At 31.6% G+C, this 51,990-nt stretch overlaps 1 protein-coding gene and 1 long non-coding RNA gene across 3 annotated transcripts; one reads left to right on the top strand and one right to left on the bottom strand.

Annotated features, from left to right (window-relative positions):
- Positions 1-277: 277 nt before the first annotated feature.
- Positions 278-50,098, top strand: LOC127707603 (uncharacterized). 2 transcript variants are annotated; one of them, XM_052212201.1, is made up of 10 exons: positions 278-356; positions 3,756-3,920; positions 5,094-5,203; positions 5,929-6,076; positions 7,890-8,024; positions 8,932-9,129; positions 13,218-13,319; positions 46,554-46,661; positions 47,766-47,873; positions 48,469-50,098. In XM_052212201.1, exons 1-10 carry the CDS (start codon positions 293-295, stop codon positions 48,864-48,866), a joined length of 1,536 nt encoding a protein of 511 aa, XP_052068161.1. In that variant the 5' UTR covers positions 278-292; the 3' UTR covers positions 48,867-50,098. The 2 variants fall into 2 exon arrangements, with proteins under 2 accessions (XP_052068161.1, XP_052068162.1); XM_052212202.1 differs by lacking the exon at positions 46,554-46,661.
- On the bottom strand, positions 16,565-20,809 carry LOC127707604 (uncharacterized). The gene is made up of 2 exons (XR_007984970.1): positions 20,591-20,809; positions 16,565-16,754 (listed from the first exon to the last, which is right to left on the bottom strand). It is a non-coding gene; the product is annotated as an uncharacterized LOC127707604 (long non-coding RNA).
- Positions 50,099-51,990: the final 1,892 nt, after the last annotated feature.

Here is a 51,990-nt window from a genome sequence, read left to right on the forward strand (position 1 = left end):
GCAATTTTTTTAAACTATAATTAAAAAAAACCTGATAAAGATTCATGGTTTGTTTTAAACTATATGCTCATATCTGAATGCGTCAGATATCTTTTTTTTAATGATAGTACTTGTTTTCTAATTACAACATTAATTACTTTCAATATAAACCACGGAAACTTCCTCTTGGCGATAAAAAATATATGCAACCAATGATAATTTTCAAACGTTTCCTTTTAACAATTTTTCCGTATAAATTCCATTATTGTCTACGATCCTTTTCAAAGCAAATTATGTTGTTAACAGGGTTAAAATGGCCACTGATATAGAATGGATGATAATATTTGATTTGTTGTTGATTAGCATTTTCGAAATAGGTATGTTAATTTATGCAACAGACAATTTCTTCCTCAGATGGAAATGATTTAAATCCAATTTGCATACATGTACGAAAAATAATGGTCGACAGATACAGCATAAGCTCTTATTATTTTTTTGTAGGAACTCATTTCACAATTTGATTAAAGCATCAACAGCTAAGCTTATTTTTCTGTACACCTGTCTTCCTGGTTTTGATTTTTTGCGCGTTTAATTCATTTACTATGATCATATTCTAAAATGTTTTGTGTGTCTACTGTCTTTAAATTTAGTAATGTACAATCTATCTTTAGACTAAGTATGCTTCATATCTCACTATACTTCTTTAAATTTCGTTCAAGAACATTTACGTTCATACTTGATAAACTAATCGCATTATTTGCAATTAACTAATACACATTGTTACATTTGTAGTTCGTTAATTTATTCCCAGTCTAAGTATGAGAGGATGTATAATTAGAGGTCGGTCAATTTAAAAAGTATCCACTCATATCAGTTACGTTGACGTTAACATATCTGGAGATATAACAACATAGCAACAAACACTATTTTATCCCGAGTTTAAGTCTATGTTGCGTATCAAAACTCTTTATCCTCTTTATTTCATGTAAAACTATAACTAAAACAATTATACAGCTTTACTAGATTGGTAATGGTGGTATTTTGAGAAAAAGGGGGAGAGGGGTTCTATCATTAGCTAACTTAGGCTTGTGAAAAAACGACAGATATGGGACAATTGCACAAAGACAGTAAAAAATACCAAATGAAACACAGAAAAAAGACATCCTATATATATACATGCCTGGCCATTGCGTTTCTATAGCAATGTTCTACAAATCGTTCTATTCTACTTTGTCACACTTTGTTTCATTAATTTGAAGTACTTTTTGTTATGACATATTGGACTTGATATTAGGGGCAAAATAAATCGCTTACCGTGCCTACCTTTGCGACGGCTTGTCACACTTGTCTCCCCCTTTTTGTTATGTCTGTTTTATGGTTTTTATCGTTTCCGGTAGGGAGCTAAATTAGCTTCATTTTTTAATCTTGCATTACCTTAGTCTTATATTTATAGACATACCATTTGGAAATTTTAATTTTAATGCCTTAGATTTCTTCTACAATATGTGTGGTTCAAAATAAGGTGCACTCGATTCGGTTATGTTCCAGACGAGAGATAGTTAAACTTAGACATGTATATTTGTTACACACTGTCATACATAGTGCCATGTACCTCGTAAGCGCAGCTCCTACACATATTCAACGATATTTTACTCAAGGATAGTACGACATATTATTTTAGTATGTTCCCAGATACGTATACGTCAACGCACCTGATACGATTGATACGTTTTAAATTGACCGACCTCTATTAGTACATTTCACCTACACTATATTACGTTTAACTTCAACGTATTCTAAATGTGTCGACTCAATGATTTGTTTTTTAAAACATGTCCAGGTTTAAATTGTTGTATGTGCCTCAATATTCATGTAGCCTTTTATAAAAGATGTTTTTCAAGTGCATTTTTAATAATCGAAACCCTTAATTGAACGCTATTGCAGTGTTTTCAGAATAAGTTGTAACATGAATGGTAATGTTTCCTTTGATCTTAAAGTGAGTTAACTTCGATTATTTTTAGAGGAGTGCGTTAACTGAATGATTTTTTAGTTATTGCACTCTCCAGTCCCGCCGTGTGTCGCTTGCCATAGGAAAAGCAAAGAATGGGAGGAGCTTAGACCAGTGTTCTAACTTCCATCTCAAAAGTTGTTATTTCACTGTCTAGCTCCGCCTTCTTGGCCTAGTAAACTATGAAATCAATGACCATAAAATGTCCTTATAAATGTAAACAAAATGCATACACAAAAATATATCAAAAACATATCGAGAAAAGGGGGGGGGGGGGGGGGGGGGGGGGGGGGGGGTGCTTACCCTAACACTAGCCAAACTTGTCAACCTAACCCTAATTTAAAAATGGTTCCCTATACATTGTACTTGAAACAAATGAATGCTCGAGGAGAGCTACAAAAAGGAATAACGTGGTCTATAATCGAAGAGGCGATATTGATAAATTGGTGGATACTTGTTTTTATCGTGACAATATAAATATTCCAAAACAATTGTCACTGGAATTTTAGTCGGTTAATTTCCTCCACTTAATGAAAGAATAAAACAAAATGTAATAGAAATGACAATAAATTTTCCTACTGTTATTTTGGTTTGAATTCCTGTTTTTATCGTGTCGAAATTATTAATATTCTAAAAAAAATATGTCACTGAATGGTAAGTAATTTTCTTCATTCTATAAAGGCCTATCTCCGTGAATTGATCATGCTTCAGATATTTGTCCCTGGATTTTACACGCATTCAACATGCAACCATTGCAATCAATTTTTTTCCAGTTCTTGGAAATGGAAGAATAGTATTAATTACCTTCATAATTGGTATTAGAAAATGTTTCCTTCTTACCACAACGATAAAACTCCTTTGAAACTACATGCGATTTTCGAGTCGGGGGGAGGGGGGGGGGGGGCAGATAAATATCAAATAAAATTTTGCATCAACGCTTTTCGTGAATTAAATACGTTAATTCGTAAAAGGCGTGCGATATATACAACTTGATATAATTTCTTTGTATAGTTGGCTATTGGGCGTTTCTGGTGAAGGTAAATCCAGCAAAGCGCTTCCAGACTCGAAAACAGTCGGTAGGGGTCCTTTTATAATTTTGACATTAAGCAAAACAACATATAACAAAAAGATAAACACAAAGTACCGATCTACGATGCAATTACTGAAAGCTAGTCCAAAGCATCACTGAGACATTTTTTCGATATATTTGTATGCGCATTTGGTGCACCGTAAAATTGTATATTCTTATTGTTAGTATCAGATATATTCAGGCTATGGAACATATTTCAATTAGGGTTATTCCCACTTTACCACAACACAATCCCTACCAATAAATGATTAAAATGTAAATCGAAAAGATCTCTGAATAAACTGTGTACGTCCGAAGCGTTTTCATGGATTTATTTTCATCTGGAACGCTAAACAACTAATCATTGGAAAGCCAGAGATGTAAAATAACGTGGAAACGGTAGAAGCTATATGATCCAATGGGAATAGCCATAATCCTCTAAATTCAACTTTTATTTACCTGAAGGAGTTGGAACCTTAGTTTTTGAATAATTTCAAAATCCACCAACGGGAATTTCAAAGCAGTTGACATAAATCATGTCAATGCCGAAGCACTGACTACTGATCTGACGAAACCTCTATGAAACATTAAAAAATATATCATCTGTACATGTATATGAAAATATTTATGTAGATTTTCCGGAAGTCCTTACAATTTCTCGTCCTTTTTATCTGATGCATTGATCTAATTTTTTTATAGTTCCAGTAAGTTCGGCGTTATCACGGTCTGCAGGGAAACACAATTGGACTAATAGCTTCCAAAAATGTAATCTTGCTAAAGAAAATCAACTGGATGAAATAAATGTAAATGGTCGTGTATGGGTTGGTGGAGTCTTCAATACTACATTATGGATGACGCACAAAGGTTAATGTTTTAAGAAAATGCTTTATACTTTCTTATTTGTCACTTTGAGTTATATATTTTGTAAGCTAAAGAAAATATTTGGGCAATATTAATTAACGGGGAAAATAAACTTATTTTTAATTATTACAATATTATACAGGATTATTTCAATGAATCAAAAATACCAATTGGAATACAGCATTCAATATGAATGCCATGTATTGGATATAAAAAAAACATATAAAATATAAATAATACATAACAAATAACACAAATCAGAAGAGAGGTGAACGATTCTAAAGGGATATTTTAACTCAAAACAAACTAAAAATTCTATGACAATGAAAAACGACCAAACGAACAAACAATAATTAAACAAAACACGAGCAACAAAAAACCCACCAAAAACCGGGGGTGATCTGAGGTGCTCCGGAACAGTAGGCAGATCCTGCTTCCAATGTGATAGCTGTCATGTTGCTGATTAAGTATAACCCGGGAATAACTCCTTTTTTCCTCGATTGTGACCTACGATGGAGGAATAGAGTACAAGATTTTGGTTACCACAACTGGACCACCTAGGAAAAAAATAATCCAAAACGGCCATCCAACTGATAATGGCATCAGTAAAAAAAGATATTTAAAGGGAACAGACAACACTGTAAACGTAATCTAAACACTAAACGAAATGTCACTGTTCGTCGATTATTATATGGATTTAAACAGGATAACTTTGATCATTTGGTGTATTCCTTTTGAAATTATAAGCTCTTTAACGGTTTTGTTAGATTTTGGATTTTCAAATTTTGTGGCATCATTTTGTTGGAAACAAGACCACTAATTTAATTATAACATGTCAAGTGAGGATATTTTTGTATTTTTTGGTAATATTGCAATCAAAGCTAATCACGTGGGTGGCTTTATTTCCCTCGAGAAGTTAAAACTTTTATGCCAAAATCCTCAGTTGGCATACGCAGGTCACTTTCGCGGTCTTCAACAAAAGATTTCTTGACATTTATGGCATATTTATTCAGCGCTTTGTCCTAAATAGGAATTATGTATTTGAGTCTGAAATGTATTCAATTATTAATTGATGTATCATAATAAATCTCCCTTCACTTAAAAGTCTCTTTAGTTATTAGTCAATATTTATCCTTTATCACTTATTATATAATAATTATTTTTGGGTTAATCCAGGATGTTATAGAGCGTCAACACTCAACGAAGTAGATTGGACACACAGTGAAACCAATTCCCCTGCACAATGTTCTTTGAACTGTAGAAGGCGACAGTATTTTGCACTGAAGGTTAATACATGTATATATATTTAACCATATGTACAAATTTGACATTTGTTTAAATTGAACGTAATACCTCTCCGTAGCATTTTTAATGTTATTTGTTTGTAAAAGTATGAATTTTAGAATCATCCTTTCGGAGATGACATGCATATGGGTTCTTGTAGATTCAGAGAAAAACCTATTATTTAAAATCATTAATCATTAAAAGTATGGTTCATATACTATTCTAATACAAAAACCTCTACAATTAAAAAAAAAAAAAAAAAAAACAATCTAAAAGAATTTTTTTTTGTAAAAACAACAATACAAATATTATCAAATGTATAGCCATCACACAGGGTTATGCCGTTAAAAAAAATACTCTACCTACACTTGGTTAATATAACACTAAAATAGTACCCGTTTCGTGTATAAATGGAATATCTATTTGGATAAATGATGTAAAAAGAAAAATAACAAAAATACCAAACTTTAATGAAATTTCAAAATCAAAAGCTCAAAGACATAAAACGAATGGAAAACAACTCTCATATTCCTGACTTGGTACAGGTATTTCCTTAGGGAGAACATCGTGGATTAAACCTGGTTTTATAGCTAGTTTGCGTGGATGTAATGTAATTTTGTTTTATTTTGCATAAACATTTTCAGTTGTAAAAATATTTTGAAGAAAAAAAAAAATAATACTGTTAATTGTAAAATATTTTATAGACTAGAATATAATTTTTTTTCAGAACACTGTATGCCTATGTTTAAGTTATATTTCAACGATAAACAAATCAGAAGCATCTTATTGCAATAACAGCTGTCCCGATTTGACGATGAACATGACATGTGGAAACGTAGCTCATGGTTATCTTGACGTATATAAACACAATCTAGGTATCAATTATTATGTTAAAATCGCATTGATGTTACTGACTGATTGGATATAATATCTCTATATAAATTCCTAGCGTCCAAAGGGCTTTTCGTAATTTGACTCCATCAGGAATGCTAAAAAATATGTGTATCTGATATTGTTTCTAATTTGAAAATATTTTTTATCATTTCCACTGGTTATATCAGCTCTAGATCTGCAAATGTGATAAAACTAATATTTGACCTAGAACATTACTGAGACATAATTTGTTGATATATTTATATGCGCATTTGGTGCACTAAAATTGTAGCCGTTGAATTATATTATTTATCTTGCTAGTATCGCTTATACCATATATCGGATCTTTTTGCGTGTGTTTTATTTTTGCTTTTGCAGCTAAAAAACGCGAACCTTTAACCCGCTTAAATTTGTCTGCATATTCCACGATTTTTCACTATTGTATCGTTTTATATCATCCTGTGCACCTGATATTCCTCCGGTTTTAATCGAGGTTTGTGTTAGTCTTTATTTCTATGATGTGTTTTGTAAACTGTTGTTTGTTTTATGGTCCTTTTTCGTGTTTGGCATGTCATTTTTGGTTCGTTTTCGACTATGAGTTTTAAAGTCTTTCGTCTCTCTTTTACTATTAAATGTATCTTCTGTTTACCACAGTAAATTCATAACTTCTATATGATTAAAATGTAAATTGAAAATATCACTGTATAAATGAACCACTTGTATGGAGTACTCCCAAATAAATACCCTAAATCGACGTAAAAAGCGTAAATTAATTGTCACTTTTTTAAATGATTGTAGTAATTTTGATATGAATACATTGACTTTAACCCTCTATTAAGCAATTTAATTGCATGTGTCTTTCTCTTTTTCTTTCAAAACGGGTACGTTCGAACAGAGACATATATATATAAATATATATCTCTGGTTCGAACCTGAAGGGAGGAATACATTGTATGTAACAAATTACACATTTTATTGACACACTTTCTAAAAGCTAGACAAGGTTTTATTTCAATAAGATTTTTAATAACCATGGTGTCACAAATAAAGTACGTTAATAAAGCAAAAAGACTACAAAACAAGAGCAAACAAAAATAAATTACGACAATCAAAGAAACTGTCAATGCTCGACAGAAACATTGGATTGAACAACACCAACCCTTAAAAGTCCACCAAAATTGAAAACGGAAAGTCCCTTATTAAACATGTTAAATGGCAAAATGAAGAGCTCAAACATATCACAACAAAGGAAAACAACTGTCATATTCCTGACTTGGTACCGGTATTTCCTTATGTAGAAAATGGTAGAAGTGTAGGTGATTAATCGAATAACGTGGTGTCACAAGCTAGAAAGACAGGGAAAGATAGTTACGACCTTTTAAAGTGTATTAAATGTGCTACATAAATTGTCATACAGTTATGCAATGAAACAGATGTAGGAAAGTTTCAACTAGCTAGGAGCAAAACAACAACAACAAGACAAGAAAGGAAGAAATAACTGTAAAGTTGAAATGAGTTGCAGACTGGGATTACAATCAATAGTATTACAATGTAAATGACATGGTAAAGCGACACAGAATATATACCCCGAGCAAAAAAATCATAAGCCAACTATTGTACAAGAGATTAATCAATTAATGTACAGAACACTTGAGAACATTAGTTTAATAAAGCAGATAACTATTTTTTTTATAGATGATACAGATATATTTATTCTATTACATACACATCACGTGGGTGAAAGACATAAACATTGTCTGTTCAGTAAATTATCAATACTATTAATCATTGTAAGTTTATGAAATATTTAATTAGACTTAGAAGTGCTTGGCGAAGAAGACAGTCGAAAAGCCTGCACAATTCTAAAGAAAAATCCCGAAAACAGAGTATTTTTTCATGCAACCAGTTGTTCAGACAAGTACAGACTGTTCTGTCATTTACCAGGCACAGGTGAGAAGCATGATATGTAGTGTTTAATTGTCAGTTTAACATGGATAATGTACGATTTTTGACAAATTTCCTTTTCACCGATGCTTTTCAAACTGTCTGAATATCTATGCTCACAGTAAAACAGTTATAAACATAAAATACACTACTTTGAATCGGGTGACGATTGACTAGTTTGTGTTAAGAAATTAAAGTTTTCTTAAAACTAGTAGAATGTCGCCAATGATGTTAAATAAAATCTGTGTAACAAAGTCTCTAAAATGACGTGGCGGTCAAATTGTAAAAAACTAATTTTCTTTCTATATTTTTAAAGCCTTCTTATTGAATTATGGGTACATATGGTGATGGTGTTCTTTTTATTCTGTGAATTTGTGAACCTATAATAAGCTCCTGGTTTCACATTCTTCCAAATGTTTTTTTCATTCCACACTTTATTATCTTTGGTAAAGGGAGGAAACTCTTCATGGGGATAGACTGTGTTTTCTTTAAAGTAAATCTGATTGAATGTATAAAAAAGACAATGTGGTATGATTGCTAATGAGACAACTTTAAAAAGAGGCAAAACGACGTGGAAGTTAGCAACTATAGGTTTCCGTACGAACTCCAATTATGACATGGTAAATTAAGATTTAGATGTCATCACGAATTATCTTAATTTGGTTTACAAAGGAAGCATAAATGGTTTGAAGATGTGCGTTATGTTAATACTCATACTCTTAGAAGTGAAAAGCAAACACAACAAATAAAAAAGGCGCAATAGTGCTTTTAAAATATTGTTATTCCAAAGTGCAATTTTTTTAGTAAAATGTCAAGCTCATGATAAACAAATGACAAATTATAACGTTTACAACATCGACCGAAGTTTTTGCGTATACGTTGTTTACAATTCTGCAATACGTATATCTTTCAGACTACATAAACGACATTGCAATGACATATCAAGATGCAATAAAGATTGACAATGAATGCAAACTACTCAGAGACTGGGATAGGGAGTACTATGGTCTGGTACCATACGATCAATTCGTTTGGACGGCTGTTCATAGATATATTGTATTGATATGGCCCTTGCGAAATCACATGAACACAGATGAAATTGAAAAGGAAAGTAAGTCGTGTAATATTATTTCTTAAAAAAACAAAGAGTTTGCACAAGTGTTGAAGCAATATAATTATGTTTTCATTCTTCAAATATATCGAGTATTTGCCTAGAAAATATCTTCCGAAACGAAACTCTTTCATTTTTAGGTTGATTAATAACAATTTCTTTTGAAAATTAACAAATAAAGGCAATAGTAGTATACCGCTGTTCAATAGTCATAAATCGATATAACTGAAACAAATCCGGGTCACAAACCAAAACTGGGGGAAACACATCAACTATAAGAGGAAACAAAACGGAAAAACAGAAACACTGAACTGCTACAAAAACAAACGCCAACATCCATAGAAACGGACTATATGATAACAACTGCCATATTCCTGACTTGGTACAGGACATTTTAAGAAAAAAATGGTGGGTTGAACCTGGTTTTATGGCTAGCCAAACCTCCCGCTTATATGGCAATGTTAAAAAAATACCGCTAAAATGACAACATTACGTGACAGAAATACAGTACAATAAATGCAAGAACATTCAGGACAGAGAAATACATAAATAAATAATATAATAGTACATTTCAACATGTAAACCACAGAATAACAACGAACACCTAAAATTATTTTACGACAGAACACAAATACAGCACAATAGAATAATGAACTATGCGTCACAGGAATGTATCAACGCCACAAGTGACGTCACAGGTAAATTTCTAAAAATAGAATATAAAATTGGGGTTAAGTTTGTAATGGTGTTATTTGATGTATTTTCTAACCATTACAAGAATATTAATATAGAATTGTGTTAGTAATGGTGTAATTATTTGTATTTTATAACCATGTCGGTTTTTCTTCTAAATCAAACTGTGTAAAAACAAATAAATCCTGTGCATATAGTTGCTTTAAACTGAAAATCATATAAATGAACTAGGTGATTAATATCTTTACTTTTACATAAATAAAAATAGAATTAAAACCACAAAGATAAGACATAAAACAACATCCAACTAGAATTACAAATGAAACATCATAACAAAATACATGAATGTTGGATGTACAAATACCGAGACAAGTCTAATAGCAATGCAAACTTACACTCAGCATAACAGTCATATTCGGGAATAGGTCACGTTCGGTACTTAGAAGACCAGACGACGTAGATGGTAAACCACAATCTAAGACGTGGTAAAAATGTCGTTAGTTAGTTTAGCCACAGACACATCGTATAGATCAACCAATTCGTGATGGTGTCCATAAAATTTATGGAGTGTCATTTTTAATCTTTTTTCCTCATAACTCTGTTGGAGCAGTTTCTGCGTAAGGAGCACACTCCTGTATATGAAGTCCGTATAGTGTGAACATGCACGAGCATAACGTATCAACTGAGATATGTAAACACCATACGATGGGGCAGAGGGTATGTTACTGCTTAGAAATGAGAAATTGATAATTGGGAAGTTGAAATAGTCCCGTTTGTCATAGATTTTAGTGTGAAGTCGTCCATCTGTGTCAATTTTGAGGAAAAGATCAAGGCATGAAGCAGTCCTTCTAGTATCACTGGGATATATGAGATGTAAGTACTGGCTGAAATATGGGTTATTCAGTGATAGGACATCATCAATATACAATGTATATCTGAAAGTAAAATTAAAGAGTTTCGCAAGGTGCTTTTTCTTTTTGTCTTTTAGAAGGTTTTGAATGAATTCTGCTTCATACGAGTACAAAAAAAAAAAAAAAAAAAAAAAAAACACAATTAGTACCCATTGGAATACTGACCGTCTGTTGAAATATCAATCCTCCAAACAAATATATTGTCGAACAAAAAGTCCAGCATTTTGATAATATCATCTTCAGTATATTTTCTGGTAGAAGCAGTGTGGTTCTTCACAAAATAAGAATAATAACCAAAAACAAGAAATGTGTATCTACGATTCCCATTTTTATAGAAGAGGCTCTGTTTAATGAGATGGTGAAGTCGATCTTTTAATTGAGCATGGGGAAAAGTAGTGTAAAGCGTAGAAAAATCAAAAGTTTGAATGCTGCTGCAATAAAGTTTGTCATTCAACTAAAACATTACGTTCTATTTTACTTTTTCGACAGCTTGTCAAGTTTATAAATTATTTGTGGATCTTTTCTAACTGATAATTCTTGTTTTGTCAAGTTTCTCGCTATCTGTAATAGGTTTTAAGATGATAACTCAAAGCACAACAATAATTAGAATTGCTATTAAAGGGCAATGTATCTTATAAGAAGTCGTTCGACCAATGGACACTGATAGATCGTCAATCTGAAATTTTCTCCCCTTTCAAAATTGTTTGTTTTCTAAAACCGTGACGGTATTCACAATATAAGCGATTTCTGTCATTTTCCCGTAAGTTTTAATTTGTAATGATATCTGCCATGTTGGGAGATTGGTGATTAAACGGTCATAATGTTTAAACTAGATATCACACGGATAGGTGTGGCTAAGTTTGGTCGCGATTGACATATGTAGTAGTGTTAGATAAAAAAATTGTTGTAAAAGTCAACGAACGAAACCAGGTGATGACAATGGCTCTAGTCCTTTATTCAAGGTGAGCTAAAATGAACAAATATGTGAAATAACCATATTATATGTAAAAAAAAGTATAAGAAAAATACTTACCTCCAATGCAAATTCAAAAAGGGGAAATCCATAAAAACGGACAAAATCAAACTCTATCAATCAGCAGTACAAGTGAAACACAACGCCCATATTCCTGACTTGTTATAGGCATTGTCCGAAGAAAATGGTGGGGTAAACCTGGTTTATAGCTAGCTAAATCTGCCGCATATATGGCAGTTGTTTATAGTTCCGTTATATTGGCACAATTGAGTAAGCAACCCAAACAGACAAAAAAGGTAATGTGATAATAATTGGAATCCAGCAATCAAAACTGTATAAACATACTTCACAGACACAATTGTCTAAAAAATTGAAACACACATACAATTTGATCTCACAAAGATGCCAACAAAAAAGGTGTAGTAAAAATTTATTACTCATCATAGATGCCAAGACTAAAGTTGTGTATGCAAGACGCGCGTTTTGTCATAAAAAGAGTCATCAGTGACGTAAATTTGACAATAACGTCACAAAAAAAATCTGCGACAGCTGACATCAATAACGAAACATAGTAAACATAGAAACATAGAAAAGTTTTAAAAATTATATCAGGGAAAATTAAAGCAGCAGTTGTATTCAAAGCAGTAATATTAAGTTCATCACTTCTTTCACATAAAAAGCCAGTAAACGAGTGCAATATAAGCATAGTATTGGTCCTGAGCAGGAGAAATTTGAATAAAGACGCAACACTGGTACAAAGAATTGTTTAATTTTTCAATAGCGAAAGCAATCCAGAACATAAACCGCCACAAAATTTTCCATAGTTTCTGTTTAGTCCAAGTTGAGCCTTTTTAAAATCCGGTTAAGGATAAGCCGAAATCCAATTAGCAACACTGATTACGAAGAACTTAGATTAAAAAAAAAACCAAAATTCTTATCAAACAACAAACCGTGTGTCCACACTTCGCTTAGGAGATTCGACACCGACTTGTTTCAATATTTGATTTTAAAACTTTTTTGGATATTTATGTTTTGTCGTTAGATACACACCTCCTCAATTTCGATGTTTATTAATTAGTTGACGTTATAATTATCTTAAGAGGAAAAAGAACGAAGCGTTGTTCTGTGTTTTAACAACATGGTAAAACCTGCGACGAAACGACTTGAACATTTTCATGTTGTTCTATTCCGTAAAAAAATGCTAAGGTAAAGTATGATGACATTATGAACGACAGTATCAAGGTCTTGTCGTTTATGAGATGACGTCACAATATATAAGGTAACTGGACAACCATTCCATTGGCTTCAAAACCTTATTGTGAAACGATTACGTTTAGAAATAAAAAATCAGTTCAATTATCTTCTGCTGATAGGTAGTTTTTGTAATGACTTGATATGTGTGCGCTGTTACTTAAATTTCGAATGATTAATCCTTCATGAATTTAATCCTTCGATATCAATACAGAATGTACTTAATTAATAACCTATTTCAACCTTGTGAATATTTACAGATCCAAATGCTACTTGTCTTGCATATGAGAGAAAAACCAATAAAAGAATTCAACTACCGTGTAGAACACCTCTCCATTACATGTGCATCACAGAAACCACAGGTTAGTATAATACACTAATTTTAGGATTATATCCTATAATACAAAATAAGGCATGCTTGCTAATTATAATTTATAAGGTAAAATGAATTTACAGCTGAACATCGTAGAAGAATTTTCAGGGATTGTCCATGTTGTCATCACCAGTGTAAGACACCACGAGGTTGTGCAATGCAAAAATGTAACAAATGTGCACAATTTTAACACGAAACTAATAACAAAGAAAATTTTGTTTTAAACTGTAAATAAATTCATTGATATTAAATACAAAATACAAGACGCAATGCTTAAACCTTTTTTGACCAGTTTATTATGTAAAACAGAAAGAATATATGCTATATATTTCTTTTAATAGACCTGTACAGGTTAAAAGTACAGATAAACGTACAAATAAATTTACATACAACTGACTCTATTTTAAAAGAGTAAAATCCATTTTATTCCTTTTTATAATCTTTTTCAATGTTTACCATAAATTGAATGCAGATTTCATAAAGAAACACACATATTTTACAATATTCCATGTTTTTACTCTTATAATTGATAAAATTTCCATTTAATGTTTGGGAAATTTCCCAAAATATATGAAAGTTTTAAAATATTTGTGGTAAAGATGTTTGTGACAACTTTTAATTCAGGAAATATCCCAAAATCATTTTCAACATTATTATTTAAAACATATATGTTGGCAAAGAATGTTGACAAACAGATCTGAAACACATTTCGGGAAAAATCCCGACAAAAATAAACTAAGTGGAAAATGTATAACACAGATGTCTTCGAATATTTTGGGATTTATCCCGAAAACAGAACGTATTTGCTAGAACTCATGACTAATAATTTCTTTTCACATTTCGGGAAAAATCCCGAAAATATAAATCTATTATCAGACACACACTTGTTACATAGATTTTTTTTACCCATTTCGGGAAAAATCCCGAAATAAAATCTGCAAGCAAAATTTTAAAATTATGCTACAGATTTCTTAAACATATTGGGAAAAATCCCGAAAAAACAAAATCTATAAGATATTATAACACAGAATTTTGATACATTTAGAAAGTTTTTATGTAAATTTGTTTCCAACATTTGTTAAAATTTTGATTCATAACAAATATGTTTCTAACTGAAAAAAATATGTATTTTGTTTATAACCATACTTTTCATTACAGGTCCGAAAAAAGTATTTTCTAAGAAATATTAAGGTTGCTCTCTACTGCATCTCTTTTGTCATGCTTTAGTAATTCCCTAAATATAATATCAACCAAATTTGTCCCACAAAAAGGGGGGCCTAGGCCTCCTCTAAATCCTCCTCTTATAAGTGGTCGATTTTAAACTGGCCTAAGCATAAACTTTCCATATAAACTGCAAAAGATTCTAAGTTATAAAACCATGATTTAGGGTTCAGGATAAAAAAATCCCCAAGCACATGTATTGTCCAAAAGCTTATTCAACTGCATATAAAATATCCCTGACCTACTTTTAGTGGTTCTCCTTAAACTGAACTTATCACAAATCTTACAGTGTAAACTAAGGAAATTTTCAAAGTCAATATTCCATTACTGAGAGGCTGGTGAGGAGGGCGGTGCTCTATGGGATTGAGATGTGTGTCCATAACACATTATACCCTGCTTCCACAACCAGATTTCCATATTCAGTAACTTATTTGTAATTACTTAAAAAAATCAATGACTTCATAATGAACACTTGAAAGTACAAAGTTTCAAGTTTATTTGACCATAACATCATAGTAAACTATTGTACACAAAACCTTAACCTACTGTACTGTTTGTACATCTTGAAAACAAAATGATTGATAAAAACTAGTTTCAACTCATTTCTTCAAATGCCAATGAAATTTTAAAATAGGAATAAAATCAAAAAAATCAAACTCAAAAATATTCAATAATGTAGCCTCATTTCATTTTCCTAATTTGCACAATTTTGTTTTTGTCACAGAAAACATGGAAGAAACTTTATCTTTAATTATATTTTTCTAAATTTCTTTGATGTTCTCCACAACAAAATATAACAAGAGTGCACACGCTGAAATGTATCGCCTTCTTTACTAATCATTGATGTTATGTTGATAGTCCTAAATATAAAGCTTTACTACCACTATCACATAAACTTAACATGATCCAAGAAAATGAGGTCAAGGTCATATAAACCAAACAAGAAATACATGTACACCTTATAATTATTCAATACACTAAATATAGTTGACCTATTGCTTATAGTTTCTAAGAAATAGACTTAACCAAGAAAACTAAACATTGACCAATGAACCATGAAAATGAGGTCAAGATCAGATAAACCATGCCAGGCAGACATATACAGCTTACAATTCTTCCATACAACAACTATAGTTTACCTATTGCTTATAGTTTAAGAAAAACAGACCAAAACACAAAAACTTAACACTGAGCAATGGACTGTGAAAATGAGGTCAAGGTCAAATAAAACTTGCGAGACTGACATGTACATCATAAAATATTTCCATACACCAAATATAGTTGACCTTTATTGCATATAGTATTAGAAAAAAAGACCACAACTCAAAAACTTAACTTTGACCCCTGAACCATGAAAATGAAGTCAAGGTCAGATGACACCTGCCAGCTAGACATGTACACCTTACAATCATTCCATACACCAAATATAGTAGACTTATTGCAAACAGTATAAGAAAAACAGACCAAAACACAAAAACTTAACTAACCACTGAACCATGAAAATGAGGTCAAGGCCAGATGACACCTGCCAGTTGGACATGTACACCTTACATTCCTTCTGTACACCAAATATACAAGACCTATTGCTTATAGTATCTGTGATATGGACTTGACCACCAAACCTTAACCTTGTTCACTGATCCAAGAAATGAGGTCGAGGTCAAGTGAAAACTGTTTGACAGGCATGAGGACCTTGCAAGGTACGCACATACCAAATATAGTTAACCTATTACTCTTGATAAGAAAGAAATTAACATTACAAAAAATCTTAACTTTTTTTTAAGTAGTCACTGAACCATGAAAGTGAGATCAAGGTCAATGGAAATGTGACACGGAAACATCGTAACATGAGGCATCTATATACAAAGTATGAAGCATCCAGGTCTCCCACCTTCTAAAATATAAAGCTTTTAAGAAGTTAGCTCACGCCGGCACCGCCGCCGCCGGATCACTATCCCTATGTCGTGCTTTCTGCGACGAAAGTCGCAGGCTCAACGAAAAAGAAAAATACTGTTCTAAAATAAAATACATGTTCTATATAATATTACAAATACATACAATAAAATATTACAAATCATAGTAACATGTGAATAAATCTTCATAACATGTGCAATGCTTGTTATATTCAGATGGAATTATTACATGTTAATGTAAATTGATCTGTTTCTTTACTGATGACTTTTTCTCTTCCTTTCACTCCTGCCTATAAGAGAAAAGTAAAATAACATTTAGTAGATTAAAACAAAAACGCGCTATTCCGCTGAACATGCTAAATGTAAATATTAATGGTGAAATCAACAATTTTGATCATGTTGATAGGTTGAGACTATCACATTTGACATTTATAACAAAATTTCTTTTCCCCCTCTGACCATTTTGATTACCTTGTGTGACTTTTCACACAATCAACATGATCATAATGTACATAACTTTTCTGACATTTTTAATCAATAAAGATAGTATAGCCAATAATAGTTTTCAAAATTTTTAGTGTAGCGCTGAGTTCTTTTCCCTTTCTCCAATTGAATGTTCCTGGCAACCTACATTCTTTTATGTTACTTTTTTTCATTTAACAAATACTGATCAAGATTTAAAAGGGGAGCAATATTGAGTTTTCATGTGGCTTTCCAAAGTCAAGACTGTTCCTGTCACCTAAAGTTGTATCTTAAGGAGGCTTGAGGGTATACAAATTCAGCAAAAATTTAAACTTTTTTTTTTTCTTTACAAATTTTTATTTCTTACACTATTAGTTGTTACTTTATGAAATGGTACAAAAATCAACCAAAAAAATCATTTCATTTTGGCCCCAGATGACTTTTGAATAGTTTATATCATTTAAAAAGCTCCAAATTATCTCCCTTTGATGAAAAAATGCCATTTCTTTGCATTAAAATTGAATATCTTTTTTAACTCATCGGTGACCTATATTTTTATTATTTTTTTCAAATAAGCTGTACTCAAATAAGCTGTACTAAACTAAACTATTCTAAAATTTAAGCAATTTCTGTAATTTAGTTCTTTTTTTATTTCGTCATTCCCTTTTTTTCTCCTATTAGTTCAACAGAAAAAAAGTAACTTAACAAAAATGCATGCTTCTTTCGAAGGCAGATTGTGAGCTCAAATGAACGGTGACCCTATACTTTTATTTATTTTTCTATTAAGTATAGGATAAAGTTTATTTCTAGAAAAAAATAGTGAAATCCTATATTTAAAAAACAAATATTGAGATATACCCGCGAGCCCCCTTAAAGCTTTTGTTTCAGGGAATTTGGTGTTGACAGTAGATGTTTGTGTGTTTTTTGGTTATTCAATTGACAATTGAGATGTTTATTAAATTCTACAATCACTTGTTGATCATTTCAAGACAGTTGACCTATAAAAATATGATGAAACCTTTTCAACTGATTTTTATAGTTTGTTCTTATGTTGTGCTGTAACACCACTGTCCCAGGTTAGGGGAGGGTTGAGCAACCAAACACTTGTTTAACCTGCCACATTCTTTATGTGCCTGTCCCAAGTCAGGAGCCAGTATTTCCATGGAAGTTGTTGGTTTATGTATGTTATATATTTGATTTTCGCTACTTGTTTTGTTATACTGTAAATTCAGAAATTATTGCGAGGTTTTTATTAATGCGAATAATGCGACTGTGTGAGTATCGCAATAATAAGAACTCGCATTTTGATTTTTGATACATATATTTGTATGCAGATTTTCCTGAAATCGCAATAATTAATCTCGCATTTTTGTCCATTATCAAAAAATCGCAATATTTAATGCACGCAATAATTTCTGAATTTACAGTAATAAATTGTATAAATTAGGCCGTTAGTTTTCTCAAATGATTTTTTCATATTTTTTCTGATCAGGGCCTTTTATAGCGGACTATACAGTATGAGTTTTTCTCATTGTAGAAGGCTGTACAGTTACCTATAACTGCTTATATCCACTTTATTCAAACTTTGGTGGATAGTTGTCTCATTAGCAATCATGCACCTTCTCCTTATTTTTATATAAATATAGGTCAAAACTGCATAGATCTATGCTGTTTAGTTATTTTTTGTGTTGTTGAGTTGCGTTTCATCTGTAATAAAAAGGTAAAAATTCTTGAAACAATATGTTTTATCTATGTGAACATCATGGATTATTTATTCCTTTCAAAATTCTGTGAATAAATAAATGGGGAATGCGTCCATGAGACACAGATTATGCCCCCGCTTGCATATAACATTTTAAAGGGTCATAAATCAAGAATGGTAAAAGTGACACACAGTACCCAAATGAGTACTTGATCTGAGTTTTGTGGTTATAAGCATTGTGTATAAGTTTCAGAACATTTGGTTAAGCAAACTTAAGTTTATAGTGAACTAAAATGAATATAAACAGCTGCGCCATGAGCACATGATACCTCCGTCGCTTTTTCAAAGAATAAGGTCTTCAACACAGCGAGAAAATCACGCACTATAAGTGTTTCTTGTTTCTCTTTTTTTTACATAGATAATTAGACCGTTGGTTTTCCCGTTTGACAGCTGGTTTCACACTAATCATTTTTGGGGTCCTTAAATTAATAATAGCTTACTGTTCGGTGTGATCCAAGGCTCTGTGTTGAAGACCGTACTTTGACCTATAATGGTTTTTCTTTTACAAATTGTGACTTGGATGGAGAGTTGTCTCATTGGGACTCATACCACATCTTCTTATATCTATGTACAAACATACAAAGATAAAACTTAATGCCCTCCTCCGCTACGACGGGGCATAACAAAATGCATATGGCAGATTCCATATAAGAAATTGAAATGTCTGTCAAAATGAATAAATAAATAAAAATAATAATTACTGTTATTTTAAAGATAATCTGTGGATGTTTTGAGGTATAATGATGTTAGAAGAAATTATAAAAATAATTTTTGGATATGATTGTTTCTGTTTAAAGTAGAAATAATTAAAACAAGTTGAAAAAATGCAAAAATTTTGACAGAATTAACTCCCATTTTTTTACACAATGTTTATGTGTTGCAATGCTTTATGTTGACACTTGTATACTGGTATTTACTAGTGTAGTCTGGTTATTCAAACATCCCTGTTCCCAAATTTGTTACTTTTTTTAGTCAAAAACATCTGTGATATATATTTTTTTTCACTTTCAAATATCTTGCTTTATAGCTCAGTGTCTGTCAATAAATCTTATGTCAGGAACATCGATGTAAAAACTTTCAAAATCATTGTAGGTTCCAATATATGCCAGTTAAAACTGTAAGTCATGCTGTGCATAAGAAAAAACACGTGTTGATTTTTTCATTTAACTTTATTCAAGCAATAGTTTTAACTTATATGTTTCCTACATAAGATCTGTCAAACTTGTTTTCTTATGTCTGAAACATTTGAATGTGCTAACAGTTAAAGTTCTTTGACCTGTAGTGAAATCTTGTTAGATGTTAGGCTGCAGTATTTTCCAGGAGTTTTAAAAATGACTTTCAACTAGGATTTGATTTCCAATGTCAGTAAAAAAAAAACAAATATATATTGTCTGTCAAAATATCTTATGTATGAAAAATCTTATATCAGAATCAAGTCTGTCAAAATCTTATGTCAGAAACTCAATTTGTCTGTCAAATCTTATGTCAGAAATGATAAAGTCTGTCAAATCTTATGTCAGAAAAAATAAAGTCTGTCAAATCTTATGTCAGAAATAATAAAGTCTGTCAAATCTTATGTCAGAAAAAATAAAGTCTGTCAAATCTTATGTCAGAAACAATAAAGTCTGTCAAATCTTATGTCAGAAACAATAAAGTCTGTCAAATCATATGTCAGAAACATAATATTTAAGGCTTCGCTTATTTAAAAAGGATGATGCTCATAATTTTTTTTTGGTCAAATTGTCTTTATCTTTATTAGTAAAGCATGTATTCAAAAACAGAAGTTCATTGCTTATGATTTTTGCCTAACGTGCTTATGGGAGTTGTTTCACTTTCTTATATGGAATCTGTCATATACATATAAAGCAGCAGGACTCTAATTAAGACTGAATATGACAGTACCTTATTCTTTATTCTTTCATCTTATCCCCTGCGTGATTGCTGACATGAATTTTGGTTCTTTATTTCTTTTACGTCCAGGCAATTTTGATATGAAAGCACCATATTTCAAGCTAAGTGTACCCATGATTTGTCCTGGGTGTATTTTGATAAAAATGATAAATGTTGACTGCATCTTTTGGTGTCTCTCTTGTAAAACAATAATGCAAAGTCTATGTGTGTTGCTTAAAATTACAAATCATAGGAATTAACCAGTAACATATATTGTTTTATAATTTCACTTCTGAAACAATCCTGACCGGTGACTGTACAGTTTCAGCATCCTTTCCTTTGTTCTTAATTTTTCTGATATTTAGCTGAAAGCAGGATCAATATCTTCATGTGTGTGGCAAACAAGTACTAACGACCAGAGAACCTGAAAAAAAATTATCTGTTGAGTTCTCGACTAGTATCATTTATTTATCCATTAAAGAGATACGGCTTTGTTAGAATTTTGAAAGGTGGAAGCAGTATAATTACTTTAATGCACTAATGTAATAAATAAAACAAGAATGTGTCCATGGGACATGGATGTCCCTGCTTGTAAATATATCTCTAATTTATCCTTTTTTCTATTAATAAAGTAACATAATATGAGAATGATGAAAGTGACTTGATCAGTGTTTGGTGTTTATAAGCATTGCCTGTGTATAAGTTCCATAACACTTGATGGTTGAGGCAAAGAAAAGCTAAAGTGCAATTAGGGTTTTGAACTAGTTTTCAATTACTTCAAGTTCCCTGATATTGATTCATGTTTTTTTTTATTGCAGTACGTACAGTAATAATCTGATGGTTGAAGAGGGCACAATACCACGACAACAACATGTTTATCAAAATATCATTTTCATTTTGTTCTTTCTTAATATTCCAAAACCACAGAGGAGAAAAATAAATTTCCATATCTTGCCCTGTTAATGAGTCGTAATGAAAATTATTCATCAAATACACATTTTGGTTATGTTGACTTATTTGTAGATCTTACTTTGCTGAACATTATTGCTGTTTATTATATGTAACAGTTTATCTCTATCTATAATAATAATCAAGATAGTAACCAAAAACTGCAAAATTTCCTTAAAATTACCAATTCGGAGACAGCAACCCAACAACGGGTGGTCTGATTTGTCTCAAAATTTAAGGGCAGATAGATCTTTACCTGATAAACAATTTTACCCCAACGTCAGATTGCTCTAAATGCTTTGGTATTAGAGATATCAGCCAAAATCTACATTTTACCCATAGATTCTATTTTTAGCCATGGTGGCCATCTTGGTTGGTTTGCAGGGTCATCTTACACATTTTCTTAACTAGTTACCCCAATGATGATTGTGGCCAAGTTTGGTTAAATTTGGCCCAGTAGTTTCAGAGGAGAAGATTTTTGTAAAAGTTAATGGTCGACGACAGCCCTTTGGGCCAGGTGAGCTAAAAAAGATGTACAACAGGTGTTTAGAAATAAAGAAGATAATGCACTCCAAAGAAATTTTTTTATTTACATTAGAGCTGCCATGAGAAAAAACATATGATAGATTTAATAGCAATATGGGAATTAAAATATTAATGTACAATGTAATGTATGTGCCTGTTCCAAGTAAGGAGCCTGTAATTCAGTGGTTGTCGTTTGTTGATGTGTTACATAAATTTGTTTTTCGTTCATTTTTTGTACATGTACATAATTAGGCCGTTATTTTTCTTGTTTTCTTGTTTTATATTTGTCATTTAGGGGCTTTTTATAGCTATGTGGTATGGGCTTTGCTCATTGTTGAAGGCCGTACGGTGACCTATAGATGTTAATTTCTGTGTCATTTGGTCTCTTGTGGAGAGTTGTCTCATTGGAAATCATACCACATCATTTATAAGCATAAATCAAATAAAGTTAAGTACAACATTTAAAAGTGGTGATGTTAATAACATTTCTGATATATCCAATTTTCTTGAGGAGAATATCTAAAATATATGAATTTATGAGGGCTTGGAACCCCGCTAACATGTTTAACCCTGCCACATTCTGTGCCTGTCCCAAGTTAGGAACCTGGACAATCAGTGGTTGTCGTTTGTTGCTGTGTTACATATTTGTTTTTCGTTAATTTTTTTGTATTTTTATAAGGCCTTTAGTATTGAATTGTTTTACATTTGTAATTTTGGGGCCTTTTATATATGACTATGCAGTATGAGCTTTGCTCATGTTGAAGGCTGTACTGTGACCTATAGCTGACTGACAGACGGAGGGACAGGGGTAAAACAATATGCCCGCCAACTTTTAGTTGCGGGGACATACAGAGTTATACACTTTGTTTAAAATACTATTGAAAAATCATAATTTAAATTATTCATGTTTACAGAAGTCTTTTGTTATAATGTTTATATTTGTATTGTGTTGTGTTGTTTTATTTCTGTATCACATATAAGTCTAAAAGTTTCCCTCAAGGACCACCAGGAGAAAAAAGATTTCAAGAACTCTGTAATGGAGAGAAAGAATGGATAGGGTTTAAAGAATAGAGAATATTGGACAAACATGTGCAGAATAAAGAGGCAAACAAATAAAGAATAGAGAATATTGGACAAACATGTGCAGAATAAAGGGGCAAACAAATAAAGAATAGAGAAACAATTGCAAAAATAATACAGAATATTGAATAATAGGGCACAAAAATACAGTTAATAGACATGATAGAGATAATATAAATGGGCAAAATAAATAATGAATAGAGAGAAAAATTTGTGAGGGTTCCCGGAACCCAGTGTCTTGCCTACTTTTGCTGTTAATCGCAGGCTCAACAAAAATGAGGAAAAAAATTAATAAAAATATTCCTCTTTATACTATCTTTTGATTGTAAGTAGCTTCTGTCCAAGTTTGGTAAAAATCCAGGATAGTTTATGAATCTAATAAATGTTTTAAAAACTTAAACGTAATGTTAACTGGAAGAAAAACTAAGTCCATTTAAGGGTAAAATACGGAAAAAATGGAACAAAATTTTAACAAAATTTCCTTCTAGATACTAGCTTTTAGTCATAAAAAGCTTCTGTCCAAGTTTGGTACAAATCCAGGATAGTTTAAGAAAGTTATTAAAATTTGAAAAACTTTAACCACAGAGTGAACGTAATGTTAACTGGCAGAAAAACTAAGTCCATTTATAGGTAAAATACGGAAAAAATGGAATATTTTTTTTACAAAATTTACTTCTGGATACTATTTTATGATCATAAACAAGCTTCTTTCCAAGTTTGGTAGAAATCCAGGATAGTTTAAGAAAGTTATTAAAATTTCAAAAACTTTAACCACAGAGTGAATGTAATGTTTCCTGGCAGAAAAACTGAGTCCATTTAAAGGTATAATATGGAAAAAATGGAATTTTTTTTTTACAAAATTTACTTTTGAATATTATCTTATAATCATAAATAAGCTTCTGTCCAAGTCTGGTAGAAATCCAGGATAGTTTAAGAAAGTTATTAAAATTTCAAAAACTTTAACCACAGAGTGAATATTTATGGACGCCGCCGACCACGACAACAATGAGGACGATGATGACGACGCCGCCAATGGAATGTAGGATCGCTATGTCTCGCTTTTTCGACAAAAGTCAAAGGCTCGACAAAAAATGGTCTAATATTTAAAGAATAAAGACAATAAGGACCCCCTCATCCAAACCCTCATTTAGCAGAACAGTAAAAATGATAATTATCTACTTTCAAGGAGTGTTTAATATTTGGACATTTTCAAACAATTTCATACATTCCCATATCTTTAACTATTTGATCATTACTTACATCTGTCCATTATTATGCTGCCTTTTAGATCACATTGCATTTGAAGCTGATGTTCAATACTTGCACAGTTGTACACCTAGAAAAAAAATCTGCAAAAATAAGATAAAACAGTCTTGTGTAACTGTCATACTAGTTTAGATACAGAATTGTGTGACTTTCTAACAGAAAATTTACATCACATCAATGAGAAATTGCAAAAAGTAAATAAAATTATTCATTTGTCGCTTTCGTTGTTGAGGTTACATGTACATGAGTGCATTAGCTGCCTTATTTTTACATGTTCACAAATCAGTATCCGGGAGAGCAGTAAATATATAGAGGCTCTGCACCCTCCCCCTGAAATTTTGTGCTCTGAAGGGAACCAGGTGCTTTTTCTATGTAAGGAAAGAGTTTAAAAATTATCCATCATGTCCTCACATCTAATTATTAAAAGATGATTTTATTGATCATTGAAATGTGTATCAGAGTCAGAACTTCTCATTGTTCATTTTTTGGGGGACTATTTATTACCCTATAATTTAATGTTTTTATTGTCTTTAATTAAGTGACTGACACAGTACTGAGGATAACATTTTCATATCTCTTCCTTTATATCTACAAATTCTAATGATGTTTCACATCCTGGGGGATTAAAACCCATGAAATTGAAATTTTTCACACATAATTGACTAATAGTAGTAATTGGGAATGTAAACATGTAATAAATTTTTTCCCAGTAGGCAGTTTAACCAAACTTAAGATACAGACAAGACATAATAAATCTATTATACTATATACACAGCATGCACAGGACATGTGCTCCTATCATAATGATGAACTGAGTCTATACTGTCCCTTTAACAAATAATGCAAAGTTAAAAATTTTTGTTATTTAGATTCTGTGAATTTTTTTAATTTTAAACATTCTTAGTTTGTTTGAAATAGATATAAGTTGTATACTTAATCATCTGTAGAATTTTTTTATTAATGAAAAAAAAAGAATTAGCTTAACTGATTAATCTATAAAGATTATAGTCGATCCAGGTAATTTCGTACAGGCAGTTGGTCCGAGAACACAGTTATTTTGTAGTGCATTTCTTTTAGACAATAAGTGGAAATAAATAAATTTGGTGTATGTACTGCATGACTTCTGATTGGTTAAAAATGTAACCTTTATTTTCAATGTTGTCAATTTTTATGGCGACACGCCCACTCTGACGTTGTGTATTCATACGCCAACATGTGTGTACGTTGTAATTGTTAATATAAATAATATAAAAAGCTCTTTGAGCCTTATTTTTGATAGAAATTTATTCATAATGAATGACAATAATTTATTTTGAATTTATTGAACCATAAAATTAATTTTTGACTCTTCACATTTTACATAATTTGCTTCGCAGATTATTCAATGTGAAGAGTCAAAAATTAATTTTAAGGTTCAATAAATTCAAAATAAATAATAGTCATTCATTAAATAAAAAAAATCCAACCTGAGCTTTCTCAATAATATTTTTACAGTGTGTTGTACTACTTAACTTTTGGGACAAATTATATAAAAATTATAGAAAACTTCATCGGCTCTAACTCAAAATATGGACAATTTTATGTTAAGGGGGTCTTGAAATCTTGACAGCTTCCAAAATTAATGCCAATTTTTAACCTTTTTCAGCTGGAACAAATCACTATTTTACTCTAAAATTCATAATTCAAATTTTTTAACAGTGTAATTTTATCCCCCTACTTGCTATTTGAGACATAAAACATGAAGAAATATATTTGGAAGGGGGATAAAAAAAAATTGGCAAGTAACACCCTGTCCACACTAGTTAGGGACTTATTGGCATATTCGTGGACAATGAAAATCAAAGGACGATAACTGTGTTCCCAGACCAGGTAATTACTGTACATTTTGCTTGTTTATTAAACAGGGAACCAAATGACTTTCATTTAGGACCAAAAGTGTACGGAATTACCCTGACTGACTCTAATGTAAGATCAACCTCCTAGCTCCCCAAGGTAAGATATGTACATGCATTCATAAACTGGGGCTCCAGTAGGAGATACACCCTTATGTCACAAGGCTTTTACCCTAATGATCGAAGCGTGTCTAGAAATTGCTTCAGATTACTTTTAAGCAAATAGAACAGTTTTGAACATTTAAAAGATCCCAAGTACATGTAAATATTAATGACTCACATTTTAGATGACCAACAATGTATTAAGAAATTTTCAAAGAACATATATATATATATAGGATTTAATATTGTCTGCCATGAAATTAGGTCCACCAGACACTATTTCACAGTAAATTGTGTCCACGGACTTAATGTTATTATGAAATATTGTCCAAACAATGTTTGCCTATAGTATACAATTGTGTCCAGATGTGAAAAATTGTCCTTCAATGAAGGGACAATATTTCATATGAAAAAGTGTCCTTCATAGACAGGACAGTATGTCAAGAGAAAAAGTGCCCACTATCAATACCTACTATGTATACATAGCTTCAATTCTTTATCTAAATTAAAGTTTAATAAAATGCTCCGCTGGGCGCAGCTTGATACGACCGCAGAGGTCGAACCCTGAACAGTTGGGGCAAGTATGGACACAACATTCAAGCTTGATACAGCACTGAATTTGGATTGTGATTAAATATTTGACACAGCATAGGTTTCTGACACAGAATGAATGTGGTCTAAGAACTTAAAATTTTTTAATTTACCTATTCAAACCATATCATTATTATTTGCTTTTATATATAAATCAGAAATAACCAATTTAAAATGGAAAATTTTAAAGAAAAAAAAAGGAAAAAAAAAGGAAAAAAAAATCCCCCCCCCAAATTTTTTGAACCCCCTTATTATTCATCACCCCCAAACTCAATCCCAGCCTTCCCTTTGTGGTATGGTACCTTGCAGTACAATTTCAGAGAGATCCATACACTTGAACACAAGTTATTGTCTGGAAACTAGAAAAATGCTTGTTTTTAGGCCCCTTTTTGGCCCCTAATTCCTAAACGTTTAGGGCAATTACCCCCAAACTCAAACCCAGCTTCCCCTTTGTGATATGGAACCTCGTAGTACAATTTCATAAAGATCCATACACTTACACACAAGTTATTGTCCTGAAATTAGAAAAATGCTCGTTTTTTGCTCCTTTTTGGCCCCTAATTCCTAAAATTTTGAGGCAATTACCCCCAAAATCAATCCCAGCCTTCCCTTTGTGGTATGGTACCTTGCAGTACAATTTCAGAGAGATCCATACACTTGAACACAAGTTATTGTCTGGAAACTAGAAAAATGCTTATTTTTGGCCCCTTATTCCTAAACGTTTTGGGCAATTACCCACAAACTCAATTCCAGCTTTCCCTTTGTGATATGGAACCTTGTAGTACAATTTCAGAAAGATCCATACACTTACACACAAGTTATTGTCATGAAACTAGAAAAATGCTTGTTTTTTGCCCCTTTTTTGGCCCCTAATTCCTAAAGTTTTGAGGCAACTACCCCCAAAATCAATCCCAGCATTCCCTTTGTGATATGGAACCTTGTGGTACAATGTCAGAGAAATCCATACACTAACACACAAGTTATGTCTGGAAGTTACAAAAATGCTTATTTTTGGCCCCTTTTGGGCCCCTAATTCCTTAACAGTTGGTACCGTAACCCCCAAAATCAATCCCAACCTTCCTTTTGTGGTATTGAACCTTATGGTAAAATTTCATAGAGATCCATTCACTTAAGTTAGAGTGCGAAAACCAATGTCTCTTCGGACGACGACGACGCCAACGTCATACCAATATACGACCACAAAATTTTTTTGGCGGTCGTATAAAAATTAGAATATGGGTTTTGTCTCTATTAAAACATGGCATGTAAACTGGAGTAGTGAATTCATACTAAATGTGACCATCACCATGTGTAGTTAAACATGAATTATACAATAAAACATGTACTTAAATACACACAAAAACAGAAATATATTAAGTAGTACTTAAAAATATGAACATTATGTTGATAAAAATACATGTATTTTATTTCAATTTACATAAACTGTTATCACAGATATATGTCTTGCCTTTTTGTAATTTTGATAAAGCAATATTGTTGAAATTAAAATAGCAATACTTTAACATGTAAGTTATGTAAAATATTCAAAGTCAATGAACCATGACTGAAGGTACATGGCTGAACAATCTTCATGGAAATTAGATGTGCTAATGTTAAATTATACAAAAGCTTCTTTTTATGCATACCAAATATAATTAACTTATCTAAGTCATTCCCTTAAAAAAAACCTTAACACAAACATTAAGGTGATTAACTTGGTAAACTATGTAAAAGTTTCAAAGTCAATGAACCATGATGAGGGGGTGGGGCTTTATAATCTCCATGGAAACAAGACTTGCAAATTTATGCCAATAAATTTGCATACCAAATATCATTGACTTAACATTAGCAGTTCATCACAAACTGATACATATAAACTAAGCAAATGTTTCAAAGTCAATAGACCATGACTGAGTGGAAGGGGCCAAATAATCTCCATGGAAATACATATCAACTAATAGAATGAAGGACAAAATTTTTCATCCTAGCCACCATAAAAACCAAATGGTAGTCATACCTTTCACCCCTCCCCCCCAAAAAAACAGAAACTGTCAAACTAAGAAACAAAACAAAAAATCCAGTCCCTCTTTAAACGTAAATTGCTCTCACACTTGTTTTAACTAAATGTTTACCATATATATAAATTGAAATCATTTCAACAACAGGCTACTGTCGTACTGACAAGTTTTCATTCAGCATCTCTGCATCTTCAAGTTCAAGGTCACAACAAGTTTGTCTTACATGAACTGGTTCCCTGATTGCATTTGGATAACAGACGTTCTTCTATCGCACTGCAACTCAGGACTCTTGTGGAAGTTGAACTTTAACAGTTTGAAGGTGAGGATGTTTGTTCCATCCACAGAACTGTTACCCGTCACCTATTCTGTATTAAAATTCCACCTTTTTCAGACGAACCACTTCGCCTTCGGTTTGGAAATCCTCTGGTTACCTGACAAGTATGGGGAAAATCTGGATTCCGAATATTTTTTGGTATCTGCTTGACCACAATAATGTCAACTGGTCAATGCTTATTAGATAGAGCAATAATTTCTCTTACACAGTTTAATAAAACCAATTTAAAATTCAGAAATAAAGTTATTCATTAAATCAAGACTACCAAATATAGACCTATTCAAGTACACCTTTGGCTTTGGCTTTGGCTTTGGGTGTGCTTGACTTTGGATTGTATTTGATTTAAGGTTGTGTAGGACTCTTTGTAACCAATAAATGCTGGCATGGACATAATACTTGTAAGTGAGTTAAATTTTACAATTAAAATCTGTAATAGATCAAACTTAATAACAGATAAAAGTCTTTGTTTTTTTTTTTTTTACAAAAATCTAGGCTTTTAACTTGCATACAATTCCTTTTTTCTATTCACCTACATCTGACACAGGGATTTGGGGCCCACTGTAAAAAAGTCTTTTTTATTCTCCATAATTACAATTTTCTAAAATGTATTGACATATAACAAGTCTCAACAATCCATTACTAGTCATTTAAGTAACAATACCTTTTTTTACTATCAACCACCTTGACACTTTTTCACAGAAAATGTAAATATTTTAATTTGTCCGATGCTGTGAAAAAGTGTCCTTCAATTCATTATTTCATGATAAAGTACTATTAAAATCTGTCCTGCAAGGTTGATTTTCAATAAGAAGACATTTTCACAGTAAAAGGTGTCCTTTAAAGGGAGATAATAAAAAAGTCACTCACGTATTTTGGCTATATTAAATGTTCTATTACTAAAACAAACCAATCAAGAACCTGTTATAATTTGATAAAAACACCAAATGGAAGGTGTTAAATTCCAAAGCATATTCAATTATCTTAGCTATAAAGATGTCAACAAAAAGTATCCACCAGCATCAACTGTCACAACCCCTATATAAAGTACAAGAAATGCCAAATGAAGAAAGAACAGTATTTATGAGAAAATTCTTGACAGAGTAAAAAAGCGAGACATTATAGGTTTGCCGACGGCGGCAGCGGCGTCAACAATGTATTAGTTTGAGATTAGGTCTAGTTTATGGTGAAACACAAGTGGTAGGTCAATGATATTTGGTATGCAGTTGTATAAGCATTGGCATATCTCATTTCCATAGAGATTATTTGGCCCTGCCCCCTGAGTCATGGTCTATTGACCTGGAAAATTTTGCTTAGTTTTATACATGTATTAGTTTGTGATTAGGTCTGAGTCAGTTTATTGGGAACCACTAGTGGTACATTTGTAGGTCAATGATATTTGGTATGCAGTTGTATTAGCATAATGGCATATCTCATTTCCATGGAGATTATTTGGTCCTGCCTTTTTTGTTTTGAAATTGAGAATGGAAATGGAGAATGTGTCAAAAAGACAGCAACCCTACCAAAGAGCAGAAACCAGCAGAAGGCCACCAATGGGTCTTCAACATAGCGAGAAAATCCCGCACCAGAAGGCTTGCTTCAGCTAGCCCCAAAACAATAATGTGTACTAGTTCATTAGTTTATCCTGACTTTTTTTTTTACATACATGTAAATAGTCATCCTGCCTTTTTTTCGGCAAAGTGTCTCATCCCACCTTTTGATTACTCAAAACTCCTGTCCTGTTTTTTTTTCGAATTTCATCCTGATTTTTTTATATTATAGTCTAGTTGCATAATCAATAATGTTTATTGTTTGAACAGAGTATGTTAAAGTTTATTGAAAAATTCGCCCAATATTTGTAAAATGACTATTTGCTGCAAACAAATATAAATTATTTTTTATTTGCATAGTAGAATACTGGAATACATTGTACTTACATGACTTATCTTATTGATATTTGTTAACAATTTTATTAATTCTAATCAGTCATGCAATTTGATAACAATATGAATTTATATCTTTTTCAAGTTTTAAAATTGGTACATCATTTTTTGTTACTCATTTCAAGCTGACTATATAGCTAGTTTATCAAAAAAAAATGTTGTTTTTATTATAAATCCATTACAATCAGTGAGAATTATCATTTTTAACAATTAATGCTCTAAAACAAATTTTAAGCCAACAACTTTTAAATATTTCCATGTGTTTTCATAAATTTCCAGAATTTATACCATATGAATAAGTTTATTAAAGTTTGATACCCATTAAACAATATGTTTTAATAAAAGTACTAGGACGAACAGACTCTGAGGGTGAATGAACTCTGGGTTAACAAACCTAGGGGAAACATGTAATCAGGGCAGAGGGATTTTGTTAATGCGATTAAATATTCTTACATGTACAGGCTATACATCAAAGAATATAATGTAATAAAACCTCAATCTTTATCCAAATCTTCATATTGTATACATGTTCCAGACCATATGAGTATTTGGACCGTACACATATACTCGTGCAGTCGGACCATATGTGTACAGTAACGGTCAGACCATATGAGTATACTCATACAGTCTAGGACTAACTGGCCCCTATATGTATTTGTACCATAGGGGTTAATTTTAGACAAACATTTATCAAAATTTTTATTGAATATATACATACAAATTAATATAATTACAATTAGATGAATAAAGTGAAATATATCATCATATCATCAACCTAATAATCTGGAAACAACTGGTATTATTAGAGTAACAAAGCTACCTTATTCATTCTTTGCACTAGTTTTCGACGCGTTTTTATTATATTTTCTCATTGTTTTTTCAAGGGATTTTTTTTTATAGTTTTTGTCCAGTATCTGTGACGGTTTTTGAAGAAAAGTTCCTAAATATTCTAAAATATTTTCTTTCAACATTATGTTTATTCCAATAACTTCAATTTCAGTGAGCATAATTAAATCTCATGTATTAACTGACATGCTAAATATACAGGAGCTTAACAGAATAAAGCTGTGATTTATAATGATACTGTTCCACAACATTTTAGGGTCAGAGAAATTTAATGCTTGATTGGGAGTCACTTAAACTGAAGAAATTTATTGCTTTTAATTGATTGACCATTTGTGCAGCTGGTAAGAACATTATCAGCTGATTTACTAAAATAACATGAGTAAGTGCCTTAGATTCCTCTTTTTCTTTTATTCTTTAGATTTCTTTATCATTTACTATGGTCAAAAAGTTAAATCTACTATTTTCTGCCTTTGTTATTTATGTGGTCAAACAATCAACTTGCTTAGTCCATTGTACTCTTTAATTTATTTAAAATTGATATCCCTCAATCCATAGGACATACAAAAAATGTAACATTAAGACATAGATTACCATGTCTAATGGGAATTGAAAGTAATAGAGAAACTATTTTGATATATGGCATAATACTAAGATCATATATATTATTATCAGAATTCATACATGTATTTCTATACACCCTCTTCAGAAAATGAAATTTTATCTAATGGTTCTATTAAATTCTAGTAGGTTAATTGGGTACAAGATATTTTAAGAGATTTAGCACAGTATAGTGGCTCAAGGGTACACTGAGTGGAGGACAAACTTTTGAAATACTTAACTAGCAAACAAAACAAGTCTATGTTTTCCCGTTTGAATGGTTTTACACTAGTAATTTTTTGGGGCCCTTTATAGCTTACTGTTCGGTGTGAGCCAAGGCTCCGTGTTGAAGACCGTATTGTGACCTATAATGGTTTACTTTTATAAATTTCGACTTGGATGGAGAGTTGTCTCATTGGCACTCATACCACATCTTCTTATATCTATCTATAGTCTTTACAATGCTTTATAAATGTAGTCAACAGTTTATACAAAATTAGCATCATCTTCCATTTTTATTTTTTATTTTCAACATTTTAAATATGTTTTTGTTAATGCCTAAAAGTGCTGAAATAAAAAAAGTTTAAAAGGCCAATGCCAATTATTAGTATGAAGTAGAAACCTTTATGATATATATGTAAGTATTTATATTATTCATATGTAAGTGGCAATAAGTGAAATTAGGCATTAAGCTTAAATCCATGTCAATAAGGTAATGCCCAGGTAGACTAAGTCTATCATCTAGAAATGATGTTAACAGTCATTATAAAAAATGTATTCTTAAATCCTGAAAAATATGTCCAGGCTTTAAATTCAAGTAAATAAAAAGGCATTTATTCAAAGTTAAAATACATTTGGTACATAATAACATAACAAGAACTGCTGGACTTTAAAATGTAAACTAACTGAAATGATGCCACTATTCTAGCCAAGTTAGTCTAACCTTGGATATAATCAAAGCTGTATATTCACCATCCTTGTCACTTTGTAGTTTAGGGATGCATACCAAAAGTTGTGTAAAAATCAATTAAATCGAAAGTCACCATTGAAGCACATTTTGACGTGAGAACTCTAATGTTACAAACTTTTGTTAGTTTTTTTATTAGCTCACCTGGACCAAAGGGCCAACTGAGCTTTTCATGTCACTTGAGGTCCGTCGTCATCGTCCGTTGTCGTCAGTTAATTTTTACAAAAATCTTCTCCTCTGAAACTACTGGGCCAAAGTTAACCAAACTTGGCCACAAACATCATTGGGGAAAATAGTTTTCACAGACAAATCAGACAACCAATTGTTGGGTTGCTGCTCCTGAATTAATAATTTAAGAAAATTTTGCAGGTTTTGGTTATTATCTTGAATATTATTATGGATAGAGATACATTATAAACAGCAATAAGGTTCAGCAAAGTAAGATGTACAATTAGGTCAAGATGACCAAACTGGTCAATTGACCCCTTAAGGAGTTATAGTCTATTTTAAGAATTTTTCGTAAATTTTTGTAATCTGAAACTACTGGGCCAAATACATGAAATAGAATCTAATTTTCCCACTTTTTTTTTAAATTTTGCCTATTATCTTGAAAAATATAATAGATAGAGAGAAACTTTAAAATGCAAAAATGATCAGAAAAAATACTCTTTTGTGTTTGGAGCAAGAGCTAAATAAGATCATGAAGATAGAGAGAAACTAAACAGACTGCATTGATCAGCAATATAAGATACAAAAAAAAATTTAGTAAAGAACTATTTAAAAAAACATACACAAGATAATTTAAATCATCTAGTGAAGGTATACACATGTATATATATATATGTGACAAAATATTCCCTTCAAACTATCCTGAACCAGTTATTTCAAGACAGAATTACATTTGCATATAGTCATTATGCATTAATTAGGGAATGATGTGTAAATTTCAAACACACTGTTGTTGAACTTTTAAAGAAATATTTGATAGAGAATCATTGTAATTATCTTTTAATATAATTTATATATTACTGTATCTAAACTTCAAAATGAATTAACTTGCCATTTTCTTCTTTGAACTGTTTTCCTCCACTGCATGGTTCTTCACAAAATCACCACAAAAACAAAAGTAATAAAGATAGTAATAAGAGTAGTGTATTCTTGATGAATTTAAACATTTTATATTCATCTACACATTTTATGATGTCCAAGTAATGAGGTCATGACATCAATATGAATCCATGCACATATAGTAACCAATGAGATAAAAGAGAAATTCATTTTATGTCTTCCTTAGGCTAGATCTTTGGATAAAAACAGGTCACATTTACTTGTACATGTTGTGTGTATTATGCTTAAAAAACATAAAAACACAAGTAAATGTTATACATATATATTATATACTCACCACATTGATTCAATGGACATAATTAAGTATAATGGTAGTAGGTCTATTCATGCTATTAGTGTAAATAAAAGTGAAATCATAAGAAGGATTAGAATACACAGTATTATATGTTCACAATGACATACAGGGAGAGAATTTTGAAAAAAAATATTGTAAGTAATAATTTCATACTTAATGCCAATAATTGGTTTATTTTTTCTGTTTTGTGTATGGTCTGCTTAAAGTTTTATTTTGAGGAGGATTAAGGGGGGTGGGGCTAGTGGGCCCGGGCGAAATTGACTAGTATGCATGTTGTGTGTTGCATGTTGCATGTTGCATGTTGCATGTTGTGTGTTGCATGTTGCATGTTGCATGTTGCATGTTGCATGCTGCGTGTTGCGTGTTACATTGATCTTCGATTATATCTTTTACAATTTTTGTAAAATTGGAAGAATTTTTAATTAGGATATACAAAAACTTTTTGTAAAATTGGAAGAATTTTAATTTGGATATATACAAATATTTTTGGTAAAATTTCTCATCAGTCATCGTATAAATTCACCCTTTAAAATGTCTTTGACTTACATCATGGAGTCTGCACTTCTATCAATATCTGCCTTTCATATTATTAAGGTTTAAAATATTGTCATCATGGTCATTGAGCTTAAGTTTGTAAACTATATTTGATCTCTAATCAGTTTTTAATTGTTGACAATAATTTGCTATTTTCAGGAGTGTTGATATTACTAATTAATTGTTTTTATGTACTTCAGCAGACTGATCCATTGACTGTTAAATTTAATGTATTGTGCAGCTGTCATGGTTGTGAATCAACTCTAATCATCTCTCATTACTAGCCCTATATTATATGATTTCGTTGTTTTTATATCCTGTTCCTCAAGTTGTGTGATCTGGAACTACATTCTACTTTTAAATTGATTCATATTAGAAAGTAACCAAGCCCTGGTCAATATTAACAATCTTGTTTTAAATGTTAAAATGTGAAAAAGTTGAGTATGTATAGTGATGACTTTCCGAAAAGGGAGGGGGACTGGGACATGCCCGCTACATTTTTTAACTAAGTTGGAGAGGGCAGAACCAAATTTGACCCCAAAATCCTGATTTCATGCAGATTTCCAAGATGAAGACCCCTACACTTACAGATTAGAAAAATGAAGCAGGCCTGTCCTCCTTTCCGAAAAAATGGATCCGCCTCTGATTAGCTACCTCCATTCGATACGCCTAATTGCTAATGAATGTGTCTCTCTTTAACTATATGTATTTGTATATATATGATGGAATTTGTAGATAACAAATATGTATATATGAAATTTGAATCAATTCAATTATAAGAGATCATTTCACCTTTAGCTTGATAAATTTTTTATTTATTTTAGCCAAATATAAAAATCTCTATGTTGAGAGAAAATCTCTGTCATTGAAAATAATTAACCATGTTTACAGGTCATAAAATTCTATCAAATTATCCCATATCATCTAATTAAATTTACTACTATAGATCAGTCTCTAGAATCCAAGTTTTGATGACTTTTGTTGATAGGTTAATTAAAAATTTCAAATGAATTGAAGGATACACTATATATATATATATATACATATGTATGTCATCATAGTTTCATGTTTGGTCCATTTATTACCAAGCATAATATAGTACAGAATAAATATGACTCGTGTACATTCAGTTATAACATTAAACCTCATGTAAATTTAACAAATGCATGAATATTAAAAATTTTTAGCCTTCATTTTTCAGATTCTGTTACTTTTACATAAAAAAAAGTTAAATTTACAGACACTGGTAAAAACATATATAAAATATAGGGATGTCAACTCGGTGAAGATTTACTAATTGATTACTCGTTGTATTTACCGAGCGATACTCGAGTACTCGCTGGTAAAATATTTACCAAATGGAAACACAAAACTATACCCATTGTATGTATTGTGGGTTGTTGTCTTATGAATGTTAAACACTCAATATTATTACCTAGGACTAGATAATAGTCCAAGGAATTTATTACCATAATTAATAGCTTATTTACTTACTAGATGTACTAATTTATAATGTAAACTGGCAATAATATAATCAAGTAATTAATTAATATCTTTAGAAAATGATTACTCAAACAACAGTATTTGGGAACCCTAAAAAATCACATTTAATTACCAACAAAAGGGTGATGATTAGAACTTACTAATCCCTTTAACCATTTTCTGAGGGTCGTCACAGGGTCAACGAATTTGTTCTTATTTAAAAAATATTATCTTGTCAAATTTTTCTGGGACAAGGCGATTTCTCATATATATGTAAATATATGCTCTGGCGATACAGAGGTGGGGCAATGACTAAGATTAGCTAAATGTGTAAGCCTCGGAAAAGTGCTTTTGGTTATATATCCTACCTCTGTTTGGAGGAATAATAAATGCAAACATTCGAATCGTATTTTAACTTTTATGAATTTTGATTGATATTTAATTTCCCGAGAGGCGCTGTAAAAAACATGTTTTTTTTTGTTTAAGCTTAAGAAAGCAACAACATTCTAACCATACCCAAGAATGAAGGACACTAAATGGCCGATTACCCTTATCAGCAACACCCGGGGTGCAATGTTTTTAATGAGGAGACCGATTAGTCGAGTATCATTTTGGTAATCGATACTCGGTACTACTGAGCGATACTCGAGTACTCGTTGACATCCCTAATAAAATACATAAATTTGTTCTCATGACAGAAAAAAAATCAAACCACCATTCATCTATCATGTAATGAAGGTATTGTTATATAATTGTGAATGACGTCATAGAAATAGGAATAAAAAAACAAAAAAGAAAGAAAAGACTTCCCTAATGTACAAAAAATTAACTTTATCTACATGCAACATGCAACACGTAACATGCAAAATAGCAGTACCCGGCCCGGGCACCCCTTTTTGAAAAAAATTTGGTTGATTCATTTTTTTAGGGATCGAATCACTGAAGCAAGTTTGAGCGGGCCCCTTTTGAAAATTCTGGATCTGCCACTGCATACCACAGACATACAGAAATTAAGGATGTTTTATAATTTAAAAAAATTCTAATATATCAATTAAAACTTTTTATATTGATATATGCATTAGTGATAAATTTAATAATCTGTCACCTAAGGATATTTGCCTATAGATGTTTTATGTCCCACCTTTGGGCATTATGCTTTCTGATGAGTCATGAGTATGCGTCTGTTCCTCCATCCGTCTTTCAGGCTTCAAGTTTTAAGTTTTGATGAAGTTGAAGTCCAATCAACTTGAAACTTAGTACATGTTCTCTATGATATGATCTTTCTTATTTTAATGCCAAATTAGAGTTTTGACCCCAATTTCATGGTTCACTGAACATATAAAAATGATAGTACCAGTGGGTCATCTGTGTACTATGGACACATTATTGTTGTTGATTTAAATGCAAAAAAAGTATTAAGAATCAGTTTCTGAATTTTACGAGTTGATAATTGCGTACAATTTAAAATTCAAGAATTTGGCATACAAGTATAATGAGTATGCCACTTGAAAAAAAAATTTGACATGGATGAGATTTTAGATGGGGTTTACAAAATAGAGAATAACGGGCAAAATGTGCAGAATAAAGGTAAAAAAAAATAATAAATAGGGAAAAGTAGGAAATCAAAATAATTATTAGAGAATAATAGGGTGCTGAAATATAAAGATTTGAGATTAAAAAAAATTTACGAAAGATTAAAGAAAAACAATCCAATATACATGTATTAAAGGATAAAGATATATAGAACCCCTATCGAGACCTTAATAAATCAAGCCATAAACACATAAATGACAAATACCCTATTAATTGTTTTTAGGTCAGACAAGAGTTCGTCTGCAAAAGACTCATAAGTAACTTCCTAATAACAAAAGTTTAAAAGGCCAAATAATGTACAAAATTAAAAACTTGGGTAATCAATAGAAAAACCGAGAAAGACAGAATTCATACATAAAATACAAAACTTAGAACCTCAGCACGATCTGGGAATAGGACTTGCATTATTTCCTTATTTTGATTGACAATTGATCCTTTAAAGCAGTTATTGCCCTTGAAAGAATATTTTACCCACATTTGTTTTTGGTTTTTTGGTTTTTAAATTATTTTAATCATGGAAGTATTATATTTCATTTACTTCCATGGTTGAATTAAGTTTTTCATAGTAAGCATGGTAAGGAAGTGTCTTCATAAGAATAGTCATTAATTAGTTCTGCACAGTTAAACATTAGAAGGAACTATTAGGTTCATATAAATTATTTTATAGCTGTTTCACTAATAGGTTTTTATGGAATTTGTCACCTAATGTAGAATCTGTTTTAATAAGATGCCAGTATTTCCTGAAAACTTTTTGAAGTTTTCTGCTTAAGCATGTTAAGAATTCGAATGATAATTTGTAATGAATGGTATATTATATATATATCTATTTTCAACTTTGTTCTTTTTCTTAGTAAAGACATAATTTCATAGAAATTGATCCAATATCCACCTATTTAGGTGAAAATCATATCTCTGGTCTGATTTCATAAACAAAATTTCATAGAAATTAATCTTATATCCACCCTGCATTAGTGCAAATCACCATTTTTAATTAATGTGCCTTCAAGCAGTTCATGTGTAAAAAAAAAAAGCTAAGTATGATAAATATTTTCAGCATGAAGTCTTATGCCATTCTGTTCTTATTTCAGATTGACATATCTATAGGACATGCAGTTAGCCTAGACAAATAGGAAGAGAAAGGTCTCTGATTTAATTCTCTGTGAAGTTCAAGGTCTTTCTTAGTCTAAATATGGGAAGATTTGAAAGGTAAGTTTGAAAGTTTGTAAGTGTACAAAAATTTGTTATGTCTAACAAAATGTGCTGTTTCACAAATAAAATACTCTGTCTCTCAGACACTTATGTAGCAATAAGGCCACTACATTTGTGTATGAAATGATTATAAGCTGTATTTGCCTGACGGGTTAAACTGACCATGCCTTTATTTTCATTGATCATTTATGGATCAAGTTTAAGTGATAATTGTAGTAAAAGCGTCATATTTTCAATCATAGGTAAAGCAGGCATAGTTGTTAATTTCTGTGTCATTTGGGCTCTTGTGGAGAGTTGTCACATTGGCAATTATACCACATCTTCTTTTTTATATGACATTTGAATGTTGCATTTGTATAATCAAGCATACTGCCAGCACACATTAGCTGGCCAGTTGTTTATTAGCATTCATGTTCACAAATAGTGCAAATTAGGGACATGATAAGAAAGACCTTTGTTATGCCCCCGCAGTAGTTTTACCCTTGTCTGTCTGTACGTAAGTCCTTCCATACTTCCCAAAGTTGGTTTCCGTTCTCTAACTTCAGTTTGCCTCACCCAAATGTTATGAAACTGATACACAATGCTTAATTATTACCACAAAACACAGATTAAGTTTGAATTTTGGTGGCGTCATTTAGTTTAACCGTTCTAGAGTTATGCCCTTTACAAACAAAAAAATTGCTGAATTTTTCGTTTCCGTTCTTTAACTTTAGTTTGCCTCTACCAAATGCTATGAAACTTATACACAATGTGTATTACCACAAAATACAGATCAAGTATGAATTAAGGGGGCATCACTTTAATTGTTCTGCAGGTATGCCCCTTTACAAATGAAAAAGATGCTTATATTTATAGTTTCCGTTCTCTAACTTTAGTTTGCCTCAACAAAATGCAATGACACTTATACACAATGCTTTTTATAAATCACAAAATATAGATCAAGTTTGAATTTTAGGGGGTCACTTTAACTGTTCTAGAATTATGCCCCTTCACAAATTGAAACAGTGCTGAATTTTTCATTTCCATTCACTAACTTTAGTTTGCCTCAACCAAATGCTATGAAACTTGTACACAATACTTATTACCACAAAATACAGATCAAGTTTGAATTTTGGAGTTGTTTCTAAATTTTCTAGAGTTATGCCCCTTTGCAAATGGAAAAATTGCTGATTTTTTTGTTTCCGTTCTCTAAATTAAGTTTGCATCAACCAAATTTTATGGAACTTATACACAATACCTATTACCACTAAACTCAGATCAAGTGTTTTTGATAAAGTCACTTTTACTGTTCTTCAGTTATGTCCCTTTATTACTTTTTATGATATGCAAGCGGGGGCATCATCTGTGGTCCATGGACACATTCCCCATTTAATTTTTTGTTAAACATCGATTTTTGACTTTTTTGGTGTCAGAGCCGATAAATTAGGGTTGGAAGGGCAATCAAAACACATCTTTTTTGGTGTTAGCCCTATTGAAAACTATAGTAAAGAGATGGAAACTTTGAATAGTAAAAATTATTAACACCATAAGATCTACATATAAGTCACATGGCCAAAATCATCAGTTGAGTTATTGCCTGTCAGTGATGGGTTTGTTTGGTTTTTTTTTTATGGAAAATAGAAACTTTAAAAAGCAAAATTATTATGATGATTGTGAGCTTTTAAATTAGATATTTTTTTTAAATCCAAGTTGATTTGAAATAGTTATAGAAAATTTTAAAGTTGACTGCCTGAAATTTAGTTCAAACTAAAAATTGTAGCTTTTATACCTATTAAAATTAAATCCTTAAAACCATATATTATAAAATAACCTGTTCAATACATAATTGATATAGTTGAGCTGATTTAAGACCAGTCAAGACAATAAATTTAAAGGTCAAGACAGGTGGAGACTGGGTCAAGACTAAGTAGAGACTAGTCGGCAGGGGTGGAACCAGGATTATTGAAAGGGGGGGGCGAAGTATGTAAAATTTGCCGAGCAGAGCGAGGCGAAAATTTTTTTGGACTTTTTTTGGCTAAAAAAACATAAATTACACTTTTTAACGGTTCCTGACGTGGGGCATGTATATTTTATAGTTAAAGTGTAAGGGTTGAACATTTTTGATGCCGTATTCTCCCCATTATTATAAAATGATTAGATGGATCCAAAGCTATGTACAAATATATTTGATGTGGGACTTGTCAGTAAAAAATGGACATGGAAAATTCTCGTTTGTTGTATGTTTAGTTAGCATATCCTCACAGATTTCTTGTTGTAAACAAGATATACGCCGGGCTATTCAATGAGATTAACAATACGACCGACACGAGTTAAGAAAGACAAACAAGCAATTTTTATCCAAATGTTTGGTTGAAATGTTTCACCCAACAAGGGAAGTGAGGGGTTCCAAATCAACCAAAGGCTACGAATGAGTCTAAAATGGCATCCAATTTAGGAACGACAGTCGACAAATGGAGACATAAAGGCCCAGCAGGCAGGTTGCAGTCAGGCCTTGAAAAAAGTATTCAATATATCAGTTCGGCGAAACAGACATTCCGGTCAGATATGGGAATTACATGCAAACCCCGGGCCGGCCGGCCCGGCTCCAAAAAAAATTAAGACCGTTTTTTTTTTCATCATGTTCATTTAACATGTTTAATGCTAAATAATTCTGTTGAAAATTTTCAAAAAAAGTGGACAAGATTATTGTTTTCAATCCAGATACAGCTAGAATTTTTGTTTAAGGCCAAAATCAGGGTCAGAATTTTTTCTCTCAAATATCTCAGACTGCCCTTTCAAATCAAATGGTCCGTACCTTAGACTTTAAATCTATCTAGAGCTTACTGACTGGGGAGCATTATTCAGCTATATTACTAATAGGCTGGGGCGTGTTGGGTTAAACAAGTTTTCGTAGGTAAAAAATATTGCTGTGGAATTTTTTTTTTCATGAGAGTGTAATAGAGTATTACTCTCTGTTTGGTGGAATTGTGAAATAGAAGTCAATACGTTCTTGCTCAATCCTTTGTCGCTTTGAATGTGTCATGCTTGTCATCCTCAGCCTAAGCAATGTGTTACTGTAATTTGAATTTCAAAATGACTGAGTGACATTTTTTCGACGCACTTGTCAACTCCACCGTAGCAAATCACATGACTTTGACATAATCAATAATATATTACAGTAAATAAGAGCAAAAAATATCTTTATAAGTAAAGAACTGTCGCATGAAAATTAAATACACGGGAAATGGCAAAGTTCACGAAGTCTAGTCTGATTAAACATTTTACACTAAAAAAAAAAAAAAAAAAAAAGTGCAAGCAAAGGGGGGGGGGGGAGGGGGCGTACACCCTCTACGCCCCCCTCTGGATCTGCCACTGGTCGGGACTGGTTGAGCATTTGACAAGACCATATTCTGACTTTACCAAGATTGTCAAGTACTCTTAGACTCATTAGGTTAAATTGTAGACCAAAGTCAAGTACAGTTAAGTACAGTCTAGATTATGTTGGTCTTTTCAAGTAAAAATGCGCTCACTTTGAAAGTCAATTTAACAGTGACAGCAACAATTACAGCGAGACACCGTGTTCTTTGGAACCCTTACAAATTTTTCTTAAAACCATTTAAATTTGCCTTGTTTGTTTTCAGACAATTATTGGTAAAGTAACATAATTAAATTAATAGGATTAGAACTTTGCCCCCCTTTAAACATGTTAAAAGAAGAAGATATCTATAGTATGATTGCTAATCCTAATGATAACTCTAAAAGTAAAAAAAAAATGTTTTAATTTTTAAAACTTTTCAAATTTGCCCCATTTGTTTGTAGGTAATAATCGGTAAAGTAACACATATATATATATATATATATATATATATCAAAAAAGGAAAACACCAGATTAGAAAAAATGATGCAGTATGATATCTAAGGAGACAACTGCCCTAATCTGAACAAAATTTAAATATCATCAGTGTGGTAAGGCTTCAATTATTGAACAAAACAAATGACATACAGTAACATGAGTAAGCTATGAAAGGACCTGTGATAACAAATTCATCTATTATCATGATTATAAGAAAGAACAAAATATGCTGGAAAAAAAAATCATGAATAATATGCCTGAAGGACTTTAAAATATTGAACTTGAATTGACTTTTCTTTGTAGGATACATAGAAATCTTGGAGGACAAATTGACTCGAGTCTTAAAAGACACAGATATGAAGATAAACAAGAGGAAAAGAATGCCAAACATAGTTTAAAGGACTGCATACTTCCTAATATCTTTCAAATTATTGTGTCTTTTTGGTATAAATGTAATAATGCAATATCATCTTATTTGTATAGGCATGTATACATCCTGCAAATCTTGTTGGTACCTTTTAGCTCCTTTTAATGCAACCACTATTTAAAACATTGTCGTGATTGTATTTCTATATGTGAGTTTATTAGATTAAGTTAACTAGCGCGTGCCGCGTAGTAATTGCATATATATGCATTATTAAATACCATACCTATCATCAATCTTAGTCTTTTTAATTCAGAAATAATTTTTAAAACAAGTTTTTTTAATGGAATTTTATTTTCTATGTTTAACCTGTAATATGCACTTAGTCAAATATAGCATGTTGCAAAAGAGATGCAATAGAGAGCAAACATTATATTTCATGTTTACATAAAAACCTTCTAAATGTATCAAAATTCTGTGTTGTAAAATCTTAAAAGATTTTGTTTTTCAGGATTTTTCCCAATATGTTTCAGAAATCTGTAGCATAATTTTTGCTTGTAGATCTTATTTCGGGATTTTCCCGAAATGGGTAAAAAAAAAATATGCACCAAGTGTGTGCCTGATAATAGATTTATATTTTCGGGATTTTTCCCGAAATGTGAAAGAAATTATTAGTCATGAGTTCTAGCATATACATAGATTTTCGGGATAAATCCCCAAATATATGAAGACATCTGTGTTATACATTTTGTACTTAGTTTATTTTTGTCGGGATTTTTCCCGAAATGTGTTTCAGATCTGTTTGTCAAAACGCTTTGCCAACAATTTTTAATATGTTATAAATAATAATGTTGAAAATGATTTCGGGACATTTCCCGAATAACAAGTGTCACATACATATTTACCACTAATATTTTAAAACTTTCATATATTTTGGGAAAGTTCCCGAACATTAAATTTAAGTTTTATCAATTATAAGAATAAAAACATGGAATATTGTAAAATATGTGTGTTTCTTTATGAAATCTGCATTCATTTATAGTAAACATTGAAAAAGATTATAAAAATGAATAAAATGGATTTTACTCTTTTAAAATAGAGTCAGTTATACATGATATCAATTAAATAAATACGAATAAACACAAAACGAAGTGGCTACTTAGGAAATGGTAAATTAAGTTGTTAACATTATTTCTAAAAAATGTCATACTAAATTTCACACCTTATTTTGTTTTAATATTTTGTATATTTTTTCAAACTTGACAAAACAAAAAGAATGTTTCTTGCCTCATCAATTGTTGAACAATTTAATATATAATGATATTCGATTTGAAGGACGCTGGTGTGCAATAGTTGTATTTGTAAACAGCGATACAACTAAATGAAATTTTTAATTTATTTTATTGTTAAGGTTACATTGACGTTTTTAAAACACACAAAAAACTTGTTGATCGTGTAACAGCACCAGTGAATCACTGTGATGTATAACTTTGTTCAATTTCTTATGTATTTTCCTTGTTGAATAATTTCTCAGCAACGAAAATGTTACGTATACTGAAATCGGACCGTTTATTGCAAACGCATTGAACCGAATATCTTATAAAGTCAAAAACATGTAACGTACATATCGAAACCTTATGCCATCGTATGATTTCTTTGCTCGAAACACGAGTTTCTGGAGCTCATTATAGTTTCCAATAACGACGAATTGATTGACATGTTTCGAAAATCTAGACTAAATAGTTGCTGGGTTTGTACCTGATACAGAAGACAGGTGTACTACAATGTATTAGATTATTCGATTTTTTCATATAAACAAGAAGCGAATGCAAAGCTTTAAACAGAGAGAAAACATACTTTCAAAGAAATGCAACACTTCAGATATAGTATGTTATGGTGTTACATTGATTAGAATAAGCGTGATCACACATTTATCAGTTATAAGTATTATGGTTAGTCCAGCAAAGACAACAATGTTGTGGACAATTACGGTATTACAGTTAAAATATATGGATATTCTGATTAATGTTTTTTAAATTTGAAGGCCTATCTATATTCAAAGTATAGAATTTAATTCCGTCTGCACTTCATACTTCAAAATTCTTATATATCCTCAAATGAAAACGAGCTGATAAACTGTTGTTCTATCTTATGGTTTTCTGTATCATTCACTTTTTACCTTCAAGATTGGTAGGTGTAAAGTAATTGCCTTCGAACACCGATGACGTTGTTTTTTTTCAAATTGCAGCAGTGAGCTATGTCATGCCCATGTATTCTAATTTTGTTGTGAAGAAAATTAATATTATTAGTAAATTGGATTCCATAAGTTGTCACGAAAATCTGACAGATGTTCAATTTGGGCTATCTAACTTTTGTGTGCAGATATAGTATATCTTGTATCGACATTCTAACGGTTTATCAAAATCTTCCAGATCATACAAGAAATACAACCTCTGGAATTAACGCCATCACAACATTCCAAAACTTCAGCCGGACAACAATGACGTCATTCGGGAACAATACCGAAGAGATTAAACAAGGTAACGAAGGTGTTTAACATGTTTTTTAGCTGTTCTTTTTCAAAAAAATCCAAAGGCGATTTAAAATATATTTGTCTTTGTTAGACGACATCGAAAACAATTCTTGCAAACGCATTGAACCGAATACGACGAATTGATTGATATGTTTCGAAAATCTAGACTAAATACTTGCTGGGTTTGTACATGTTTCAATAGACAGGTGTACTACAATGTATTAAATTATTCGATTTTTTCATATACTGTGGATTCATTATTATTCGTTGGATACCACTTTTCGTGGATTTTGTGGGTACAGGGGAACCACGAATTTAAATGTTAAATGCAATACAAATATTCTATATGAATATATGCAGACTTTGGCAAAACCACGAAATCAAATATCAACGAAATTGCAAGTTTACCTCAAACCACAAAAATTGGTACCCACGAAAATAAATGAATCCACAGTAAACAAGACGCGAATGAAAAGCTTTCAACAGAGAGAAATAAAATTGAGAATGGAAATGGGGAATGTGTCAAAGAGACAACAACCCGACCAAAGAGCAGAAAACAGTCCAAGGCCACCAATGGGCGAGAAAATCCCCCACCCGGAGGCGGGCTTCAGCTGGCCCCTAAACAAAAATGTGTACTAGTTCAGTGAAAATGGACGTCACACTAAATTTCGAAACATATAAATGTGATAATATTAAAAAAACATACAAGACTGCAAAGGCCAGAGGCAAGAGGTCTCAACCCTCCCCCTTTACCTCTAGCCAATGTAGAATAAACAAACACACAGCAATACGCACAGTAAAACTCAGTTTAAAAGGTTTCCGAGTCCGATGTCAGAATAGGTGCCAGAAAACATACTTTCAAAGAAATGTAACACTTGCAAAACTGTTGTTCTATCTTATGGTTGGAAAGTATTTGCCTTCGAACACCGATGACGTTGGTTTTTTTTTCAAATTGCAGCAGTGAGCTATGTCATGCCCGTGCTAATTTTGTTGTGAAGAAAATTTATATTATTAGAAAAAAATGATTCCATAAGTTGTCACAAAAATATGACGGATGTTCAATTTGGGCTATCTAACTTTTGCGTGTAAACGGTTTATCAAAATCTTCCAGATCATACAAGAAATACAACCTCTGGAATTAATGACATCACAACATTTCACAACGTCAGCCGGACAACAATGACGTCATTTGGGAACAATACCGAAGAGTTTAAACAAGGTAACGAAGGGGTTTAACATGTTTTTAAGATGTTCTTTTTAAAAAAAAATGCAAAGGCGATTTCAAGTATTTTTGTCTTTGCTAGACGCCATCGAAAACGGTTTTTTTCTAACAGTAAAGGGAACATAATAAAATGAACTTGTAAACTCATCTTAAAACATTTTTTGTTTCGAATTTCCGCATACTTTTGTAGTAGAAGAAGTAATTTCCATCTCCGTTAACGGACGTCACAGAATCCGTTGATATTCTATTAATTAGAGTTCTCATGAGAGCGCTCTGTCAAACTCTTTTGCAGAAAATATACAATAATTGCTATAATTATTTCATTGAACCTAAAGCTTTCAGTTATGAATTTGTTAGATTTTATTCTCAGTTATTGTTGATTTGTATGACATGTATGATCTATTCCCTCAATTTCGATTTTAATCATTCATTTACAATTAATACTGAAAAATAGTATACATTTTAAAACTACAGAAAACTGAACAACCAAATATTTCTCAACACGATTTTCATATATATATGAATTAGTTTTGTTACCTTACATGTCTGATTCCTTTTATATTTCATTGCTTTACATCTTTATCATACGCAGGACATATTCTGCAATACTTCATTCATACTTCTGTCGTATCTGGTCTAGTTATTATTGCGATTTGTGCCGTTTGGATGTGCAAAAAAGGAAAAGAGACAATCAAAAGAGAAAGCAATATCTCTTTCCAAGGGAATAATGTTACCTTTAATGCTACTGCAGCAGATGGTCATATTTCTGCACTTTATACTGAGGTTAACTATAATGGAATGATAGATTACGACATAAAAAATTCACAGAAGAAGGGCATCATCGTTGGCGAAGAACCGACATGTTCTTACACACAGCGAAGTCAGAGTTATGGTAACTTGTTTCCTCAACATGAATATGAACGTCCATATCACACATTGAAAGACAACCGTTCCTCTTCAAAACACGAGTATTGCTGGACTGCGATGTGAAAAGATACGAGAATACCATAACACTATATTGCACATATTATGTCTTTGAATGAAAATTTTACATGGTTACTGTAGTTTGATTTGCTTTTACTTCTACTCTACATCAGGTCAAGTATTATACAAAAATATATATGACTTTTTATAAACATATGTACTTAATTTGAATATTCATTGTAAGTGGACACTTGAGATTCACAAGATATTTTATAAATGAATCAAAGTGTTAAACACTTGATCACTCTGTCTGTCCTTTAACAAGTAGCGTAGAAAAGTGAACTTACTTTTCAAATTATAATAATTGATATCAAGTATTAAATGTATAATGTTATTTGTAAATTATCTCTCATGTTTACCTTAAGAATGTTTGTATGACTTAGTAGACGGCATACTTGCTGATTTGTGACCTGTAATTGTTCCCATCTTAGTTCTTAGTTCTTTTTGTATTATGGATAGTTGTTTCTTTGGCAGTTACTCCACACATACTTTTTTTTTAATGAAACAACAATACACAAAATCTAAAGTTAACATTTTTTTGTAAAACATTTGCTTGCCTCGGATTGATGTTTCTTTAATGTATACCCCACATTTCCCTTTGTTCAAATCATGTTATATTTGACAATTTAATTGTAAAACCTATGCAAATGTCTTAACATAAACACTTTATAGCATGATGACAAAGATTCCTTAATAATACATGATTTGGTCACAAAGTTAAACTTAAGCTAATTATAATAACCGATGAAGGTAGTTTTAGTAGTTAACTATTCATTGTTATAATTTACTTCGATGTAATTTTTTTTTCTTTTGTGCTATTTGATTTTAGCAACCGCCTTGTACACACAAACGTGAATGGCTGCAGTTGATACACATTCTTAATCACCCTCATCATGAACTTTTAGAGCCTGAATTTAAAGACCGAATTATATAAGGAATTATTTCACTTGAGATAGCCTTAAAGGGAAGATCCAAACAATTACTAGTATAACATGAATTGCGTTTGAGGAAATACAATGTATTATTTAATGTAAAGTCTGAACAAGGTTTGTCTTACTTTTTTAATCGTGACGTATATGTACAAAGTGTATTATGTAGTTAAACCAAAGTTACTAACTCTACTAGTATTTGTTTTTTTAATGGTTATCATCTCTACTGAACAGAAATATTATTTTGTATTAAAATGTGTACATTATTTTTGTAATAAACATGATAAAAAAATTGACTGATGCATTTTATATTTTGTATTGTGTCATTGTTTTTTTGGCTTGATCAGATTTTCTGTTCTCGTTACAACCAGTCCTTGAATGAAAATAGATAATACGTACCCGGATTACAACTAGAACTCAATAAGCGCATGCTACTTGTTACTCTTGCCTCGGGAATCCATCTTTATTAGTAGAATGTGAAGTTATGAATTTAAAATCACATTGGATGTGGAACTTTGCTGAAAGATCATTCAGCTATATCAGTCAGTATGGACAGAATTGACTTGTAACTGAAAGTAGGGAAATTCCTATGAGAACTAACTACGTAGGTCTAATTGAAGATTTTTGATTTAAGTTGGGAGTTTTATCTTTTCAGTGGAAACACATTATGATTTCGTTCTGATTATTTTTATTATTATTTTTTTTTCTTCCGTAGCTTTTCCTATTTTTTTCTAACGTAGTATTTTTGTTTCAAAAGATGCCGTAAACATATTGAGTATATGATGTGTAACAGTAACTGCGCTTTTGAAACTCATCATTTTAATGAACAATTGTCTTTGTATGAGTCATCTTATCAAATACTGCAATCTCCTCCGTTACAAAAAAAAAAAAAAAAAAAAGATTTAAACGAAATCCTTTAATCAATTTTTTTTACATCATCAGAAGATACGGTCAATTTTGATCGATGCGTTCCGGTGACATTTTATGTGAATAATCTGCCTTTCACTAATTAAGTAACTAAAGCTTTTAGATGTTTAAGTTAATGAATTATTGTTTGGAATTTCATGCTGAAGCATAATAAAGCCGTGGAGTCTTTTGTTTTATGTTGAAAAGTATTTGACCGTAAGTGACCTTGATGAAACCGATAGTTTTGTTTTTGCACTTATTTCAAGCAAAAGTCCCTAGCAACTATATATATTATTTTTTGATCGTTTTTAAAGTTCCAGTTCTTAAGTAATTACTTAACTATCAAATATATGCTATTCAGACTTATTCAGAAGGCATATAGTTACGATACTGTCAGGTCATTAAAGATGGCATATTTTAGTATAAATATTGATTCACTCATAGGGTCTTTGCATGGGAAATAAACACATTTATTCTAAAACCAGTTGTTGGCATGATACGGGTTATGTTCTTCTCATATATTTTATGATGGTATGATACTAAGCCCCTAACGGGAGGGATTGTGCTTGATTTTATATGAGGAAAACATAATCTTTCAGTCAGTTAAATTGAGGTTTGGAGCTGGCATGTCAGTAACTGCTAGTAGTCCTTTGTTAATTTATGTATCATTGTCATTTTACTTAGTTTCTTTTGTTACCTATTCTGACATCGGACTCGGACTTCTTTTAAACTGAGTTTTACTGTGCGTATTGCTGTGTGTTTGTTTATTCTACATTGACTAAAGGTATAGTGGGAGGGTTACATGTCTAACACCGCCGCTTTGTTGCACCTGTCCCAAGTCAGGGGCCGCTGGCCTTTGTTAATCTTATATATTTTTTTGTTTTGGTTCATTTATATGTTTTGGAGTTTAGTGTGAAGTCTTTTTTACTGAACTAGCACACAATTTTGTTTAGGGGTCAGCTGAAGCCCGACTCCGGGTGCGGGATTTTCTCGCTGTGTTGAAGACCCATTGGTGTCCTTCGGCTGTTTTCTGCTTTGGTCGGGTTGCTGTCTCTTTGACACATTTCTCATTTCCATTCTCAATTTTATGTTATCCAATTCAACCGTCATTTCAAGATATTCCCCTCATTTAGAGCACAGAGAATTTTCGATGTAACTAGCCAGCATTCCAACAAGACTTAAGAAAATACAAATGGAAGCTGTTGAAAATTAAAAGCAAATCGAAGCAGGACATGAATACCATGTTCAAATGAAAAAAAAAGGAAAAAAAGAAAACAAACATTAGAAACATTACT

This window comes from Mytilus californianus, unplaced genomic scaffold (genome assembly GCF_021869535.1).
Source record: "Mytilus californianus isolate M0D057914Y unplaced genomic scaffold, xbMytCali1.0.p SCAF_7, whole genome shotgun sequence".
NCBI classification, from domain to species: Eukaryota; Metazoa; Mollusca; class Bivalvia; order Mytilida; family Mytilidae; genus Mytilus; species Mytilus californianus.

Bases quoted from the DNA above. Each gene is read 5' to 3' on its own strand.
- LOC127707603 (XM_052212201.1), top strand. From the start codon at position 293: ATGGCCACTGATATAGAATGGATGATAATATTTGATTTGTTGTTGATT. The intron at 6,077-7,889 runs GTATCAATTATT...ATATTTAATTAG, and splicing joins CGTATATAAACACAATCTAG to ACTTAGAAGTGCTTGGCGAA. The intron at 47,874-48,468 runs GTAACGAAGGGG...TATCATACGCAG, and splicing joins TACCGAAGAGTTTAAACAAG to GACATATTCTGCAATACTTC.